The sequence below is a fragment of the Rutidosis leptorrhynchoides genome, chromosome 5 (genome assembly GCF_046630445.1).
Source record: "Rutidosis leptorrhynchoides isolate AG116_Rl617_1_P2 chromosome 5, CSIRO_AGI_Rlap_v1, whole genome shotgun sequence".
Lineage (NCBI taxonomy): Eukaryota > Viridiplantae > Streptophyta > Magnoliopsida > Asterales > Asteraceae > Rutidosis > Rutidosis leptorrhynchoides.
In genome coordinates, this window is record NC_092337.1 from 461018156 (window position 1) to 461090244 (window position 72089).

The 72089-nt window shown below is 33.4% G+C and overlaps 2 protein-coding genes across 2 annotated transcripts; one reads left to right on the forward strand and one right to left on the reverse strand.

The window, feature by feature from the left end:
* The first annotated feature begins 15751 nt into the window (after window positions 1-15751).
* Window positions 15752-34658, forward strand: LOC139850221 (uncharacterized). Its single transcript, XM_071839807.1, has 4 exons — window positions 15752-16153; window positions 16271-16310; window positions 34076-34165; window positions 34567-34658. Exons 1-4 carry the CDS (start codon window positions 15752-15754, stop codon window positions 34656-34658), a joined length of 624 nt encoding a protein of 207 aa, XP_071695908.1.
* Window positions 34659-66841: 32183 nt separating this feature from the next.
* On the reverse strand, window positions 66842-68710 carry LOC139850223 (secreted RxLR effector protein 161-like). Its single transcript, XM_071839808.1, has 2 exons — window positions 68218-68710; window positions 66842-67011 (listed from the first exon to the last, which is right to left on the reverse strand). The coding sequence occupies exons 1-2, from the start codon at window positions 68708-68710 to the stop codon at window positions 66842-66844; spliced, it is 663 nt and encodes a 220-aa protein (XP_071695909.1).
* Window positions 68711-72089: the final 3379 nt, after the last annotated feature.

Consider the following 72089-nt stretch of genomic DNA (forward strand, 5'->3'; position numbering starts at 1 on the left):
TGGTTAAACCGAATGGCATTACGAGAAACTCATAGTGGCCATAACTGGTTCTGAACGCAGTTTTCATCACATCACTCTCATTCACCCTCAACTGGTGATAACCTGATCGCAAATCGATCTTAGAGTAAACACTTGATCCTTGCAGCTGATCGAAAAGATCGTCAATTCGGGGAAGGGGATACCGATTCCTGATTGTCAATTTGTTGAGTTCGCGGTAGTCAATACACATGCGAAAAGATCCGTCCTTCTTCTTCACAAACAAAACAGGTGCGCCCCAAGGCGATGAACTTGGTTGGATAAATCTACGGTCTAGCAGTTCTTGTAGTTGACTCTGTAACTCTTGCATTTCGGAAGGTGCGAGTCGATAAGGTGCGCGAGCTACAGGTGTAGCTCTTGGCACTAAATCGATCTGAAACTCTACTGCTCTTGATGGCGGTAATCCATGCAATTCTTCCGGAAAGACATCGGGAAATTCGTTCACAATTATTACATCATCCACACTCTTCACCTCGGTTTCTAATGTTTTCACATGCGCTAAAACAGAAAGACGTCCTTTCTTCATGATCTTTTGTGCTTTCATGCAACTAATGAGGTTTAGCTTCGAGTTACATCTCTCTCCGTAGATAATCAGTGGCTCACCATCTCCGCGTGGTATACGAATAGCTTTATCTCCACAGATAATGTCGGCCCTTACCTTGGTCAACCAATCTATACCGACAATCACATCAAAACTTCCCAATTTGATGGGTATCAAGTCAATCTCGAAATCCACACCAGCTACGTTGATAATACCTCCTCGGGTAATTTGGTCAACCTTTTCAAGTTTTCCATTGGCTACCTCAACAAGCATACTCTCCTTTAAAGGAACTAACGACCAATTTATCTTAGAGCAAAAGTGTCTACATACATAACTCCTATCGACACCAGTATCAAATAGGACCGAAGCTAATAGATTGTTGATAGTGAATATACCTGTAACCAAGTCGGGGTTCTCACGGGCATCCCTTGCATTTACGTTGAAAGCTCTTCCACGCGCTGGCCCACCGTCCTTTCTCTTATTGGGACATTCATTCCTGAAGTGGCCCTGTTGTCTACACTCATAGCATTTTCTTGGTCCAGTAGGGTTTATCTTCCCAGTTAGGGTGGTGATCTTGCAGTCTTTACCAATGTGCCCAGTCCGCTTGCACTTTTCACAAACTACGTTGCAGTACCTGGTGTAATGCTTGTAGCATCTCTTGCACTGTGACAGACTACCCTTGTAGTTAGGGTTTGAGCTAGGGTTCTGGTTGGAGTTGTTTCCCTTAAAACCTTCATGTCTCTTCGCCGGGTTTTGATCATAGACCCTTCCCTTGTTGTTGTCCCACTTACGTTTCTCACCACTAGTCCCTGATTCTAATTTTGCCTTCCCGGGTTCCTTGCTGGTAATTTGGTTCATCAGGGTGTGCGCCATGCGCATAGCTTCCTGGACATCAGCTGGTTTTGAAGAGGTGACATTTCCTTGGATGGACTTGGTAAGTCCCCACAAATACCGTTCCATGCGCTTAGATTCCGGGGTAACCATCGTGGGACACATCAAAGCTAGTTCCAAGTACCTTCGGTTATAACCATCGAGATCGGTTCCCACAACCTTCAACTCCCAAAACTCAGCTTCCATTTTCTGAATCTCCGTTCTGGGGCAGTACTCCTCAATCATGGCCCCCTTAAATTCCTCCCATGGTGTAGCATAAGCCTCGTCAATACCCTTAGCCTGAGCAAGTGTGTTCCACCAGGTTAAAGCGCCGTCCGACAGTGTACAGGAAGCATACTTAGTCTTGTTCATTTCTGAGCAGTTGCTCACACGGAACACAGCTTCCAATTTCTCAAACCACCTTGTCAGTCCAACCGGCCCCTCAGTACCACTGAAATTGTGGGGCTTGCAGCTTTGAAATTCCTTATAGGTACACCCGTTATGATTGTGATGGTTAACAGATGGAGCTTGGGGGTTGACATTCGCAATTGCAGCGGCTATTTGTTCAGTTATCATTTCCTCAATCTGTGCTGCTGTGGGCGTTGATCTTCCGTTTGCCATTGATCTTCGAAACAGAAATTTTGACTTAAGTCAAAATCCAGCATTCAATAAATAATGATACAATATACGGTAACCAACATGGAATCAACACATTGCATGTCAATTAAGTAATGCAACTAGATACAGATACCACAAAAACATCAAATAGTAACGTAAATAGAACGCCGCACAGAAATTAAACAACACAAAGTTCCATTCATTAAGAAAGTTGCATACATCCGCATACGGTTCGTACAATACAAAAGCAAAACATGAAACTACAAATGAGATTACATAATGAAATCTAATACAGTAGCCCTATGGTGACGGTGGGTAAAGGATGTCCATTATGTGGGACACCTGGTCCTCGAACTCAGTTACCCGAGCACGGAGGATATGCAATTCCCTCGTCAGTTCCTCGACGACGGGGGATGCTGGTGGGGCAGGCGGTGCAGACGGTACAGGTGGAGCTGGTGGTGCAGATGATGCTGGTGGAGCTGGTGGTGCAGACGGTCCAGCACCAGAAGTAGATGCTGCGTATCGGGAAGCCTTATGCACGAATGGATCGGCAGGGTAAGGCACAACCCGCTTACGGGCGATAAGTCTAACCTTCAGTCCATGTGCGTTAACGAACAACCTACCTCCGTTAACCCCTGGAATAACAGTACCATCGAAACGATACCGCTTCTTCGGCGGGGTAGAGGGCGGCTGCACGGGCGTCTCCTCAGGGTCCTCGTCGAAATCCTCGTCGGAATCCTCCTCGCTGAAGTCATCGGATGATGAGTCGTCTGAACTATCTGAAGGTGGATCTGCTCGACCGATGGTCATCAGTCGATATCTGCAAGGCGGGTTCAGCACGACACGTCCATCAGGAAGGCGTCTGACCCAATGGTTATGCTCATTACGGAAAGGACCCTCCCCATTTTCCCCAGGAATCACAGCACCACCGGAATGGTACTGTGGCTCCGAGGGTCCTGGGATGAGTGGAGCTGGAATCTCCTGTGGATCCTCGCCTCCGTCTAAGATAATCACTGGGTCGGGTGCATGGCTACTGTCCCTAAAGGACGAAGCGCCAGAGTCACTGGAGGGTAACGGTGATGGGATCTGTGCGTCGGCAGCAGTAGCAGGCGAGGTGGCAGATGAGTCTGAGTCGCTCTCCAAAATGATAACGGGCGGGATATCCGACATCTGAACAAGGAAAAATAACTTTTTCCATGTCAGTAAGTCATATAGCAAGCACGTATTAGGCAAAGTAACTACGACAGTCTAGATCATCTATAGCAGTGAATAACATGGCAATAATAACAAGTATCATGCAATCGAAAGCAGATAGTAGCATGCAGTAGTGAAAGCAAGTAGCAGTATATGACATATAGCAGTAAAAGTAAGAAGTAGCATGCAGCAAGTTCCGCAGAAACAAATAAACTAGCAAGTTGTAGATTAGTCCTATTAGTTAATCCTACTCGGTCTGGTCTAGACTCACTAATGCAACATAATTCCATACAACCAATGCTCTGATACCAAATGTGATGCCCCGTATAAAATCAACGTGTATGGATCATCAACAACAGGATCATTACAAGGTCAAACACTATATGCTGTTTCAAAAGAAGTTTACATTCATAAAAAGGGTGATGTCTTAACCAACATCAAATTTTTAACATACGATAGTGTGCTTCTACGAATAGAAGGCAATAATAATAGTACGTGACCCATAGGTCGTTACAAATTCATTGTTTCAAAAGTAACATAGTTTGAATGCAAAGTAAATGTTTCATGCGGAGACATCTCTAAAAGCAACGGAAGTCTACAGCAAGACTAGTACAGCGGAAGCAACCAAACTCTAAGCACCTGAGAAAACATGCTTAAAAACATCAACACGAATGTTGGTGAGCTATAGTTTAAGTATAGCAGTAATGTAAGGTAGGCCACGAGATTTCAGTGTTTCAAAACAGTATGAAAAATATATGTTCAACCGTGGGCACTTGGTAACTAACTTAACGTAATATCACCCCCTAAAAGTACACTTGGCGAGTGCTTATGTTTACAAAGTATTAAAACCCGTTAAATACTAGCGCTACTAGCCCGAGTGGGGATGTCAAACCCTATGGATCCATATCTAAGATTCGCGTTCACCGGTTCAAAAACCAATGACTAAACGAAGACAATCTGCATTTAAACCCTTCAAAATTCTTGAAGACATATCAATCAATGAACAATCGAGAGAATGAACCAACCTCCCGTTATCAACAGAAAGAATGATTTACGCGTATAGCAATACACCTAGGAACTCTCAAAACCAAAGTCATAGACTATCACATATATGTGTCAGCTCCTTTGGAAATTATTACCAAAAATAACTTTGCAATCCCTTTTCAAAGTAGCCAGTTTTTTCACAGCTCCAGCAAGTCAACCTCGACTTTTTAGTTGAAACAGTCTTATTATAACCTCGATATATATGTTGCTCTTTCGCCATCGTTACCGAGGAACCGTTTATGTTCCACCACATTAGCAATAAACTTACCAACAACTTCACTAATCTTTGACTTTCCGAAAAATCACTATATTTATCGAAACCCCATCATTTACTCATCCGCATCTTGTAACAAGAATTATCATGCCAATTATTGGAAATCAGCAATTAGTATTTTGAAATCTCGCAGCATGTCTACGCTAACAGTTATATGTGTGCATACACCGTCTATCTCCAAGACTTACATACTTCGAATGTGAAGTTTCTGAAAAACACCCCAATCTACGATTTAGTTCTCTGAATTATTGGAAAAGCTGAATGAAGCAGCAGAAACTGTAGACAACCGTAACAATCAAAAGTTTGATAATAAGGAATAGTGTGTTGGCAAAGCTCAGAAAAAGAGAAGGTTTGGAACTGGAAAACGAATTGAGCAAATCATGAAGGAGGCTGTGGACAAATCACAAAGACTAAATCTGCCTTCAAAGAGTCCAAATGATTCAGTGTCTGCTGAAATTATTATCGAAAACCTTGCTCCTGACTCTAAAACTTTACGGACAAATCTTCATCATCATCCATCGATGTGAGAAATTCTAAGATATCATCGTATCTTTCATTATAAATATCCTCGATATTTCCGAAGATATCTTCATAATTCTTATCTGAAATCAATTATCTCTTCGCGCTATCTGTAATACATCAGAAAGGAAACTGTTTTAGTTTCTAAATTCTGAAAAATTCAAATTTATAACATGAATGTTTTTGAAGTAATGTTGGGAACTGAAGCATGAGTTAGTATAATATAATGACATTTGATCAACGTGATTATATTACAGTAAGTCATGATGATTTTCTAATGGAACATGATGATTCATAGACCATAACGTCATCATGTGCCATGTTACACGACTCTTACATTTTACCTAATCTCCAAACATATCAAGAAAACATTTTCTTGATGATTCAGTCTTTTTCGGATATTCTGGTAATTTGACAAATCAAATCGTGCTACTATCTTTCCTTTCTACTTTGTATATTATGATAATTCGAAACTCCATACCTACGAATTCTGGATCATTACTTGCGAAAAGAAAACAAAAGCATGAAGCTCCGAAATAGAAAGGGGGTATAAATCGCAGCAAAAGGAAAAGAGCATTTACCCATCGACTGCTCTCGACGATTCACGAACAATTATGTGTAAATAGATATGTATGAATATATACATATGTGTGATTATTAAATTGAGAAATATTAACAAAACATTAAACAGTTTGATTGACATGTAAATATATTAGGAAATCTATTTTTTAACTTGTAACCGTTAGCAAAATATTAAACGTATAACGTTATACTAATTCGTTATAGATAAACATCTACGTAATAAAACGTGTTATGTGAAACGTATATATATATATATATATATATATATATATATATATATATATATATATATATACATATATATATATATAGACAAAGTATATTGAGCTTATATATAGGCAGTTTCAAAGATATAAAACGTACTACGATATATTTCGAAAAGATTTGTACATTTTACAATATGTCAAGAAGTAAAATATTAAAGTTATTATCATTATTTTTTTACTGTTTTAAATTTTAGAAATTATATACAATGATTTGAGTGTCACGTTTTCTTTAAAAAGGAATATAATTTTATAAATGTCTGGAACCACTTTTGACAAATTATTACTGAGTCATTTTAATAAGAATAAAGGTTTTAATGTTATCCTAAACTTTAAAATCTTTCTAGAAACCTTTTGAGAAGTTATAAATGATAGGTTTCGTGATTTAATTTGCAACGTGTATTTAAAACGTGTTTATGTTTATTAAATTTATATGATTTCAAATTAGTTATATAAACGATTTTAAATTATATAAACTCTGAAATATAATTAGTTTTGAAAAACTAAATATTATATTGAATTAGATATTTTTAAATCTATATATATATATATATATATATATATATATATATATATATATATATATATATATATATATATATATATATATATATATATATGTTACAAATGATAATATATAGTATTAACCCTGACATATAAACGTTTTGATTTAAATTATATATATTAATAAACAACGAAACGATAATTTATAGAAGCAAATGACCATGACACTCAAACGTACAAGTTATCTTTTAAAGGATACAGTTTATCGATGTTTTAAGTCTAGTTATTTATAAAGGTACTTGTCGCTACAGTAAACACTATTTGCTACAGTAACACTATTTGCTACAGTAAAACACTATTTGATGTCGACGAACTAGCAAACAAAAACGGATAAGGCGGTCATGCGATCGCATGGCAAAAACACTAAAAACTCATGCGATCGCATGAGGTACTGTAGCAGGCCACATACTATAAAAGCTCGATTCATTCCACCGAATTATTATTTTTATATTATTATTATTATTATTATTATTATTATTATTATTAATATTATTATTATTAATCTTATTATAATATTATTATTAGTAGTATATATACCTAAAATACTACGACGAGGTTATGAGCGTGTCACCTTCAAAATGGGTTTTTGAGCGGGATAGAGCTAAGGAAATTATGGGTTATTGTCAAGGAGGTTATGGGTAATGTTCGAGGGTATATTTGTGAATCAAATCTCGTGTTTATCATCTCTGTTGCGTCTACGTACTTTCCTACAATATTGAATCTCAATATTGATACGTAAGCACTCATATTTTATCTTTTATACATTAATTGTGTATCCATGTCTAGTGATCGAGTATATATATTTATGCATGCTTGTATGCTAAATTTTGTCGTTAAACAGTTATGATGAATCACGAAGTAAATACATATATTAATGATAAAAGCTATATGATATGCATGTTTTTTGAAAGCTGGCGAAAAATCAATAACTTTTCATTTAAAAATCGCGTAATTTCGGTGAACGAATTAAAAGATATGATCAACTGAATTATGATTGACATTGATTGAAATTGCTTTTGAAACTTGTTTGTAAGAATGATAAATTGGATTTTTGAATATTACCAGCCAAGTAAATGAATCCATATAAAAGGCACGTCTCGTTTTGTTGAACTATTGTCAAAATTGACTTTTTGAAACGACTTTGGATAACTATTATATGTCGATCTCGAGCATTAGGATTGTGATACACTATGACTTGACCTAGCTTGATAGACATTTATTGACCAACATATGTTCTCTTGGTTGAGATCTACGATTAATTGGTAATCCGAGTTTCGATCACATTTTGGTGAACGACTTTATATGCTGCTAAGGTGAGTTTCATATGATCCCTTTTACTCAATATATTTTTGGGCTGAGAATACATGCGACTGTTTATAAATACTGAAAATACTAGATTTATATGCGTGAGTTTCATTTGCTCCCTTTTTAATTGCTTTTGCAATCTAAATTTTTGGGCTGAGAATACATGCACTTTATTTTAAACGCAATGGATACAAGTACATACTAAATTCTACACTGAGTTTGAACCGAAAATCCCTTAGCTTTGGTAACTAGTAACTGCCAGTTATAAGAACTGGTGGGCGAGAGTAGTTGTATATGGATCCATAGGGCTTGACATCCCCGTCTGTTCCAGGTATAGAGACCCTATCCTGAACTATAAAACAGACGTATGCTATTTGAGTTTAGTACACGTCGGATTGCGTGTATTGTACATGTTGGTTGCATGTATGTTAAAACAGGGGTACTTATTATAACGTTAAAGTTTAGTTACCAGGGTGCTCAATTTCGTAGAATATTTTGATAAACGTTTCTGGATTGAACAACTGAAATCTTGTGATCCACCTTTATATACAGATTATGCGCAACATTAAAACTATGAACTCACCAACCTTTGTGTTGACACTTGTTAGCATGTTTATTCTCAGGTTCCCTAGAAGTCTTCCTCTGTTTGCTTATATGTTAGACAAGCTATGTGCATGGAGTCGTACATGGCATATTTTTCAAGGAAACGTGGCATTCACAAAATCATCACCATGTATCTTATTTTGACTACATTGTCAACGGAAGTACTATTGTAAACTATTATTTACGGTGATTGTCTATATGTAGAAATCATCAGATGTCGAAAACCTTTGATTTAAATATTCATTTATGGTGTGCCTTTTCAAAATAATGCAATGTTTACAAAACGTATCATATAGAGGTCAAATACCTCGCAATGAAATCAATGAATGACGTGTTTGTCCATATGGATTTGGAGCGATCGTCACAGTTGGTATCAGAGCGTTGGTCCTAGTGAACCAGGTCTTGCATAAGTGTGTCTAACTGATAGTTGTTAGGATGCATTAGTAAGTCTGGACTTCGACCGTGTCTGCATGTTAAAAGTTTTGCTTATCATTTCTTGTCGGAAATTACCTACTTATCATTCATAGTCTAGACACGTTTTACTGCATTGATTGCATGAATAGTGTATAGACAAAATTCATATCTTAGCGTATCTGTTACTGTAAACTTTTCCTGACATCTTCCGAAATTTTTTCCGTGATTTATGAAATTTGGTATTATATATACATATGTAAACTATGTATTGAAGAATACCAAACTAAATTCTATAATCTAATTCATATCAAAAATCATCTCCCTAATTATACAAGATGGATCCCGTATCTAGTTCAAATTCCTTAAACTCTGACAGCTATTCCGATATGGAGATTCACCTGAATTCCGAAGACAGTGTAACTGGAATGGATCAACCAATTAGCCATCATCTATTCTGGATGAATTGGGGATGGGTTCGTAGCTTACTTAATTATTGGAGACAAGAAGAAGGCGATCCCTTCCATCCACCACATTGCCCTCTTGGCGAAGAACCTGAAGCACTTACCGGCGAACCGGTTCGAGACACCATTTTCTCTCTCATTTCCAGAGTATCTCGTCATGACCATATACTATCACAAATTCTGGATCTTATTCATCCGCTCGTCCGAACCGCCAATCATCCCGGTGTAGTAGAAGAAGTCAACGAGCTTCGCGCTCGGGTAGTGGTTTTGGAGAATATGGTGCAAAGGTTACAAGCACCAGCAACATCACCGGCATCAACAGTACCACCGACAACAACACCAACAGTACCATTACCACCACCAACAACATCCGCATCGCAAACCTCAACTTCACAATCTGTTCCACGAGCATCAACGTCATACGCACCGTAGTTACCAAGAAATACCAGCAACAATAAACGATTAAGTATTAACTCATTTCCCCTGAAGAAATTTTATGTATATTTAATATATATGAATTTTGAAATCAAAATAAATCTTTTCGTACTAAGCTATTACGTGTGAATCTTAACTGGTAGATACTACTCGGTTAGTTCATATTACTAATATGCTATGATGTACACCTTCGTTAACGACTTAACCATCGTTAACTACAATCTCTGTTTCAACTCAATGAATTTCATTTCATAATAAACCAGAAGTATTATTCAATTACATAATTGATTTTACATTTTCATTTTCGATGTATTCGAAACTTTCCAGAAAACATCACCTGTGCCTTGTAAGGTTCACAAAAATTCCACAAACACCAACATCCTTCACCAAAGAATATCAATAAGAATAAATAATGAAGTATTGATTTCATTAATACTCCGCAAGATTATGTAATCTTTAATATTTTAGAGATTATTCATTTCTAAGTCAAGCCAAAAATCAAATGAGCTTAATATGATATTAACTCATTAAATCCGAATTACATCCGAAGAAAATATACATACAGATATTTTCATAAAAACTGTAATGAAAATTCTTTTGTACAAAATATTAATTGTGAAATCTTTAACGGGTAGGTAATACTCGGAAAATATATGAGTTCACAATTAATATGTTACATTGTACATTCTTTAATTTTGATTCAAAAATCATTAACTATACTCACTATCTTCACAACGATATACAATCGTTTTCATACAAGTTCAATTACATATTCTGATATTGACGAATCAGAATCCAAGTCATAACTCTGAACCAGTAACATCATTCTTAGATCTCTACATCTTTCAAAGCTATACTTTGACTTCAAAACTGTGCAAGATCCTTTAGCGTTGTTAATATCAAAAATAATCTTGCCATCCTTTTCAAAGTATCCAGTATTATCAACCATTCAACCAGTCAACGACGACTTTTCACACTTGTAATTTTGGCATATACGTTTTCGTTACTGGGGAATCTTTCATGTTCCACTACATTAGCAGTAAATTTACCAACAACTTCATTGATCTTTGACCTTCCGAAAAATCCTTATACTCATTGAAACCGTATCATGTACTCATCCACATCTTGTAACGGCAATTGACATACCAACTATCGGGAATTAGCAATCAGTATTTTGAAATCTTGTAGCACGTCTATGCCAACAGTTATATGTGTACATATAACGTCTACCTCCTGGACTTACATACTTCGAATGTGAAGTTTCCGAAAAACACCCCAAACTACGAAACTAGTTCTCCGAATTTTGGAAAAATGTTGAAGAAGCAGCAAAAACTATAAACGACCTTAACAATCAAAAGTTTGATGATAAAGAATAGTATGGTGGTAAAGCTGAGAAAAAGAGAAGGTTTGGAATTGAAAAACGGATTGAGCAGACCATGAAGGAGGCTGTGGACAAATCACAAAGACTAAATCTACCTTCAAAGAATCCAAATGATTCAGAGTCTGCTGAAATCATTAGCGAATACCTTGCTCCTTACTCTAAAACCTTTGCGAACAATATTCTTCATCATCATCTTATCTTAAATATTCTAAGATATCATCGTATCTCCCATTATAAATATCCTCCATATTTCTGAAGATATTTTTCGAAACCATTCTTATCTGAAATCATTACCTCTTCGCGCTATCTGTGTTACATCATAAAAGAAACTATTTTAGTTTCTAAAATCTGAAAAATTCGAAAAAATGGATGTTTTGAAGTAATGTTGGGAACTGAAGCATGTGTTAGTATAATATAATGACACTTGATCAACGTGATTATATTACAGTAAGTCATGTTGAGTTTCTAATGGAACGTGACAAAGGTTCACAGATCACACCCTCATCATAAACCATGTTACATAACTCTTTCATTTTATATAATCTCTAAATATATCAAGAAAATATATTTCTTGATGATTCGGTCTTTTTCGGATATTCTGGTAATTTGACAAGTCAGATTGTGCCATTACCGTTTCTTTCTTAGAACATTAATTATGTTCATTTCAAAATCCATACCTACGAATTTTGGACCATTATTCGCTTGACTTAAAGTCGGGAAGAGAAAACGAAAGCATGAAGCTCCGAAATATAATGGAAAATATAAAGCCCGAAAACAACCCCGAAATTACAAACCGTGTATATCAATGCGTATAGCAATATAAAGACACGGGAGAATGAAAAACAATATAACCCCAAGGTAATAGTAGAAGAAAATAACTTCCTCTGGTGGCAGATGAAAAAGAAGAATGATTGATATGATAGCCAAAAAAATATCAAGAATCAGAACTGGATTAAGCATTTTCACAAATCTTTTGTAAGTATGAAATAAGAAAGAAGATTATAGGAGTGGTGAGAATAAATGAAACGAAAGAGGTTAATTTATAGCAAAATATCAGACATAGCAATCGAGGCAGATTATGCATTTAATCAAAGGAAATCCTAATTTCCTTAAATTCCGAAGAATCAAATCTTATTTAAATTATGAAGATTTTCTATTCCTTAAATTTCGGAAATCAATCGTTACTACATCAAGAGATAAGACGAATCTCTATTCTCCATTTCACTCTATTACGATAACTTCTCACATACGCTTTGAGTAATCGGATTGTTTTATCCGTATTATTCAATGGTGATAAAATTCTATTTACCAACTCATATTCGTCATGAAAACATTTTTATTGTCAGCCATGACGACCTCACTCAAATTTCGGGACGAAATTTCTTTAACGGGTAGGTACTGTGACAGCCCGAAAATTTTTGACCAAATTTAAACTTTATCTTTAAATGATTTAACGTTTCTGACATGATAAGCAAAGTCTATGAAGTTGAATCTCAAAATTTTAGAACTGTTTCATTACATTTGACTGCTCTCGACGATTCATGAACAATTATATGTATGTATATATATATATATATATATGTACAAGTAAAAACGACTTTCCTACAGTAAAACACTATTTGCTACAGTAAAATGACTTTGCTACAGTAAAACACTATTTGCTGCAGTAAAACACTATTTACTACAGTGAAACTGTATTTTGCTACAGTGTTACAGTGAAAACGTATCATTTGCTACAGTAACACACTATTTGCTACAGTAACACACTATTTGCTACAATAAACACTATTTGCTACAGTACACTATTGCTACAGTAAACACTATTTGCTACAGTACACTATTTGCTATAGTAAACGCTGTTTGATGTCGACGAACTAGCAAACAAAAACGGATAAGGCGGCCATGCGATCGCATGGCAAAAACACTGAAAACTCGTGCGATCGCATGAGGTACTGTAGCAGGCCACATACTATAAAAGCTCGATTCATTCCTCCGAATTATTATTTTTATATTATTATTATTATTATTATTATTAATATTATTATTATTAATCTTATTATAATATTATTATTAGTAGTATATATACCTAAAATACTACGACGAGGTTATGAGCGTGTCACCTTCAAAATGGGTTTTTGAGCGGGATAGAGCTAAGGAAATTATGGGTTATTGCCAAGGAGGTTATGGGTAATGTTCGAGGGTATATTTGTGAATCAAATCTAGTATTTATCATCTCTGTTGCGTCTACGTACTTTCCTACAATATTGAATCTCAATATTGATACGTAAGCACTCATATTTTATCTTTTATACATTAATTGTGTATCCATGTCTAGTGCTCGAGTATATATATTTATGCATGCTTGTATGCTAAATTTTGTCGTTAAACAGTTATGATGAATCACGAAGTAAATACATATATTACTGATAAAAGGTATATGATATGCATGTTTTTGAAAAGCTGGCGAAAAATCAATAACTTTTCATTTAGAAATCGTGTAATTTCGGTGAACGAATTAAAAGATATGATCAACTGAATTATGATTGACATTGATTGAAATTGCTTTTGAAACTTGTTTGTAAGAATGATAAATTGGATTTTTGAATATTACCAGCCAAGTAAATGAATCCATATAAAAGGCACGTCTCGTTTTATTGAACTATTGTCAAAATTGACTTTTTGAAACGACTTTGGATAACTATTATATGTCGATCTCGAGCATTAGGATTGTGATACACTATGACTTGACCTAGCTTGATAGACATTTATTGACCAACATATGTTCTCTAGGTTGAGATCTACGATTAATTGGTAATCCGAGTTTCGATCACATTTTGGTGAACGACTTTATATGCTGCTAAGGTGAGTTTCATATGATCCCTTTTACTCAATATATTTTTGGGCTGAGAATACATGCGACTGTTTATAAATACTGAAAATACTAGATTTATATGCGTGAGTTTCATTTGCTCCCTTTTTAATTGCTTTTGCAATCTATATTTTTTGGGCTGAGAATACATGCACTTTATTTTAAACGCAATGGATACAAGTACATACTAAATTCTACACTGAGTTTGAACCGAAAATCCCTTAGCTTTGGTAACTAGTAACTGCCAGTTATAAGAACTGGTGGGCGCGAGTAGTTGTATATGGATCCATAGGGCTTGACATCCCCGTCTGTTCCAGGTATAGAGACCCTATCCTGAACTATAAAACAGACATATGCTATTTGAGTTTAGTACACGTTGGATTGCGTGTATTGTACATGTTGGTTGCATGTATGTTAAAACAGGGGTACTTATTATAACGTTAAAGTTTAGTTACCAGGGTGCTCAATTTCGTAGAATATTTTGATAAATGTTTCTGGATTGAACAACTGAAATCTTGTGATCCACCTTTATATACAGATTATGCGCAACATTAAAACTATGAACTCACCAACCTTTGTGTTGACACTTGTTAGCATGTTTATTCTCATGTTCCCTAGAAGTCTTCCGCTGTTTGCTTATATGTTAGACAAGCTATGTGCATGGAGTCGTACATGGCATATTTTTCAAGGAAACGTTGCATTCACAAAATCATCACCATGTATCTTATTTTGACTGCATTGTCAACGGAAGTACTATTGTAAACTATTATTTACGGTGATTGTCTATATGTAGAAATCATCAGATGTCGAAAACCTTTGATTTAAATATTCATTTATGGTGTGCCTTTTCAAAAGAATGCAATGTTTACAAAACGTATCATATAGAGGTCAAATACCTCGTAATGAAATCGATGAATGACGTGTTTGTCCATATGGATTTGGAGCGATCGTCACAGAAGAATAAGTATCCTCTTCCTAGAATAGATGACTTATTTGATCAGCTTCAAGGAGCTTCGTTCTTTTCGAAAATAGATCTACGTTCGGGATATCACCAGGTTCGTGTTGCTGAATTTGACATTCCTAAGACTGCATTTCGTACTCGTTATGGTCATTATGAGTTCTTAGTGATGCTGTTTGGGTTAACCAACACTCCAGCAATTTTCATGGATCTCATGAATAGGGTGTGTAAACCGTTTTTGGATAAGTTTATTATCGTGTTCATTGATGACATCTTAGTGTACTCCAAAACCGAATCCGAGCACGCTGAGCATTTAAGACAAGTGTTGGAACTTTTGAAATGTGAACAATTGTATGCAAAGTTTTCAAAGTGTGAGTTCTGGTTACGTGGAGTTCAATTTTTGGGTCATATTATCTGTGTAGAAGGTATAAAAGTGGATCCATCTAAAATTGAAGCTGTAATGAATTGGAATTCACCAAAGAATCTAATAGAAATCAAGAGTTTTCTAGGATTGTCCGGTTACTACCGACGATTCATTAAAGATTTTTCAAAGATTACATGTTCTTTAACAAAGTTAACTAGAAAGGATATGTCTTTTTAGTGAGGTAATGAACAAGAAACTGCATTTCAGACCTTGAAAAGTTTATTGTGTAAAGCACCAGTGTTAGCCTTACTTGAGGGATCCGAAGACTTCGTTGTGTATTGCGATGCGTCTTTATCTGGTTTGGGCTGTGTATTAATGCAAAGAGATCGTGTAATTGCGTATGCGTCTTGACAGTTAAAACCAAGTGAAAAGAATTACCCAGCACACGACTTAGAAATGGCTACAGTAGTGTTTGGTTTAAAGTTGTGGAGACATTATCTTTATGGTACGCACTGTGTTATCTGCACCAATCATAAAAGTTTACAGTATATCTTTTCGCAGAAAGAAATGAACATGCGTCAGAGACAGTGGCAAGAACTAATTAAGGATTACGACTGTGAGATCAGATATCATCCTGGCAAGGCAAACGTTGTGGTTGATGCGTTAAGTCATAAGAAATCCGCTGACAGTGTAAAGTTTATGCGAATTGAGATTGTGTCTGATTTAGTGGATCGACTAAAAATAACTCAACTCGAAGCATTGCAAGATGAACATTTGAAATCTGAGTTAATGGTGAAAAGAAAAGAAGAATTGATGAATGATTCTCGAGGATTAAAGACTTATCGTGAACGAGTTTGGGTGCCATTACTTAGAGGATTGAGGGATTTAATCTTAAATGAAGTACATAAATCGAGATTATCCATGCATCCCGGTAGTACAAAAATGTACCATGATCTGAAAGTGTTATATTGGTAGCCAACTATGAAAGCAGACATCGCGCAATACGTGGAAAAATGTCATATTTGCGCCCAAGTGAAAGCAGAACACCAGAAACCGTATGGGTCTTTGCGTAAATTAGAGATTCCAGAGTGAAAATGGGAACATATCACCATGGATTTTATGACAAAACTACCCAGAACCCAGAAAGGAAATGACATGATTTGGGTAATAGTGGACCGTTTAACCAAAAGTGCGCATTTTCTAGCTATTAGTGAAACAACTTCGTTGACCAAATTAGCCCAGTTGCACCTAAATGAAATAGTATCACGACATGGGATACCGTTGTCTATTGTGTCAGATAGAGATTCCCGATTTGTGTCTAGTTTCTGGAATTGTTTACAAGAAAATTTGGGTACTCGTGTCAACCTTAGTACAGCTTACCATCCTCAGACTGACGGTCAAAGTGAACGAACTATTCAGAATTTAGAGGATATGTTAAGAGCTTGTGTATTAGAGTATGGTGTATCGTGGGATTATCATCTGCCATTGATCGAATTTGCTTACAACTGTGACAACCCGAAAATTTCCGACCAAATTTAAACTTTAATCTTTATATGTTTCCGACACGATAAGCAAAGTCTGTAATGTTGAATCTCAAAAATTTTAAACTGTGTTCATACATTCATTTAACCTTGACCAAATTTCAATGATTCACGAACCATTATATAAATGGATGTGATTATATATATATATATATATATATATATATATATATATATATATATATATATATATATATATATATATATATATATATATATATATATATTATAACTTGAGAATATTAACAAAGTATTAAATGTATAATACCTTACATGAACGTATTTGTTTCAATATGTTTATCGATGGATTTAGAAGATAATATCAAATGATTGATTTATCAGATACATTGTATGATTACGAGTCTCTGTTGAGAGGTCCACTTTGATTTAGGAAACCTTTCCTTTTTAACAATATTCGGAATAAATGGTAAAGTGATTCACAAGAAAGAACAAAGTGTCAATTAACGAGTGTTAGACAAAAGTTAGTGTAAATTCCTATTTGATCTCCAAATACATACTTTACAATAATTTCCTCGTGTCTTTTGATAAGTTAATTATTTAGCTTTCATAATGATTGATCTTATAGAATAAATAACTAGGATAAGGTTCGTCGATTAGATAAACCCATTTGACATTTTACATTAAGATGATTTCATACGTTTATATTAACCATTGGACTTTACCTCACACTTCACCAACAAACTGTAATTTAAAAACTTGAAACCTATTATGAATATATAAAATTCTACTTTTCTAAAACGTTTTATGATATAACGATTTCCATTATTTTAACCTTTTAATAAAATGATTCTTAAATATATTTAGTTTTGGAAAACAAAATTATCATATTTATTTGATTTAATTTCAAACGTACAAAAACGTTTTCAGTTTAAAAAGAACTTTATTATTAAAACGTATATAACTTTTATAAATATCTAGAACCACTTTTAACAACTCATTACTTAACCAGTATGATAAAGATAACGATATTTATATTTTATTTTATTAAATATATATAATGATTTAAATTAATATTATATATATATTTAAACGCGTATTATACGTACACAGTTTTATACTTTTACTATACTTTAAATTTACCTTTACTTTACTTTAACTTCAATAATTCATACTTTAATAATTCACTTTAATAATTCATACTTTAATAATTAAAAAATCTATTATAAATAGAATTCAATATGTTTCATTATTTCATAGAAACTTGAAATATATTTCTCTAAACTCTCTCAATCGATTTACATATATATATTTACTCAGTATTATTTCAAGATATTATTGGTATACATAAAATACTACGACGAGGTCATGAGCGTATTATTTCAAAATGGACTTTTCGAATGGGATAGAGCTAAGGAAAACATGGGTTATAGCTATGGAGGTTATGGGTATTCTTCGGGGGGTATGCTCGTGAGGTCAAACTAGTGTTTATCATCTTCGTTGCGTCTACGTACCTTCCTGCAATATTGAATCTCAATATTGATACGTGAGCACTCATATCTTATCTTTTATATATTAATAGTGTATCCCTGACTAGTGCTCGAGTACTTATGATTTTGCGTTCTTGTAAATTTTATTTCGTCAATATATAGTTTATGATAAATTACGAATTTGATACATATGCGACTGAGATAAGGTATATGATATGCATGTCGTTGGAAAGCTGGCGAAAAATTAATAACTTTTCATTTAGAAAGCTTATGGTTTCGATGAACAGATTAAAAGATATAGTCAACTGAATTATTATTAATTTTAGTATTATTATTATTAAAATGATTATTATTATTACTATCGTCGTTATTATCGTCATTATTATTATTATTTAATTATTATTATTATTATTATTATTATTATTATTATTATTATTAATATCATTATCGTTATTAATATAAGTATTATGATTGTTATTGTTATTACTATCGTTATTACCATTAAGGTTATTATTAATATTATCATCATTATTATTATTATTATTATTATTATTATAATTATTAGTATTATCATTGATATTATTATAATAATTATTAGTATCATTATCATTAAAACTAATATTAATATCATCTAATTATTATGATTACTATAATTATCATTATTATGAATACGATATAAAAGAGGACTAAAAGCTATTAAACAAGTCGATTAGGAAATAATGAGTATAAGTATCATGATTCAGTTAAATTATTGTTAAGATTATGATTTAGATAAAAATATTGTTTTCATTATTTTTATCATTATTAGTAATATTATTATGACATTAGTATTACTACAAAAGATTATTACTTGTTATCAAAATTATTATTATCATTAGTAAATATCAATATTGTTATTATTATTATTATTATTATTATTATTATTATTATTATTATTATTATTATTATTATTATTATTATTATTATTATTACTATTATTATTAAAATAATTAATATTATTATTATTATAAAATAATACAACTTTTGGTTCATTATTATTATTATTATCAATATTATATTATTTAATCAAATAAATACTTAATACAAATATATATTTATGATACATACATTTTTATCATTAAAAAGATATTATGTGAACATTATACAAATTATAATACTTACGATATAAAAATATATGTTTACTATATATTTTTACTATATATTAACATATATTTTTATCATTAATACATTATAATAAATGATGAAATTAAAATATTGTAAGATACTGATTTATATAAAAATTTCATTTTCATTATTTTTATCATTATTATTATTATTAAAAGTATTATTAATATTAAAACTATCATTTTTACTAAAATTATCATTTTAATAGAAATATCAATGTTATTATAAAATATCATTATTATTATCATTTTAGTATTATTATTATTAAAAATTATCATTTTGAATAGAACTATTATTTTTATAAAATATTATTATTATTACTGTTAATATTAAAAGTATCGTTATTGTTAAAATTATCATGATTAGAATTATCATTTTATCATAATTAATATCATCCTTAATGAATATATAAATATTGTTATTATTATTAGTAGAATAATAATTATTATTATTATTGTTACAAAATAATACAACTTTTACTTATTATTATTATTATTATTATCAATATCATTTTATCAAATGGATATGTGATACAAGGGTATTTTACAACATGTAATATAATTACATTAATAATACATACCACTATATTTTTATGATATTAAGTGAACTTTATAAATTTTATTACTTAAGAAATATAAAAATATGTTTTTATATATAAATTTTAATATAAATTTTTATTTATTAATAAACGATTTATATTATTTACTCTAATAAAATCTGTTAAATATATTTAAAACGACTATATTTAAGTTATATAATAATCATGTATAGATTTTGGAAGTCATTTTGGGTCAAGTTGACTTTTGTTGACTTTTGCATATCAGTCTCGAGCATTAGGATTGTGATACACTACGACTTGACCTAAATTGTTAGACAGATATTGACCAATATATAAATATATATAATTAATATAGGTTTGTGAATCTGATGCCAACCTTGCACTTGTTCAATGCCATCATATGCATTATTACTACGAAATACAGTATTGTGAGTTTCATTTGCTCCCTTTTTAAATGCTTTAGCAATATATATTTTTGGAACTGAGAATACATGCGTTTTTATAAATGTTTGACGAAATAGACACAAGTAATCGAAACTACATTCTATGGTTGAATTGTTATACCGGATATCGCCCTTGTTGAACTTGGTAGCCTAAGAATTGGTGTTTATTATAATTGCCACCAATTGACGCGAATCTTAAAGATAGATCTATGGGCTTTGACACGCCCCAGTCAGAGAATTTGAACTGCTTTAGTACTTCGATGTTTATATGTTTGGGGATATTCTAGATGCATTTTGTTAATGTCGGTTACCAGGTGTTCAATCCATATGAATGAATTTTAAACACTTGCGAGTGTATGATTATTGAATAAAAGAAATCTTGTGGTCTATTAAAATCATGGAAATTATTGATTACGATAAACTAATGAACTCACCAACCTTTTGGTTGACACTTGAAAACATGTTTATTCTCAGGATTGAAAGAAATCTTCCGCTGTGCATTTGCTCATTTTAAAGATATTACTTGGAGTCATTCATGGCCTATTTCAAAAGACGTTGTATTCAAGTCGTTGAGTTCATTAAAGATTATAATTAAGCAAATGACAGATTAGGTCATTTATAGTTGTATATTATGAAATGATATGCATGCCTATCAACTTTCGATGTAATGAAAGTTTGTCTTTTAAAATGAATGCAATGTTTGTAAAATGTATCATATAGAGGTCAAATACCTCGCAATGTAATCATATGTTATTGTATTCGTCCTTATGAATTAGGACGGGTCGTCTCATGTGGTATCAGAGCGGTGATCTTAGCGAACCAGGTCTTGCATTAGTGTGTCTAACTGATAGATATTAAGATGCATTAATGAGTCTGGACTTCGACCGTGTCTGCATGCCAAAAGTTTTGCTTATCATTTTTGTTGGAAATTACCTGCTTATCATCTTAAGTCTAAACGCGTCTTACTGCATTCATTGCATAGATAGTGTATAGACAAAATTCATATATTATCGTATCTGCTAATTCGTATCATAACGTATCTGTTACTGTAAACTTTGCCTGGCATATTCCGTAAATTACTCCGTAATCTACGAAATCTTTTGTTCTATATATATAGATATTCTAGGTAATTAGAATATGACAAAATTGCTGAAATAGTCTCTGTGGTTTGTACCAAAATGCTGGTTTAGTCCCTGTGCTTTTTTTTGATGGATTTGGTCCCGGTGGTTTATAAAAGTTGCTGATTTAGTCCCTCTGACCGACGGCCGTTGAAAAAGGCCGTTAACTCCAGTCATGTGCCAGACATGTGAGGGTATTTTCGTCAGTTTCTTTCATTTATTTACAATATTGCTGAAATGGTCCCTGTGGTTTGTAATAAAGTTGCTGAATTGGTCCCTGTGGTTTGTAACAAAATTGCTGAAATCTTTATCCCCAAAATTTTTATCTTCCTCACCTTCATCTTTATCCGCAAAAAATATGAACAAACCCTAAGTTTTTTTTTTCTTCAAACACTTTAATTAATATGTAAAATCAAACACACCAAAATTAAAATTAAATCCACTATATGCTTAACAAGTAAACACATCTATTTGATTTGATTAAAACTATATATCGATTAAATAGATATAAATCTGAATTGAAAACCTAACAACAGAAGGAAACCCAGATATACCCTGTTCTTGAGTTCAAAATTCCAAAATCTCGAATTCGAAAATAAATTCAAAATGTATTAATGTGGTAGTGTTAGGAATTGTCCATTTAAACTATCTGCAAGTTTTCAAAACCTAATTCTTTCTATCGCGTTCCAATTTAAGAGTCAAAGTTATATTTTCAAAAGTCAACTAATTTGTTCTTGAGGAAATTCGAACACGTCTTGATGTTTTAAGTTAAATTGATGATGGAGAAAGTTTCCAGTAACGATTTTATACTTATTTCATGTTGAAGTCGTGGTCTAAAACAATCTCAATTTCAAAACCAAAAATTATGTTCTCCGTGTTCATAAAGTGTCTGCTGCAGTTTTATTTTATTTTCTTTCTTTCTGTTATTTAACCAAATCCAAACACATCATGATCGTTTATGTTTCAATTCCAAAACATAAACCAAACTGAATTAGCTGTAATGATTTTGGTTGGTTCTCTGGTCAATTGATTTCTGAGTTGGAGAAGAAAGGGGAAGCATGAAGGAACGTGATAAATAAATATAGGTGGGATGTTAATCAGGAAAAATAGAAATGGTTACATGGTTTAGGGTGTTGACGGGTATTCGAGAGGTCACGGGTTTGAGCCTTGTTCATGGCATTTTTTTAGGAAAGCCTTTAAGGTAGTTTCCATTATTATTTCTTGGTACAAACCACAGGGACCAATTCAGCAACATTGTTATAAACCACAGGGACCATTTCAGCAATATTGTAAATAAATAAAGGAAACTGACGAAAATACCCTCACATGTCTGGCACATGACTGGAGTTAACGGCCTTTTTTGACGGCCGTCGGTCAGAGGGACTAAATCAGCAACTTTTATAAACCACCGGGACCAAATCCATCAAAAAAAAGCACAGGGACTAAACCAGCATTTTGGTACAAACCACAGGGACTATTTCAGCAATTTTGTCTTAGAATATCATCCGATAACCGTAAATTATTTCATATAAAAAAATCCTTTATTAATCGTACGAAATGGAACTCTCCACTAGTTCGAGTCCCTCGAATTCCGATATGGAGTTTCACTCGAGCTCCGAAAGTAGTGTAACCGGAATGGATCAACCAATTAGCCATCATCTATTCTGGATGAATTGGGGATGGGTTCGTAGTCTACTAAATCATTGGAGACAAGAAGAAGGTGATCCCTTCCATCCACCACATTACCCTCTGGACGAAGAACCTGAAGCACTTACCGGCGAACCTGTCCGAGACACCATTTTCTCTCTCATTTCCAGAGTATCTCATCACGACTACATATTATCTCAAATTCTAGATCTTATTCATTCGCTCGTCCGAACCGACAATCACCCCGATGTAATAGAAGAAGTTAACGAACTTCGCGCTCGAGTAGTGGTCTTGGAGAATATGGTTCAAAGGTTACAAGCACCAGCATCAACACCGGCATCAACAACACCACCATCATCAACACCAATGGTATCATTACCACCACCAACGACAACATCCGCATCCCACACCTAGACATCACAATCTGTACCTCGAACATCAACGGCATACGCACCGTAGATAACAAAGAGTACCAACAACAATGACCGATGAAGTATTGATTCATAACTTCATTGGAGAAACATTCCGCAGCAATTATGTAATCTCCAAAGTCTTAGAGATTATCTATTCTAGCCCTAACCATAAATTAGATGAATGAACCAAAATGATAGAAGGAAGAATAGAAACCCTGACAAGAATGATGGGTGATTTACAAGCTAGATTTGTTTTACCAGCAGCATCAACAGTACCGTTAGCATCACCAGCACAGTCAGTGCCGTCAGCATCGTCAGAATCAGCGGCACCTATAACATCACAAACTCCGCCAGTTCAAGAATCATTGTGGACATTATTACGAATCAACAACAATTATAGTGTATCAACAAATTATGAAGTATTAACTCAATTCCTCTGAAGAATTTATATGTATATCTTATATATATAAATTTTGAAACCATCATAAATCTTTTCGTACTAAGCTATTATGTATGAATTGAAAAAGGGTAGATACTACCCAGCTAAATTCATATTACTAATATGCTATAATCTTTCTATTAACGACTTAATCATCGTTAACTATAATCTCTGTTTCAATTCAATGAATTCCATTTCATAATAAATCAAGTGTATTATTCAAATATATGTTTGATTTTACACTTTCATCATCGATGTACTCGAAACTTTTCAGATAACATCATTCGTACCTTGCAAAGTTCACAAGAATTCCACGAACACCAACATCATGCATCAATAAATAACGAAGTATTGATTCATAATTTCAATTTCATTGAAGAAATACTCCGTAAAAGTTATGTAATTTCTAAAGTTTTTAGGGATTATTCAATTCTAGTTTCAACCGTAAATCAAATGAGTTTAATTTAATATTAACTCATTAAATCTATGTTACATCTGAGGAAAATACACACATATATATTTTCGTAAAGACTGTAATAAAATTCTTTTGTACAAAATATTAATTGTGAAATTTTTTTAACGGGTAGGTAATACCCGAAAGATATATAAATTCACAATTAATATATTACATTCTTCGGATTTGGTTTAGCAATCACCAACTATACTCACTACTTTCACAAGAATATACATTCTTTTATAAAAATCAAAACAACCATTCTCATCCAAATTTGATTACGTATTCTGATTTTGACAAATCAAAATCCAAGTTAAGATTTAACAGAAGATATCACCCTTAGATTCTTACATCTTTCAAAGCTATACTTTGACTTCAAAACTGTGCTAAAACATCATTTCTATTCATAGAACTCAGAAAAATAATTGTATCAGCCAAAATCCCAGAACATCATATGTATACTAACGATTACAATATGTGTTCAAACCCATCGAAATTTCCGAAGACACTTCAAATAATGAACAATCGAGATGATGATCCAACCACATGTTACCCACAGTCTTGTACCTGAAAAACCCTCGAAACCAAAGTCATAGTTTAACACGTATCCGTGTTAGACCCTTTGGAATTTATTAGCTAAAATAACTTTTCAATTCTTTTTCAAAGTAGTCAGTTTTGTCACAGCTCCAACAAGTCAACCTCGACTTTTCAGTTGAAACAGTCTTATTATAACCTCGATATATACGTTGCTCTTTCACCATCGTTACAGGGGAGCCGTTTATGTTCCACCACATTAGCAATAAACTTACCAATAACTTCACTGATCTTTGACTTTCCGAAAAATCATTATATTTATCGAAACCCCATAATTTACTCATCCGCATCTTGTAACAAGAATTGTCATACCAATTACTGGGATTCAGCAATCAGTATTTTGAAATCTCGCAGCATGTCGACGCCAACAATTATATGTGTACATATAACGTCTATCTCCTAGACTTATATACTGCGAATGTGAAGTTTCTGAAAAACGCCCTAAACTGGAAACTAGTTCTCCGAAGATTGAAAAGGCTAAATGAAGCAGAAGAAACTATAGACAACCGTAACTGTCAAAAGTTTAATGATAAAGAATAATGTGTTGGAAAAGCTCAGAAAAAGAGAAGGTTTGGAACTGGAAAACGGATTGAGCAAACCATGAAGGAGGCTGTGGACAAATCACAAGGACGAAATCTACCTTCAAAGAATCCAAATGATTCAGTGTCCGCTGAAATCATTAGCAAACACCTTACTCCTTATTCGAAACCTTCACAGACAAATTTTCCGCATCATCCTTTGATTCCAGATATTTTAAAATTCTAAAACATCATCGAATCTTTCATTATAAATATCTTCGATAATTCTGAAGATATATTCATAACTATTCTTATCTGAGATTATTTATCTCTTTGCCATATCTGTGCTACATCAAAAAAGAAACTATTTTAGTTTCTAAATTCTGAAACGTTCGAGTTTAAAATATGAATGTTTTTGAAGTAGTGTTGGGAACTGAAGCATGAATTAGAATAATATAATGACACTTGATCAACGTGATTATATTACAGTAAGTCATGATGAGTTTAAAAATGAAACATGATGATTCACAGACCATAACGTTATCATGTGCCATGTTACATAACTCTTTCATTCTATTTAACCTCTAAAAATATCAAGAAAATATTTTCTTGATGATTCTGTCTTTTCCGTGACTTTCTGGTAATTTAATCAATCAAGATCGTGCTATTACCATTTCTTTCTTAGAACATTAACTATGTTCATTTCGAAATTCATATCTACGAATTATGGACCATTATTCGCTTGACTTAAAGTCGGGAAGAGAAAACAAAAGAATGAAGCTCCGAAATAAAAAAATGAGAGTATATATCGTAGCAAATAGGAGAGAGCATTAACTGTGGATGACAATGATTATAGAAGACAGAAGCAGGGGCTTTGAAATATTAAGGAAGATATAAAGCCCAACAACAATCCAGAAATTACAAACCATATATATTAATGCATATAACAATATAAAGACACGGGAGAACTAAAAACACTATAAAACCAAGTGTATAGTAGAAATAAATAGATTCTTCTGACGGTAGATGAAAAAGAAGAATGACAGATATGAAAGTTAAGAGTATATCAAGAATCAGAACCAGATGGAGCATGCTTTAAAGTATGAATTAAGATAGAAAGAATAGAAGGTGTGAGTTGTAAGGAAACGAAAGGGGTGGATTTATAGTAATATATTCGATAAAGAGATGATCGCATTTAAGGCGGATCCTAATTTCCTTGATTACCGAAGAACCAAATCTTATTATGCAGATTTTCTCTATATCCCTTAACTTCCGGAAATCAATCCTATCTACGTCAAAAGATATGACGAATCTACATTTACTAATTTCACTCCTTTGTGATATCTTCACTCATACTCTTCACATAAACGGATTGTTTTATCCATATTACTCAATGATGATAAAATTCTATTTATCAACTCATTTTTGTCATGAAAACATTCTAATTGTTATCCATGACGACCTCGATCAAATTTCAGGGACGAAATTTCTTTAACGGGTAGGTACTGTGACAACCCAGAAATTTCTGACCAAATTTAAACTTTAATCTTTATATATTTCCGACACGATAAGCAAATTCTGTAATATTGAATCTCAAAAATTTTAAACTGTGTTTATACATTCATTTTACATGAACGTATTTGTTTCAAAATGTTTATCGATGGAATTAGAAGATAATATCAAATGATTGATTTATCAGATACATTGTATGATTACGAGTCTTTGTTGAGAGGTCCACTTTGATTTAGGAAACATTTCTTTTTTAACAATATTCGGAATAAATGGTAAAGTGATTCACAAGAAAGAACAAAGTGTCAATTAATGAGTGTTAGACAAAAGTTAGTGTAAATTCCTATTTGATCTCCAATACATACTTTACAATAATTTCCTCATGTCTTTTGATAAGTTAATTATTTAGCTTTCATAATGATTGATCTTATAGAATAAATAACTAGGATAAGGTTCGTCGATTAGATAAACCCATTTGACATTTTACATTAAGATGATTTCATACGTTTATATTAACCATTGGACTTTACCTCACACTTCACCAACAAACTGTAATTTAAAAACTTGAAATCTATTATGAATATATAAAATTCTACTTTCCTAAAACGTTTTATGATATATCGATTTCCATTATTTTAACCTTTTAACAAAATGATTCTTAAATATATTTAGTTTTGGAAAACAAAATTATCATATTTATTTGATTTAGTTTCAAACGTACAAAAACGTTTTCAGTTTAAAAAGAACTTTATTATTAAAACGTATATAACTTTTATAAATATCTAGAACCACTTTTGACAACTCATTACTTAACTAGTATGATAAAGTTAACGATATTTATATTTTATTTTATTTAATATATATAACGATTTAAATTAATATTATATATATATTTATACGCGTATTATACGTACACAGTTTTATACTTTTACTATACTTTAAATTTACCTTTACTTTACTTTTACTTTACTTTAACTTTAATAATTCACTTTAATAATTCATACTTTAATAATTCACTTTAATAATTCATACTTTAATAATTCACTTTAATAATTCAAAAATCTATTATAAATAGAATTCAATAGGTTTCATTATTTCATAGAAACTTGAAATATATTTCTCTAAACTCTCTCAATCAATTTACATATATATATTTACTCAGTATTATTTCAAGATATTATTGGTATACATAAAATACTACGACGAGGTTATGAGCGTATTATTTCAAAATGGATTTTTCGAACGGGATAGAGCTAAGGAAAACATGGGTTATAGTTATGGAGGTTATGGGTATTCTTCGGGGGGTATGCTCATGAGGTCAAACTAGTGTTTATCATCTCCGTTGTGTCTACGTACCTTCCTGCAATATTGAATCTCAATATTGATACGTGAGCACTCATATCTTATCTTTTATATATTAATAGTGTATCCCTGACTAGTTCTTGAGTACTTATGATTTTGCATGCTTGTATATTTTATTTCGTCAATATATAGTTTATGATAAATCACGAATTTGATACATATGCGACTGAGATAAGGTATATGATATGCATGTCGTTGAAAAACTGGCGAAAAGTTAATAACTTTTCATTTAGAAAGCTTATGGTTTCGATGAACGGATTAAAAGATATGGTCAACTGAATTATTATTAATTTTAGTATTATTATTATTATTAAAATGATTATTATTATTACTATCGTCGTTATTATCGTCGTTATTATTATTATTATTATTATTATTATTATTATTATTATTATTATCGTTATTAATATAAGTATTATGATTGTTATTGTTATTACTATCGTTATTACCATTAAGGTTATTATTATTATTATTATTATTATTATTATTATTATTATTATTATTATTATTATTATTATTATTATTATTATTATTATTATTAGTATTATCATTGATATTTTTATAATACATATTAGTATCATTATCATTAAAACTAATATTAATATCATCTAATTATTATGATTACTATTATTATCATTATTATGAATACGATATAAAAGAGGACTAAAAGCTATTAAACAAGTCGATTAGAAAATAATGAGTATAAGTATCATGATTCAGTTAAATTATTGTTAAGATTATGATTTAGATAAAAAATATTGTTTTCATTACTTTTATCATTATTAGTAATATTATTATGACATTTGTATTACTATAAAAGATTATTACTTGTTATCAAAATTATTATTATCATTAGTAAATATAAATATTGTTATTATTATTATTATTATTATTATTATTATTATTATTATTATTATTATTATTATTATTATTATTATTATTATTATTATTATTACTACTACTATTATTATTAAAATAATTAATATTATTATTATTATAAAATAATACAACTTTTGGTTCATTATTATTATTATCAATATTATATTATTTAATCAAATAAATACTTGATACAAATATATATTTATGATACATACATTTTTATCATTAAAAAGATATTATGTGAACATTATACAAATTATAATGCTTACTATATAAAAATATATTTTTACTATATATTTTTACTATATATTAACAAAATTTTTATCATTAATACATTATAATAAATGATGAAATTAAAATATTGTAAGATACTGATTTAAATAAAAATATCATTTTCATTATTTTTATCATTATTATTATTATTATTATTAAAAGTATTATTAATATTAAAACTATCATTTTTACTAAAATTATCATTTTAATAGAAATATCAATGTTATTATAAAATATCATTATTATTATCATTTTAGTATTATTATTATTAAAAATTATCATTTTGAATAGAACTATTATTTTTATAAAATATTATTATTATTACTGTTAATATTAAATGTATTGTTATTGTTAAAATTATCATGATTAGAATTATCATTTTATCATAATTAATATCATCATTAATAAATATAAATATTGTTATTATTAGTAGAATAATAATAATTATTATTATTATTACAAAATAATACAACTTTTACTTATTATTATTATTATTATCAATATCATTTTATCAAATGGATATGTGATACAAGGGTATTTTACAACATGTAATATAATTACATTAATAATACATACCACTATATTTTTATGATATTAAGTGAACTTTATAAATTTTATTACTTAAGATATATAAAAGTATGTTTTTATATATAAATTTTAATATAAATTTTTATTTATTAATAAATGATTTATATTATTTACTCTAATAAAATCTGTTAAATATATTTAAAACGACTATATTTAAGTTATATAATAATCATGTATAGATTTTGGAAGTCATTTTGGGTCAAGTTGACTTTTGTTGACTTTTGCATATCAGTCTTGAGCATTAGGATTGTGATACACTACGACTTAACCTAAATTGTTAGACAGATATTGACCAACATATAAATATATATAATTAATATAGGTTCGTGAATCCGAGGCCAACCTTGCACTTGTTCAATGCCATCATATGCATTATTACTACGAAATACAGTATTGTGAGTTTCATTTACTCCCTTTTTAAATGCTTTTGTAATATATATTTTTGGAACTTAGAATACATGTGTTTTTATAAATGTTTGACGAAATAGACACAAGTAATCGAAACTACATTCTATGGTTGAATTGTTATACCGGATATTGCCCATGTTGAACTTGGTAGCCTAAGAATTGGTGTTTATTATAATTGCCACCAATTGACGCGAATCCTAAAGATAGATCTATGGGCTTTGACACGCGCCCGTCAGAGAATTTAAACTGCTTTAGTACTTCGATGTTTATATGTTTGGGGATATTCTAGATGCATTTTGTTAATATCGGTTACCAGGTATTCAATCCATATGAATGAATTTTAAACACTTGCGAGTGTATGATTATTGAATAAATGAAATCTTGTGGTTTATTAAAATTATGGAAATGATTGATTACGATAAACTAATGAACTCACCAAACTTTTGATTGACACTTGAAAGCATGTTTATTCTCAGGATTGAAAAAAATCTTCCGCTGTGCATTTGCTCATTTTAAAGATATTACTTGGAGTCATTCATGGCCTATTTCAAAAGACGTTGCATTCATTAAAGATTATAATTAAGCAAATGACAGATTAGGTCATTTATAGTTGGATATTATGAAATGGTATGCATGCCTATCAACTTTCGATGTAATGAAATTTTGTCTTTTAAAATGAATGCAATGTTTGTAAAATGTATCATATAAAGGTCAAATACCTCGCAATGTAATCATATGTTATTGTATTCATCCTTATGGATTAGGACGGGTCGTCTCATGAACAACTCCTATCATTCAAGTATTGGCATGCCGCCGTATGAAATGTTGTATGGTAGAAAGTGTCAAACTCCATCGTGTTGGTTGGAGGCAGGTGAGAAACAGTTTGCGGGTCCAGAAATTGTGCAGCAGACTGCAGAAAAAGAGGCTATCGCACGTGAAAAGCTGAAAGCTGCTAGAGATTGACAAAAGATGTATGCAGATCCTCGTCGACGACCAATGACGTTTACTGTGGGTGAACATGTGTATTTAAAAGTGTCACCGTGGAAGGGTGTAATTCGATTCGGTAAACGAGGAAAACCTAGCTCTGAGATACATTAGTCCTTTTAGAATTCGTCAAGTGCTGAACGATCAAAATGTAGTGTTAGATCTCCCTCCGGAGTTAGCAGCTATTCATGACACGTTTAACATCTGCTATATTCATAAGTGTAAAGTGGACGATGAAAATTAAATTCTTCCGCTCCAAGATCTGAAGGTAGATTCAAGTAAGAAATTGGTGGAAGAACCAGTGAGGATCGTCGACAGAAAAGTGACTAAGTTGCACAAGAAAGAGATTTCAATGGTGCTTGTGGAATGGAAGCATACTTTAGGCACCAATCTGACATGGGAGACCGAGGAGTTGATGACCTCTAGATACCCTCAGTTGTTTAACTTTGACCAGATTCTGAGGACGGAATCTCCTTTAAGGGGGGTAGATTTGTAACAACCTCACTTTAGGCGTAGTAGGTAATGACCTATTTACCCTTCTGTGTTATTAAAGTGATTTTAATAATTATGTGTTTTATAATTATTGGGTATGGGATAATGTGCGTTTTGTGACAAGGGTCACAGAACATATTTCTTTTTGTGAATTGGACTTAGAATGAATAAGTTATTAAAGATTTTGGGTTTGTAAATACCCGTGTGTTAGACGGGAGAGCTTACCTAAGTGTGAAGACACCTAAAATAACACATATATATGTACTGTACGTTCATAACTTGCTTTTTTTAGCAAAATACAAACCCTAAACACTCTTTTGCTCTCTAAATCTTGAAATCAAAAAGTGCAAACCAACGATAGTGATTTTGTGCATCTAATTCTCAGTGATTTCATAATCAAAACAAGGTAAACATCTTAAATTTTGATGAATTGAAATGGGTTTTAAGTGGGTTTGAAAAGTAAGCTTTTTATGTTTGATTATTGCTTTGAATGTGTTTGTTATGCTTGATTGAGGTTAGAAATAGATTATATATGTGTTATATAGTGTTCTTGGGTCATTGGATTGATCAAAACAAGCAGAAATCGAGTTTTGGGTGTTAAAAACTCAAAAACAGCGAGCTGGAAGTGTTCATCAGCATCCACACTTTTGACCGCTCAACCACGCGGTTGAGCAGTGGTCAGCGTTTGGTAAAATTAAAAAGGCTGTAACTTTCAAATCGTAATTCCGTTTTTGACAAATAAACTATCGTTGGAATCGTCTTGAGATATAATATCTAATGATAAGGTTTTAAAACACTAAATCAAACTTTAGGTTGGATGTAAAAAGCTGGAATTGCAACTGTGCTGCTGTACTTGCTCAACCGTGCGTCTGAGGCACTCACTCGTGCGAGTGAAGTGTCCATTCGCATGAGTGAGACACTAAACCATATGAGTAGGATTGTTAATCACTAGTATAAGTGATAAGTCAGTCGTGCGAGTGAGGATACTCACCCGTGCGAGTGAGCATAGTCAGTCGCACGAGTGAGACCTCATCCGTGCGAGTGACAGTGTTTATATGTTTGGGTCAGGTGCAATTCTGACCCATTTACTGTATTGCTATGATATTTATGCTAATGAGTAATTTGATTGAAAAATGTACTAACTAGAGAACTGATATTCTCAGGTGATAAACGGAAAGGTGAAGGCTCAGTGATATAAGACAACTGAGTACTTGTGCTTCCAGGTGAGTGGGATTATCTTTATAGATGTGATTATACAGTGACAAGTATAGTGGTCCATACCATGCTTATAATTAGACTGTGAAATGAGTCTGTGACCAGTGCAGTGACTATGTGTGATTATGTGCGCACCCAGTGAACGTCGAGGTGTTTTGTGCGACGTAAGAGGTCAATGCTATTTACCTTGTGTATTTAGGGTAATAGTATTGGGTCCAAGTGTTACTGATTAGTGGTATAGTGTGGATGATGAGTGCGTCACGTCTGGAAGACTATACCAGTGACTCAGTAGTGTGGACTATCAGTATATTCCAGCTTGATCAGCTATGGGTTGCCGGTCCTATTGTGTATGGCTTTAAGTGATTAGTGACCAGTGCCTTAAAGCTGTGCTTGATGCTTGTAGTGATGTCCACCTAGATATTGTCATTCACTTAGCGTTATGCTAATTCCCCTACAGTGTTTTGCCTTGCAGGTATAGATTAGCAGCTTTTGGTGGGTTTTGCAAGGCAAGTGAAGATGTTTGACACAGTGAATAACTCTGATGTTTTGTAATAAACAATATGGTCAAATGGTTTGTATTAATAACGTAACACCTGTGATTTTGTGTAATCATATAAGTATGTACTAATATATGATATGTAAATTAATAAATCTTCCGCTGTGAGTGTCTTTAAAAAAAATGTGTATGTAAAAAGTACGGTGTTACAATTGACTATATATATTTCATTGTAGATGATGGTCACCTTTTGTGGTTTCCAGTAACTGTTGAAAGTAACAGTAGTATCGGTTCTTCTCATGAACATGTTGCAATAAACATGGATGGTATGTGTTTAATATGTTGTTACATATTTTATGTTAATGATATGTTGGGACCAAACATTCAAGCAAATTTAAATTTAAAGTAGTTGATTTGGTATACTTGCATCCTTACAAAATGAATTATGTATCAAAACCTTAAATAAGTTGTTACATGGAGATTTTTATCTAGTTTTGAATGTTTTTAAAGAATTTTGTAATCAAGAGGTTAGACTTTCTTTAAAAAGTCATTCTCAAGATAGTTCACTATATTAACTGAACCGAGTCTTACAAGTTTGTAATTACTCCAACATCAACCTGTCATAAAAGAGGATGCAATCGCTCTTACATTAAGGTAACTTACGTGTTTCTTATGAATCATCTTTTGGTTAATACAATATCATTAATCGTTTTGGTTTCATGTGCAGGTGGTAGTATATCTTTAGTGGAGTTGGTGGATGTAGCTGTAAATGTTCACTCATATAGTAATATACTTCACGAGGAAACAAAGATGACCTAAAAAATGATTTGGGAGTACAGAGTCAACACATCCAAATGCTAAAGTGAGTTAGATTATTATTCACAGTTCAATAAGAATCAGAAGGTGTTGGATCACTCATGTAACACAATAGTTTTGGATTTTTTTGATAAAATTAAGAAAGCATTTAATGTGCATATTGTGTTTTTGAAATGACTACAAGGTAATTATTAGCTCAAATGTTTTTGTGCCTTTGTTTGCCAAGAAAATGTAAGCATGGGATCTTTGAATTTGTAATGCAATGCTTCGGGTATGAATATTTTGATTTGTAAAGTGTTTCATATTTGGAAATCGTTTGGTGACAATATTTTATGTTGCAAATATAGATGTTCTATAATGTACCATTCAACTCGTGTTTTCAAGGAGTGTGTTCCATTGTAGCAACAAACACTTTTTTTTTGTCTAACCTTTTGGAAAAAATAACTATCGGTATGTAAACTATTAAATTTTAACAATTCTTTTTTCTAAAAAAACCCGTGTTTTCACAAGTCTTGAAACTAGTTTAAATTCCAAATGACATAAAAATATTAATAAATATACAACTAATCATATTTTTTAAACAAGTATCCCTTTAAAACATGCACTTTTTCAGAAAATGGAACCCACTTTTAGTTTATAACATTCGTCAAATCCATGGTGAAGGTGAGTAACTAATCCGTGCCTATGGTTCATTACGGGTAAAAACGGATAACTAGCGGGTAATTGACTATAGGGAGTGGTGTTATGACGTACACTAGCTTATGAACATGTATATATATCAAACAAGATAAGAGTAATATATATATATATATATATATATATATATATATATATATATATATATATATTGAAAAGCTGAAAGATGTTTTATCAATCACCGAATTAGCAGAGAAACAACATCAACTTCCCAAGGAGCATAATGAAACGAAATTCCCTCCTCATTATATATAACTACAATTCTAAAATTCAGTTTCTTAACCACTGCGTATGTTTTGTAAACTGGTAGGTAATCCGTATAACATAAGGGACGGTTCACAATATATAAGAAATTTCCTTTTTTACCCCTATGTATTTTGGTTCTCTTGGTTCTCACTTATTTATTGGTTCTCATTTAAACTTTTTCCGTTATATATATATATATATATATATATATATATATATATATATATATATATATATATATAGACCCGGTTCACATAAGGGACGGTTCACAATATATAAGAAATTTCCTTTTTTACCCCTATGTATTTTGGTTCTCTTGGTTCTCACTTATTTATTGGTTCTCATTTAAACTTTTTCCGTTATATATATATATATATATATATATATATATATATATATATATATATATATATATATATATATATATATATATATATATATATATATATATAGACCCGCGATTTTGCGGGGTTTTTGAAGGGTGAAATCATTTATTAATACCATATTATATTGTAGGGAAAATTATTTGAAAATGTATTGAACTTTCATCAAATTTCTATTGTATTTTAAATCTCCTATTGTATGCATTCAACTATTTATTTGTTCTATTCTATGTATTTAACCTGTTATAACATGTTACCTTTCAGGTCACCTCAATTTCACTTTTAGATATTTACATTATTAGACCCTCATATTTATAAACCCTAATTTCACTAGTCCCTCTATTATACAAAACATATTCATCTTCATCCATTCAACACCATCCATTGATGCACTATATTAGGTCAAATCTTGAATTTAAACTTTATGAGGGAGGGGTTTTAATCATAAATCAGTTGCCTTTCAATTATTTATTTGAAACTTGAACTGGGTGTGTTTGTTATTTAACTGTCTTATATATACACAGATACATGTTTACTTTTTTCGTTGAATTTTTTCTCTTAATTCTTTCATAGATAGCGGATACAAATATGATAAACTGAAACAGATGGGGTTACAATAAACTGAAACAGACCGGGTTAAGCATTTTTTACAATTCATTAGAAATGTGATTACTTTATAGATTTTGGGTTCTTGTGTTTTCGTTATCTTACATCTGGTTTTTTAGGGTTCGTATGAATTTCCCCCCTTAAAACTGTATATTTATACACCCAATTGAGCAAGTTCGTAACTTTTTATGTGTAACTGCAAATTTAGGGTTTTGACCTTTCTTCATCTAATTTTAAATGGTAGTTAATATTTGAGTTTTATGTCAGATCTTCAATTTTAACTTCATGGAGGTGTGTCATGTGAAACTGGCTTGAATGTGATGACTAATTTATACGAAGATTGTCATCTTAAACTTAAATTAACTGATTTTTTCCAATTTCACCTATTTTTGTGCCTGATACAGAATATCAGGTTGATTGATGTTAGGGGTTTCATTTTAGAATAATTATCTTGTTGGACAATCATACTTTCTCTTTGTATTGTTCTGTACATTATATTAGAACTCATTGCATTCTTCATTTTTATTTTTATTTTTTGTAATAAAAGCTAGGTAATTAATCTTGAAAGTTTTATCTTACGAAAATGATAGCTGAAATTGTTGGTCAATTAATTGTTGGGAGCAGGATCTATTTAGTTATTTCTAAACATATGTTTATTTTCCTTTAATTAAATGCGTTTGGATTGAATAATATTTACTTCGAAGGGTTTTTTTTATATGGTGAGTCATCTAATTTTACATTGCTGGAGATGAATCAATGATGAAGATGAAGATGATGAATGGATGAAGATGATAAATGTTTTGTTTAACAGAAGGACCAGTGAAATTAGGGTGTATAAACATGAGGGACTAATATTGTAAATATCTAAAAGTGAAATTGAGGTGACCTGAAAGGTTACCTGCTATAATAGGTTAAATACATACATTACAACAAATTAAATAGTTGAATGCATACAATAGGAGATTTAAAAGTTGGATGCATACAATAGGAATTTGATGAAAGTTCAATATATTTTAAAACAATTTTCCCTATATTGTATTTGTTATTTTGCTTTGAATTTGGTTATCCAAACAATCTAACAATATGAGTTGATCAAAATGAAGTTGATGTTCAGGGACAAAATGTTTGGAAAGTTGTTATAGATTAATCATTCAACAAAATACAGTTGATATACTTTGAAGTAGAAGTAATAAAAACAAATGTATAAAGTGATAATTGTATTAAGTTTAGAGATATACCAATTGTTCTTTTTCTTTATGAACGACGTGAACAATTAAACATAATAGAGATATTGTCAAATTAATTGGGATTGGGTCAATTGGGTTATGTTTTTTTTTTATCTAATATGGGTTGATTGGAGAAGTTTTAATCTTAAATTAGTTTAATGGGTCAATTGAAACATACGAGTAAAAAAAATAAATCAAATAGGTCAAAAGATAACCCAAATTGTACTTTAACTTTTAGCTTCATCAACATATCTCGCTCCCTAAACACTAAACCCTAAACCTAAACCCTAAATCTAAACCTTAAACGCTAATCAATAAACCCTAAAACCTAAACCCTAAATCATAAATTCTAAAATCTAAACCTTAAAACCTAACCTCTAAACAATAAACCATAAACACTAAATCATAAACCCTGTATAATAAACTCTAAACCCTAAACCATATATCTAAACCCTAAACTCTAAAACCAAAACCAACCCTAAACCACCAACGCTATACCCTACACACTAAACTCAAAACCCTATACCCTATACCCTATACCCTATACCCTAATCCTTAAATTCTAAAAACTAAACCCTAAATCCTAAACCCTAAACCATATATACCCTATACACTAAACCATAAAACCTAAACCCTAAACCTAAACCTAAACCTAAACCCTAAATCCTATACACTAAACCCTAAACCCTAAATCTTATACATACACTAAACCCTAAACCTTATATCTATACTCTAAACCATAAATTATAAAAACAAAACCCTAAACCCGAAACACTATATCCTAAACCTTAAATCATAAATTGTAAAATCTAAACCTTAAACCTTAAATTCTAAACCATAAACCCTATACACTATACTATAAACCCTAAACCCAATATCTACACCCTAAACCCTAAATCAACCCTAAACCATCAACCCTGAAACTTACACATTAAACCCTAAATCCTAAACCTTAAACCTCAATCCCTTTTAGAAAAAGGTGGCTTAACTAACGAAAGAAAAATTGAACCAGATACATTCTTACCTAAACTTTAAACCTTGAACCCTAAACCCTAAACCGTATACCCTAAACCCTATACACTAAACCATAAACCCAAAACCTAAACCCTAAATCCTATACACTAAACCCTAAGCACTATATTTATACTCTAAACCATAAATTTTATAACAAAACCCTAAGCCCTAAACCCTATATCCTAAACCTTAAATCATAAATTCTAAAATCTAAACCTTAAACCTTAAAGTCTAAACCATAAACCCTAAACATTAAACCATAAACCCTATACACTAAACTCTAAACCCTAAACCCTATATCTAAACCCTAAACCCTTAACCATTAACCCTTAACCTTACACACTAAACCTTAAACCCAAAACCTTAAACACTATACCCTAAACCATAAATTCTAAAATCTAAACCCTAAACCCTAAACTCTAAACTTATACCCTATAAACTAAACCCTATACACTAAACCCTGAACTCTAAACCCTATATGTAAACCCTAAACACTAACCCTAAACCCTAGAATTTATACCAAAAATTCTAAAAACTAAAACCTAAACTCTAAACCCTAAACCCTTAACTCTAAACCCTAAACACTAAACCGTAAACCCTATACACTAAATCCTAAACCCTAAACCCTAAAGCATAAATTCTAAAAATTTTAACCATAAACCCTAAATCCTAAATTGTAAACCATAAACTGTAAACCCTAAATAGCAATTCCTTAACCCTAAACCATTAACTCTCAACGTGAATCCTTTTTATCCATTAAGCTTATATTAGTTGTCAAAATGAATTTAGTTTGTACTATAAGTATATATAATTAGAGTTGTATCAAAAATATTCAAAGGATATTTAACCATAGAACATTTACATCTCAGTCAAATACGTCTCAAGGCTTTCTTATAAACAACATTCTTAGTGGTATTTAATGATTTCCATTGTTGTCCAATATGATTGGTTTTGATCTGTTTATTGTAGTCAAATACGCATGTCTGCAATGATTGTTTTTTTATTTTATTGAAAGAAGCAAATACATATTAATAATTTTTGTAATATGATGTATATACTACATGACAAATGTAATTTATCATTTTTTTTCCTGTCCTCACAATGGATGATGGAATGTATGTTGTAGGAAAATGTTCTAGCTTGAACAATTCAGATTGAGAAAAATGTATTCGGTTATATGAAACACAACACTAGGTTGAATGTGTTAATGTGGGTAAAAAGTTAGATTAAAAGGTGTTGAATTGGAAAAACTCATTGATTACGTCATTAGACCAGGATGTAAACTAATGAAAAGTATGGTCGACTATTTCAGGTGTTTGTTTTTGTACTGTTGGGCTTTAGTTTGTATTTGATCGTTATTGTGTAATTTTCAGAAAAAATTGCATATTGTTTCGAAAAAATGTTCCTCTTTCCTTCCTTCTTCCCAAATGCTTATCCATGGATATCTTATAAACAAGCTTCTATTTTTTATGGTTCTAAAATTATCTGTCTCATCATCACGTAAGGCCTCTTTTACTTTTCATATATTATAATTTTTACTCATCTTCTTACATTTATCTCTATTATCTTTTTAATTGAGGGTTTCTAATTTTTATTCAATTTCATTGATGTATTTTAGTGTTTGAGCTTGAATGTTATGTGTAGTTATGAGATAGTTATGTGAGTCTTACTGATTAGTTTTATGATTATCATATTCTGCAACATGAATTCATTTTAAGTAACATAACAATCTTCTTATTAAGATCTTGTCATATAGGTCTACGTCACAAAAAACTCCATAGATGTTTTTGTCTACTTCTGGGCACTTGATGAACTAATCTTATAGTAGTGTATGCCCAATAAGTATAATGGTATCAGATATTTTAATAATACAACCAACTTTTTATAAATAAGCTTGTAATTATAACAACCATAAACATAAAGATGGGCTTCCTCATTAAACAAATGTTTAATATGGGAGTATGCTATTAACAGTGACCCACAAAGTGAAGAAGACTATTAAGACACTCAAATAGAAAAAACGAGGTCCGGTCCGCCCCGCGTGTTGCAGCTGGATAGTTGATTTTGCACCATTTGAACATAAGCGGGTACGATATTTAAACGTAGTGTTCGATATTTACATACACAAAATAGCTACGATTGTTGTGTTGTTTACATAGACATAGCTAGTGGGTTTTCTAGATATTTTTTCATATTCAATAAACCACATCAAATGTAGCTAGAACGTCAAAATAGTTTGATTTCATTGTCTTCGTCTTTGTGTTGAGGGAGCTTCCATTCAGAAACAAAAATCTGTATGAATTAGACTGCCCGGATCATCCGCCATAACCCTGCAACTTAAGGAAATCATATCTTTCTAATTAAGGTATAAGGAGTTTTAATTTTTACATATAGGGGATGACCAGGGGATCAAATATTTTGTCACATACTAACTAATCACTGTATGTATATGAAGCACAAATAAAACCAAAAGAGAAAATAAGAATTAGGTGTCTTTACTTCTCTTGACCACACCAAATTTTATGTTCAAACAACACCCAATGTCTTTGTTTTTTTAAGACTCATTCATTTACTTTCCCTCCAAGAATTATGAATCCAAGATTCAAGAACAGAATTGAACCAAATAACAAAACTTTTTCGTTATATAAAGATCAAACACCGCTATTTGTTGTGTATTCTACTAAATGAGAATCACCAAAGCTTTATGTGCTTTACTTTCATCTACATCAATTGCATAATTTTATAAAACAACAAATTATCCACAACAAACAACTTTCATATATCAAAATATTTTCATCGATAAATAGCAACTGAAAACTTCATAATTTCTTCTGCATATAACCATAAGTTATTTATTGCTTTAAATAACTCTAGATCTACCATAAGAAACTACCGAAGGGCTAGTTATAAAGATAAGAAAATTGATAATAAAATAGCAAAGCAATTGACTTTTTCAAAGAGAAGAATAGGGCTTCTGAAGAAAGTTGAAGAACTAACCATATTTTGTGATGACAATGTTGCTCTCGTCATTTTCTCGGCCAAATGAAAAACTATTAATCGAAGTAAACAAAATGATAAAAGAGAAAATCTGTGGAAACCTAGCCATTTACTTGTATAATCAAATCTACACACATTAAATAATTAACCAATAAAAATACTTTGTAGAGTAAATGCAGGAGGCAAATCCCATAAATTGAATAAAGGTGAAACAGTATCGGCATATTAGATTCGCATAACTACAATCATCAATAGACGAAGCAATAAATTCAAAAACCACAAAACGAACACAATGTAATAATGTAAAATTACCTATACCATAAGATACATCCAACGGCAAAGCATTATCCTTGCAAAGTACAGACGCACCATTTTTGGTCGTTTTGACCTCCAATGGCTTTTCAAACGACACCCAAAAAAAAAAAAAATTACACTTTGTCCCCTTACACTTTAATACAACTTATAAACTTACCCCACTACTTAGGGGTGTAAAATACAAATTCAATTTTCTAACTTTAATTTAACCTAATAACCCACCTACCTTTTTAACGGGCCTTATCTTTCTATCCACCAGGAGTTATTTTTCCCCGACGTCATCGTTAAAATTGAAATAATTTTACAAACACAACGCAACTCACGGCGATTGACTCTGACGGATGACCTCCTAACATGATTCTTTTATAAAACTTGTCAAGTTGAGCAACGAACAATATCTCCACCATCAGACATACATGGTAAAGCAGCCTCTATAAAATTTCTCGACTTTCTCTTAGGCGGCATAACAGTACAAAGTAATTACAGCTTACAGCAACATAACCAACTTCATGTAATTTAGAACCAACGTAAAAACAAACATCAGATTAAAAATCGTAACGACAAGTATCTGACGAAATCAAAGACCTAAAACCAACTAAAGAAATATAATCAGACATATAACACCTAAATCATTTGCAACACACTATCCAACATGTATAAAAGGGTTATTAACAAAGTTTGATTATGTAAAAGAGTAAGGTACTTGACTGTATGGTACTGGTTATTTTGGGCCAAGGTAGACATAAACCATTGTAATGCCTGCAATCAGTAACCACAGAAACATAACATAGGAAAGTACCAGAATCAAAATAACATTATCACAAAGATTTCATCACAAATGCAACATTGTTATTACACGCAATATCCCCGAATACAATTAAAGCCCTAACTGGTATTATCCTTCGTGTTACCATTTCCAATATAAAAAATAAGATTATAAAACTAACCTGATTACAATTTTAATCACAGATTAGAGAAAAGAGCGATGCAGAAAGAGTAATCTGCATGAATCACATGAAAGCTCAAAATTGATTATTCATAGAGTCCGTGTGGTCTCTGATGTGTCAAGACGTAACCTTTAAAATGTAGACAATATGCTTAATAATTAACACATAATACATGTAACTAAAACCCGATCATGCAGCAACTAGCAAGTAAATTGACCAGTTCGATCCACAGGGAGAAGTTTGTTTTAAGGATTTTACAACGATTAATTATTCTAAAGGGGGGTTTGTGTTTGAAGTTGTATTTTCGTTTAACGAAACAGTAAATAAATATAATGAATAACAAGAATGAGAATGCGGTGTTTACTTCTATGCTTGATAAATGACAGGAATTGTTCTTTTATAATTAAAACCGTTATGTGATAGTTAAAATAGAGCATTTTATATCAATTTCACAATTTCTATAAACCTAAGAACTATGTTTAATCAACAGGATTCTTTCTTGGTTAAATTCACATAAAACCTAGTTTACTAAGATCACTCTAAGTAAACTACACGATTGTAAAACCTAGATATCATTCAATTATCATCCTACACTCACATGTAGATGTCTAAATCACTAGGTGTTGAAGTACAAGTTATAACCAATGATAAACTCACATAAATCAAGTCACAACTCGTATAATTGAACTAGGATATAAAGATGGTTACAACAATGGATTTCTCGAAAGAACATGGTGATTTAGATTGATTTAACTAACTAGACCCAACCCGGTTAAACTCACGTAAAACCTAAACTACAACAATTACTTGAGGTAATTTCATGACTATGTTGTTTTGGAACTCCTTCAATTACCGGATTAAACACATAACGAAATTACTTAAGCTTATGTATCTTACCGTCTAGATTACTAGTTGTATTGAAGCATAAATTGTTCACCGAGTTAACTCACATTAATAGGTTTGCAATTTATGTAATTGAAGTAATGAACTAAACAATCATAACTATAGTTCTTGTAGTTGGACTAGATGATTTAATCAATCAAACATATATATAACTAGCATAACATCAAAGTATAGAACAATCCCAAGCCATAAATCTTACATTGAAGCAAACACACAAGGCTTTTAGCCTAACATAATCATAATAGAACTAATGGAACAGTAAATATAATTTGAATTCATGTTTAAAAGATATAGAACAATAATACCGATTGCGATGAATAACCCTAGCTTAATCTTGATGTTGAAAGAGTGGAGATTGCCTTGTAGCCTTCCCTGAGCCTTGAAAATCATACTAGAACTAAGGAAGAACGTAATAGTGAAGGTGTCTCAAGTATGTAACCAAAGGCTCCATTAAATAGGCTCAAAAGTTAGGTATTTTGGCCAGAAAGTGACCAGATGCGCCGCATCTCTTTGGAATGCGCCGCATCTCTTTACGTTCAGTAGATTCCAGCTATATTCTGCACTCAGAACTGTCGGCAGGGGATCAGATGCGCCTCATCTGGGACAGATGCGCCGCATCTGGCTTAGATGCGCCGCATCCCTCTCAGATGCGCCGCATCCCTCTCAGATGCGCCGCATCCCTCTCAGATGCGCAGCATTCCTCTCAGATGCGCCGCATCTGGTGCTATTTTGGTCCAGAAATCCTAATGCTCCGCATCTGAAACTGTTGGGAGTTATTTGGTGCAGAGATGCACCGCATCTGAGGTAGATGCGCCGCATTTGGACCTGTTTTAGTAGTTGTGGGCCGTTTTACGCGTTCAATCTTCGTTTTAACTCTGTTTTCGCTGTTGGTCTTCATTTATTCAATCACAAAGAACTTTTACAAATATACATGAATTACAATACATACGTACAACAATTACATACAAATTGATATTAAATCGGATCAGAATAACGACAATAAACATGTATGATTTTGGCATTATCAAAATCCCCACACTTAAACCTTGCTTGTCCTCAAGCAAGACTTACAAGAAATCGAAATTTACTATAGTGAACACACGCATTTAATTGAGAACACAAAAAAAATGGGAATCACACTCACTCGATATAGTATACAAGACACACAAGTTATTTTGGAACACGATAACTCACGCTATATGGAACACACACTCGGATCACAATATATATACACACTCACACTTTTTATTTCACACACGAATCAAACTCACACGTTTTGAGTATACACACACCTTTGGAGTACACACGCTTTTATTTATTTCACAATGTAATACACACACTTTAAGTACATACATGAAATGAAATCACACCAAAGTCGAAAGGTGGGTTTTAAAGTCCACATTTCTTAAAAATTTAGATCCTTAGGGAAATTAGGACCTTTGTGAAAAACCTTTTATATTTTGAAAATTAGACATGTTAGTTTTTACACTAACAAGTTTTCCGGTTTTAACCTCAAAGTCCGGTTGAGGGTAACTGAAAACCGAAGCCTCAGTCGACGCTTAGCAAGCTACTCGCCCCCATGATTGAAGTATCATGGAACTTGAAACCGGATGTCCTAAAAATGGTTTTACACAATATAGTTCATAAAATAGCATAAGTTTTTAGAAGAAACTATATCATGTCCAAATATCATCGATGAACCATGAGTTTGCACACCTCAATTTGTTATGGCATATGTATGTTATCCGCAGTCAACATAGATGCGGTTGATCAGATCATCCATATGGGGATTAGATTCATTAGTCTTAAAATCTAATTTGCAATGTGCCCCCCCCCCCATTGTACTAGACAGATCCATCTCATGGTTAGGATAAGTCTGACCACCAAAAACCCTGTTTGATGCTGAGGTGAGGTGGATTTCCAGCCGATGATAGAGATGACTTTTCAAGATTTTTCGTCATCCTACAGCTGTTCTGGACTACATCTTCTAACATAAGTTAGCAAGTGTGTCATATTGGAAGACTTGACTTCCTTCACAATCATTACATAGATGAGCATTGGATTAGATTATTAGAACAACAAATTACTTGATGATTCTTTTCATTCAGAATGTGGTATAGCATGATGATTATATCTTTTATATGACTACTAGTTTTATGATTTTTAACAAAATAAACTCAATCATTTGGTTGTTTCTTAATTTGTTTTGTGATAATAATTTCGGTGTATACACCTTGTTTTAAAATTTACAATTTTTAAACAAAATTTGAATTTATGAAGATAAAAGTTAAAAAAATTTCACCATTTTAATCCTTTTTAACCAAAATCAAAAACCCGAAAGAATTTATAACTTCCTCCCCACACTTGAGTTCATGTATCACCCTCGTTACATGAAATCAGAAAATTTAAATTTTAGAGGGTTAAAGAGTGTAAGAGAGTTTATTACTTTCAAGGTCTAAAACCGAAGTTCACGGGATGATGGCGCTGAACTGAATGCTAGCATAAGAACATCATCCACTTCTTGCAACCATAAAACAATCACCAATTAAGTATGTGCTGAACTTACTGCCAGTATTTGTAAAAAAATGCAGCATATAGCACAATGTTCACCTGTATCAATTCAAACAAAGCAAACATTTCATAGAAACAATGGGGTTGTACTCCGTGTACCGAAAACCCCACACCTAATTAACAAAGTTATTCAAAATACAAACGTCCAACATACTAGTAAGTTATTACACACCAAACATGAAATTAAATTGTTTTTCAAACAAACCAACATCATTCAAACCTTTCACACACTTCACGAATAATCACGTCAACTTCAGAAGAATCCCCAAAACGAGGTACTTGGGCCAGCTCCACCTTCGTTTTGGTTTGTCGTGTCGTCGTCCTAAAATATTGAAAGGTTGTACCCCTGATAGGTTGCTTGAGCAGGGATGACAGCAGTTTCTTCATTAGGCGGGTTAGGGGGGTATGTAGGAGGATAAGGAACAGGATATGGATCACCCATTCGAACCCATGGTTCATATGCAGGCCAAGGAGAGGGGGTATAATTAGCGGGATCTGCAGCGTATGACACGGTCTGTTCATGTATCCAGTTAAGCTGATTTTGCTTTCCCGCTTGAGTGTACCACGTTCTATCATTCCCTACATCAATGTACTGTTGCATCTCCCTGTTACCTGTATCGTAGTGATCAATTACCTTTTGAGTGTTTTGATCTTTATGGAGTCAGAAATCTGAAAATTGTCGCGCCATGTAAGCCTCCCAATCATTTCCCGGACCCGAACTACTTCCAACATTTGGCTGTGGATCTGGCTGCAATTGTGGTTGTTGCGGTTTCCTGTACTCGGGATCCACATACCTAGTTAGAAGGCCGTTCGACCCCCTCATCAAAATGTTTTCCCTTGTATAACTTACTCTATCAAAGGCAATCATATGTTTCTCCTCTAACCCACTTGTGCTGATACGAAAATGTTGGGCAATCCTGGTTACAAAATGGCCGCCCATAATTGGTGTAATCTTTTTCCTTTCTTCGAGAAGGAAAGTGAGAATCATTCGTGGAATATGAACATGGGTGTGATCCATTATCGCGTGAATGTACCAGATATCCAAGTTGGTAACTTTTTCGCTACTGTCTTTTCGACAGTTTATGGTACTTGAAATGAATCTTGGATGCAACGATTCTCGTAAGTACGTTGCTTGCTACAAGTCTGCTTGCTTGCACTATATGCGCTATTGCTCATGTTCACCCATGCTTCTGAATGATTAAAAGAAGAAACATAGACTATAGCCTGATTAAAGTAATTTTGCATCAATTGTTGTGGCAACCCTTCATAGATATCCAACGCCTTTACAAATTGTAGCAGTGTTAATGTCCGGTCTTCCCCTCCAAGCCGAAATCTCATAAAGGTGTTTGATGTTGGCGAAGAATAATCAACTCTCAGTGAACCAATGAATTCCTTGGTTAAGAGTGGGTACACTTTTTCTTCCATTCTGAACAAGTTTTCCCATGCATGTATTCAATGGCCTTGATATGTTACCCGAAAAAGGTTACGAAAGGTTTGCAATTCACCGGCTTCTTCCAACGGTGACCAATCAATATATTTACCCGGGTATACATCTTTGTGCAAAAGTGTCTTCATCCGTTCATGATATTCTGGATGCCTCAAAACCGCGTTGATCCATGGATCCGGAGTGGTTAATCCACGGACATTTAGTTGTTGGTTATCTATGTCCATTTCTTCTTCTTCAACAGCATTTTCTTCCTTACTTGTTTTCGGATCTATAACTGCCGGGCCCTTTTGTTTTTTTGATCTTGGGTTTGATGATGATGCTCTAGTCTACATAAAAACACAACAAAACCAAACAAACAAACAACAAACTAAGTTGATTAGCGTTAAAGAAATTCAAAACATCTTTCATATTGCTCAAGCGAAAACCATGTAGTCATGTTACATTTTAAGTTCAAATCACATCTCAAAGTTTATGTTAACTAAAATCATAACATGGTATGAACAAGTTCTATTCTCAACAAACATTTCTAGTATGACTCACAATCTATATCACTTCATAAGTTCAATCATACCTAGCATGTTTAGTCTCATCAAAACAAACATATGGAACCATTAGTATTCATCAATAAGCATGTCAAACAATATGCAATCAATGGTTTTCATATATTTAGACACTAAAGTCGACTCAAGCATACAATTTCATCAAAAAGCCTAAGCATACAATCCTTAACTTTCGCAAATAAAACTTTTCAATTCGAACAAACACTAAGTTAAGGCATATATGAGTTTAGCATAATCAATAAATTGTTTTGATTCCACTTAGAACACTCACTAGTCAACAAAAGTCAAAATCCCCAATTCAAGAACCCTAATTCTCAATTTATCCAAAATCATGTGTTTCAACAAGGGTTCAAGGCAAATTGCTAGTGTAAGCTAGTAATTAAACTTCAAAAGATCTCAATTTAATCAATTAATGGTCAAAAATTTCGAAACCCCCAAATTCATGAAGAACCCTAATTTGTAAAGTAAATTTTTAACCAATTAATCATGAAATTCGAGCATGAATAAGGATTAGTAACAACAATACAAGCATATAATGACCAAAACATGAAGATTCAAACATCCCCACACTTAGAACAAGCTAAATCCGAATTTGAGAATTAAGAAAACAAGAATCATGAAGAAATGAAGATTAATCTTACCTTTCTCATGTTGATAGACGGATTAGATGCTCAAAGATGGGTTTAATCGATTGATTTAGTGTTTGGAGATGGAATCCTTGAGAGAAAATGAGATGAAAGTCAGAGTTGTAGGTGAAAAAATGAATAAAATTGATAAACTCCCGTATTTGTGCAAAAAAAATAGGCAGGCTGCAATATTCAGACACAGATGCGGTGCATCTGGAGTAGATGCGGCGCATCTAGCTCAGATGCGGTGCATCTGAAGCAGATGCGGCGCATCGGTTGGCCAAAAAGCGGCGCATGACCCAATCTCGGCGCATTTAAAACTGTCGGGATTTTTCTTGTCTTCAGATGCGGCGCATCTGGCCCTGTTTCACCAGTTTTTGATGTTATTTCGCGTATTAAACATTGCGGAAGGTCCCTAAACAACTTGGTTCGTACTAAAACTCAAAAAATCACTTAAAACAATCAATCCTAAGAAACGAGATGCACGAATGAGACTATGTACACGTTGTGAAGTTTATTAGTGAGTCGTTCACGCGACTCCTTCCCAAGTTAATTACCTTTGGGGGAGAAAGTGATGTCATCTTGAACCGTGGTATTAACTCCATCAGAATAGAGTTTTAATCGATGACCATTCACTTTAAAAGTGTTCCCATTTCCAAACAATTCAACATATCCCGATGGAAATGCTTGTTTCACCAAATAAGGCCCCGTCCATCGGGACTTCAACTTTGCGGGAGAAAATTTAAACCGTGAGTTAAAAACCAAAACCTTATCACCGGTTTTAAACTCTTTCACTTCCTTCAATCGGGCATCATGCCACCTTTTCGTTTTCTCCTTATACGAGCTTGAATTCTAGTACGCTTCTAACCTTAACTCCTCCAATTCATGTATTTGCATGAATCGGTTTTCACCAGCCTTCTCCATGTCCAAATTACAAAGATTCAACGCCCAGTATGCTCTATGTTCCACTTCAACTGGAAGAAGGCACGCTTTATCATATACAAGTCTAAATGGTGTGGTACCGATTGGTGTTTTAAAAGCAGTCCTAAAGGCCCACAACGCATCATCTAACTTGCGTTGCCAAATCTTAGGGTTGTTATCAACCGTCTTCTCAAGTATACATTTTAAGGCACGATTCGTGTTCTCCACTTGACCACTCGTTTACAGGTGGTACGGAGTAGAGAAACGATGAGTTACGCCATACTTCTTCAACACCTTTTCAAGAAGGTTGTTGGCAAAATGTGTTCCTCGATTGGATATGAGCGCCTTTGTGATTCCAAAGCGCGAGAAGAGATTTTTCAAGAAGTTCACCACCACCCTAGCATCATTTGTAGGTAAAGCTTTCGCTTCAGTCCACTTAGATACATAGTCAACGGCTACTAGGATGTACTTGCACTTATGGGAACTTGGAAATGGTCTCATGAAATCGATTCCCCAAATATCAAAGATTTCACAAACTTGGATGCCGGTTTGAGGCATCTCATCCTTTTTCGTGATGTTACCCGTTCGTTGGCATGCATTACAAGTTCGAACGAAATTTTGGGCTTCTTTAAAGATCGTGGGCCAATAAAAGCCCGAGTCAAGGATTTTTCTTGCGGTGTGGTTTGGTCCAAAATGACCGCCGATGGGCCCTTGATGGAAATGCTCAAGAATTTTTTGAGCCTCTTTTCCGTACACATAACGGCGAATCACTTGATCCGCACCAACACGAAATAGGTTGGGGTGTTCCCAGAAATAGGACTTCAAATCCGCAAAGAATTTCTTCTTTTGTTGATAAGAAAGTCTTTTTTGAAGAATGCCTGAAGCAAGATAGTTTGCAAAATGGGCAAACCATGGGATTTCAGATTCCTTGTCAACCCTCATTAGAGATTCGTCAGGAAATGTGTCCTTGATGATTGTGTTATTGAGTTTTTGTAATTCGGGGTTTTGAAGTCGGGATAAATGGTTGGCGGCTAGATTCTCGGCTCCTTTCTTGTCACGTATCTCAATGTCAAACTCTTGAAGTAAAAGAACCCAACGTATGAGATGATGCTTTACATCTAGTTTCGAGAATAAGTACCTAAGGGCCGAATGGTCCGTGTAAACAATGATCTTGGACAACACCAAATATGACCAAAATTTATCAAACGCATAAACAACCGCCAGGAGCTCTTTTTCCATGGTGGTATAATTAATTTAAGCTCCCGTTAGCATTTTGCTCGCATAATAAATTGGACGAAAATGATTATCGGTTCGTTGTCATAAGACAGCACCTAAGGCATGGTCGCTCGCGTCACACATTAACTCAAATGGCATACTCCAATCCGGAGATACGATAATGGGAGCTTGTGTGAGTTTTGACTTTAAAATGGAGAATTCATTCTCACAATTGGAATCAAAGTCAAATGGAGCATCCTTTTCAAGAAGTTTGGTCATTGGGCGGGCGATTTTAGAGAAATCTTTGATAAATCACCTATAGAATCCCGCGTGACCAAGAAAGCTTCTAATGGCCTTGACATTCGTCGGTATAGGTAGCTTAGAGATAACTTCAATTTTAGCTTTATCTACCTCTATTCCCGCACGAGATATCTTGTGACCAAGTACAATGCCCTCCTTCACCATGAAGTGGCATTTTTCCCAATTCAGGACCAAATTTGCTTTCTCACATCGGATAAGCATACGTTCAAGGTTAAAAATACACGATTCAAAGGAGTCTCCAAACACGGAAAAGTCATCCATGAAGACTTCCATAAAATCGTCTACCATATCATCAAAAATTTCCATCATGCACCTTTGAAAGGTTCCGGGTGCATTGCATAAACCAAATGGCATGCGGCGATAGGCAAAGATCCCAAAAGGACAAGTGAATGTGGTCTTTTCTTGGTCGTTGGGATCAATTGGAATTTGGAAGTAACCGGAGAAACCATCTAGAAAGCAATAGTATTCTTTCCCCGCTAATCGTTCAATCATTTGATCAATAAAAGGACACGGGAAATGATCCTTTCTAGTGGCATCATTGAGACGTCTGTAATCAATACAGACTCTCCAGCCGGTAACCATTCTAGTTGGAACAAGTTCATCCTTTTCATTTACAATAACGGTTGTACCCCCCTTTTTGGGTACTACTTGTACTGGACTAACCTAAGGACTATCAGAGATGGGGTAGATTAACCCGGTGTCAAGAAGCTTGACTACCTCTTTTTTAACAACCTCTTTCATGTTGGGATTTAGCCTTCGTTGTCTTTGTACTACTGGTTTGAAGTCATTCTCAAGGAGAATTTTATGTGTACAATAAGACGGGTTTATCCCTGGAATGTCGGTCGTTTTTCAGGCTATAGCCTTTTTATGGGTTTTTAAAACAGAGATTAACCTTTCCTCCTCGTTACCGGAAAGATGTGAAGCAATAATTACCGGTAATTGAGATGTACCTTCGAGATAAGCATACTCCAAATGTTTGGGTAGCTCCTTAAGCTCTAGTACAGGTGGTTCTTCCAAGGAATTCTTTATACGGAATCTATCTTTATTTTTGATATCTTCAAATGATTCCTCTTCCTTGGGAATTCCTTCTTCTATGGTCTCATCATCCGTGATCACCTTCATCAATTCATCGAAATCTTCATCAATATTGAAGTATTCACTTTCACTTATCAGGGCAAACCCCGAGGTATCAATTTCAAGTAGCTCCTGCAATTCATCCTCAACACAAAGATTTATAACATCAATTTGAAAACAAGAGTCATCGGTAGAAGTGGGTCTTTTCATGGCTTTGTCAATATGACAAATTATTCTATCGTTTCCCACACCTAGACTTAATTGTTCTTTTTGGACATTAATGATAGCATCTGCGGTGTTAAGGAAAGGACGTCCTAAAATAATAGAAACTTTTGTGTCCTCTTGCATTTCTAGAATAACAAAGTCGACGGGAAAGATAAGTGAGCCAACTTTTACAAGAATATCCTCGGCTATACCTATGGGAGTATCAAATGATTGATTTTCTAATCGAATACCCATCCGGGTTGGTTTCAAGTCTCCTAAGTCAAGTTTCAAATATAACGAGTAAGGCATTAAGTTAACACTTGCACCTAGGTCGGCTAGTGCATCGTACACTACCGAATCACCCATCATACATGGTATGATAAAACTACCCAGATCTCCCAATTTTGGAGGTACATTTTGCTTTTTCAAGATGGCTGAACACTCCTCATGGAGGAATGTGTCAGAAACTTCGTGGTATTTACCCTTCGAGGATATGAGATCTTTTAAAAACTTACCGTAATGGGACATATCCTTAAGAACCTCTGCGAGTGGCATGTTAATGCTGATTTGCTTGATCATATCCGCAAATTTCTGATATTGGCTCGCGAGTCTGTCTTTCTTCAATGCTTTTGGGTATGGAATAGGTGCCTTGTACACCTTCACTGGTGGTTCCTCACTTTTCTTCGATATGACCTCTGATGGATCATCTTTCTCTTGTTCTTTTTCAACATGCTCATCTACATCAACAGGTACCTGTAAAACAGAATGAGACAAAGGAACTTTCGGGGACTTAAGGGTCTTCGGGTTAGTGGTTAAACCACTTCTAGTAGTTATAGCATTTACATGCTCATTCCTTGTTTGATTGTTACTGGATTCACTTGAGTATTTGAGGGGAGAGCACCAGGTGGTCTCTCTGCTAGTAACTGTGAGATCCTTCCAACATCCCTTTCTAAATTCTAAATCGTAGCTTATTGATTTCGAATTTGCTGAGTTTGAAGTTCCGCAGTTTGCTCGTGCTTAACCATAAAATCTCTCAAAAGATCTTCTAAACCGAATTTCTTCTCGGGTTGTGGTTGTACATGTGTTTGTGGTTGTGATTGTGGTTGATTGTGTTGGAAATTATTTTGGTAATTTCGTGGAGGTTGATTATGATTGTTTAGGTGATTGTAACCCGGTGGTGCATTTCTTTGATTTTGATTTGGGAAATTCCGGTTATTTTGGTAACCTGAATTTCCTCCTTGGTAATTGTTGTTTTTTGAACCTGAAGGTCCTCCTATTTGATAACTGTTGATAGGAGGATATTTCTAGTTCATTACTTCAACCGCCGGAAAGTCATCAAAATTCATTTCACCTTTACGCAAGTAACCTAAGAAATTTGCTTGCTCTTCCATCGTTGTTTGATCACAATCTCTAGTGATATGGGGACCTTGGCACAATTCACACCCTACCCTGATAGCGTGCATTTCTTTGGTTACCTTCTCAATTTGCCTTGCTTGATTTGCCAATTGAACTTTTAATGCAGCGATTTCATCGTTGCTTTCGACATTAGCAACCGTTGATGATCTAGAGAACTCCATCTCTTGATGCCAATTATGAGAATGGGCTGCTATATCGGCAATTATTGTGTGAGCGTCTTCTGGCATTTTCTTCATGATTGAACCTCCTGCTGCAACATCTATATCTTTTCGAGTAGCCACATTGACTCCTTTATAGAATATTTGGACCTTTTGGAATGTATTCAACCCGTGTTGAGGACATACCTTAAGCATTTTATTGAATCGGGTCCAAGCTTCATAAAGAGTCTCATTAGGCTTTTGCTTAAAGTGATTTATGTCACTTTGTAACTTTGCTGCTTTTGAAGCAGGGAAGAACTCTGACAAAAACTTGTCCATCGTATCATTCCAATCTTCGATATAACCTTCTGGTAAAGAATCTAACCAATCTCTTGCATCGTCCTTTAATGACCATGGAAAGATTTTTAAACATGCGACATCATCGGTGACATCTTTGATTTTGAAAAGCTTGCAAATGCTTACAAACTTACGAAGATGCTCGTTAGCATCCTCATTTGGGGCTCCACCGAATTGGCATGTATTAGTCACCATGTGGAGAAATTGACCCTTTATTTCAAAACCATCAATCATCGTGGGTTGAATAATTGCGTGGCCTTGACCTGTTCTTGTTGCCTTCATTAATGCATCCATCGTTTGATTTGTAGCAGCCATCTCTTCCTCTTCTTTAATAACTGGCTCTAGGATTGGTTGAACAATTGGTTCAGAGTTAGAATCTAATGAAAGTGATTCTAAACCCTGAGCAAGAGACTCTACTTCTTGAGCTCTTAAGTGTTCGTGAGTTCTCTTTCAGGTTCAGGATATGCAGGAATTAAATTAGAGTTGGAAGAACGTAGATTCATGCATTAATACCTATCCTGTAATTACAACACCACAAACAAACCAAATGCAAAAACATAAGCTTATAATAAAAAGTAACTTTTCTAGGAATTGAATTCCTACAAAAGGATCGAATAATTCAAAGTTTATTAAAATCTTTTAACAAAACCGCTTCCCCGGCAGCGGCGCCAAAAAGTTGATGTGTTAAGACGTAACCTTTAAAATGTAGACAATATGCTTAATAATTAACACATAATACAGGTAACTAAAACCCGATCATGCAGTAACTAGCAAGTAAATTGACCAGTTCGATCCACATGGAGAAGTTTGTTTTAAGGATTTTACAACGATTAGTTATTCTAAAGGGGGTTTGTGTTTGAAGTTGTATTTTCGTTTAACGAAACAGTAAATAAATATAATGAATAACAAGAATGAGAATGCGGTGTTTACTTCTATGCTTGATAAATGACAGGAATTGTTCTTTTATAATTAAAACCGTTATGTGATAGTTACAAGAGAGCAGTTTATATCAATTTCACAATTTCTATAAACCTAAGAACTATGTTTAATCAACATGATTCTTTCTTGGTTAAATTCACATAAAACCTAGTTTACTAAGATCACTCTAAGTAAACTACACGATTGTAAAACCTAAATATCATTCAATTACCATCCTACACTCACATGTAGATGTCTAAATCACTAGGTGTTGAAGTACAAGTTATAACCAATGATAAACCCACATAAATCAAGTCACAACTCGTATAATTGAACTAGGATATAAAGATGGTTACAACAATGGATTTCTCGAAAGAACATGGTGATTTAGATTGATTTAACTAACTAGACCCAACCCGGTTAAACTCACGTAAAACCTAAACTACAACAATTACTTGAGGTAATTTCATGACTATGTTGTTTTGGAACTCCTTCAATTACCGGATTAAACACATAACGAAATTACTTAAGCTTATGTATCTTACCGTCTAGATTACTAGTTGTATTGAATCATAAATTGTTCACCGAGTTAACTCACATTAATAGGTTTGCAATTTATGTAATTGAAGTGATGAACTAAACAATCATAACTATGGTTTTTGTAGTTGGACTAGATGATTTAATCAATCAAACATATATATAACTAGCATAACATCAAAGTATAGAACAATCCCAAGCCATAAATCTTACATTGAAGTAAACACACAAGGCTTTTAGCCTAACATAATCATAATAGAACTAATGAAACAGTAAATATAATTTGAATTCATGTTTAAAAGATATAGAACAATAATACCAATTGCGATGAATAACCCTAGCTTAATCTTGATGTTGAAAGAGTGGAGATTGCCTTGTAGCCTTCCTTGAGCCTTGAAAATCGTACTAGAACTGAGGGAGAACGTAATAGTGAAGGTGTCTCAAGTATGTAACCAAAGGCTCCATTAAATAGGCTCAAAAGTTAGGTATTTTGGCCAGAAAGTGACCAGATGCGCCGCATCTCTTTGGGATGCGCCGCATCTCTTTACGTTCAGTAGATTCCAGCTAGATTCTGCACTCAGAACTGTCAGCAGGGGATCAGATGCGCCACATCTGGGACGGATGCGCCGCATCTGGCTTGGATGCACCGCATCCCTCTTAGATGCGCCACATCTGGTGCTGTTTTGGTCCAAAAATCCTAATGCTCCGCATCTGAAACTGTCGGGAGTTATTTGGTGCAGAGATGCGCCGCATCTGAGGTAGATGCACCACATTTGGACCTGTTTTAGTAGTTTCGGGCTGTTTTACGCGTTTAATCTTCGTTTTAACTCTGTTTTCGCTGTTGGTCTTCATTTATTCAATCACAAAGAACTTTTACAAATATACATGAATTACAATACATACGTACAACAATTACATACAAATTGATATTAAATCGGATCGGAATAACGAAAATAAACATGTATTATTTTGGTGTTATCAGTCTCGTTCGTTCTTTGAGCACAATGGAGGTGATAATTCTGGAAGAAGAGTGAGCGGTAGATTATAGTATTAGGGTTTTTAATTTGTATTTTAATTAAATTAAATTAATTAATGGGTCAGAGTGTCGTAAAAGCATAATATACTTCGCAAAACTCAGATTCAGTCAAACTCCAGTTTGTTGACTCGTTGTTCATGATAAATACTCTCAATACCAAAAACATAACACTGAGAATGAACGAATACGCTGTAAGCCTGGATTGATTTTAATATACAAATATAACTTCACAAACAATTACCAAGAAAATTAAATGACATTAATGAAAGTACTTTCACTCATTGGTATGTACTACGTATTAAACGTTATACCTGAGTAGCTAGGAAGATTGTGGCGCACATGCAGTTCCCTAAACATAGCACACCAAGGTTCCAATTGTCAAGCCTAAGACCCATAGAAATAAACGATAAGCCTCCAGTTGGATATGTTTAACCCTTTGCACTAATTTCATTATTTAATGAAAGATCATTTTCTATATACCCCAGACCTATAAAAATAGACAATTACCATGCAGTTGGCTCTGTCTGACCCCTTGTACTGATTTCGTTATGTATTGAAAGATCATATTTTATATATCTAAAATACAACTGGTCCGCGAAACATGACCATGAAGATAGCACCACACACACAAATGAATGTACCTCCAAATTTTATCTGACCTTTGGTACTGAGTAAATTAACTATTTCGGTAACTGCACATAAAATCACTTCATATGAACTATAAGTGATGTAAAGATGAAAACTTTATACAGTATATAATCAGCATATATAGTGTTTCATGTGTACACCTGGAACAATATTCATATATAAAATAGAAAGAAGAAATCACCATTATTGTAACAAACATAAACGTAAATCAGGAATTGACGGCTATACAGCTACAACATTAGTCGGAGTTTGTAGCCAAGACTAAAAAGAAACAAAAGCTAGTTCCCAAATATTTTAATCGATGAATTATTGACTTCTTTCATCATCTTTAACTTAATAAAGTAGTATGTCCATCGAATCCTTTAGTAAGACTTTCAGTCTTAAAGTCTTATATCTTATATACAATATTATATATAAGGGACTAAATTAAAGCTTCAGCAGAGATCAAAAGCAAGAAATAAAAGAGAATATAACAACAGTAATGCCAATTTTGTTTCTAAAGAGCTTAAGCATAAGTATATGTCAATTTAATTTCATTCTACTCATTTTCAGCTATAGAAATTTCTTTTTTTGTTTGCTGACACCAAGGCAATCATAAAACCTACAAAAACCCACCACAAATATATGCAAAATCAAGCAAAAAGGAATATCACAACAAAAATCTAAAGCATTTGAAAAAACCCAAACTCAATTAACTACATAAGAAATAATACAATTGCAATAGACAGCGTAAAAGATAGAAAAATAAGTCCAAAGAGGAAAATACCTGTCGCAGTAGGCGAAGCTGACAATCGGATGCTATCAACGAACAACTGAAGTTATTTATCTGTCAACGAACAACCTAAATAGAAATTACAAACCTAATATGAGATGTTCAACTGGATCTAAATTTAAAACATAAACAAAAATCGTTCTCTTGACTGATGCTAACCCGTGTGATTGATTTGTGAGATTGATCAAATATTGAAAGTGTTTACTGATTAAATCATGATGATTTAGGGTTTACGATAGATCAATGTTGTTTCTAAGAATCTAATATGGTTCGTAAATTCACTCGAGCGTACACGGATTTAATTGATTGGAATGTAGGGAATGATTTAATTTTAGGTCCGCATATATACAGTGATATATATATATATATATATATATATATATATATATATATATATATATATATATATATATATATATATATATATATATATATATATATATATATATATATATATATATATATATATATATATATATATATAATGATTACGTGATTAATCCATGCTCTTTCTAGCCAATTGCTTAACCGGATCACTCTTCCAAAGCTCATAACCACCTTCGATTATATTACTCCTAGTTGAGATTCATGGTTGAGATAACACCAATAGATTAATCGCAACGTCTTCATTCTGAATTATTTGCCTTCCTTCGACATCGTGAATCAACTTATTCCTTCATTTTCAAATTAACCACAAAAAGAACATACCTTATTGAAAGTGCCACCCTAATGGTATTGTCAAAGTCTACCAATTATGCATACTTAATTCATTGAACTTTTGTCCAATCTAATATGTTATTTATTTCACATTAGGGAAGAATAATTAATGGTAACACTCAATTTGGTACGGTTTGATAGCGGTATCGAATATGATAGTGATTAAAAGTGTAAAATATATACTGACCTTACATATAATAGCGATCAAAAAATTGAAACCAATCAACTGAAACCAATCTAATATGATGGCGATTAAAATATAACGGTAACAACCAAATCTAAAACTCTAGATATGTCATTAGGGGAGATATAACACAAGTTAACCATATACAAAATACTGTCCGATCATTATAAAAAATTAAAACTACAAAAATTGAAACCTGATTATGATATTAACATTCTTCGGATCATGTAAACAGGATTAAACGATCTTAGATTCAATAACGAATGCGAAAAATCTCGTTATTGGGTTTTATACCAAAATATTCTAATAACCTTTGATCTTAAAGAAGAAAACGACTTTAGTATGTTAAAGATCAACTTAGATGAATGCTAGAACACTATGGTATCGGTTTAGACGTGTAGGATAGGTTAGGATTCGTAACCCTAGCAATGAACCCGTAATACCCATTATATACACACAGCACGTGCAACCGTGCGGTTGCACCTTGCAATCGTGCGGTTGCATTGTCTATCCGTATGGTTGCATACCTGCAACCGTGCGGTTGCATTCCAATAGTGAAAGTTAAACGTTAAAGCATTTCAACATGATCGTAATGAACTCGGGGACTATAATTAACCAACAAACTAACCCTAGGACTCAGTTCATTATCTCAAATAACAAAATATACTTTCACCTGCAAAAGACAAATATCCACACATTCAATAACAGAAAATTAAAATGTTCACACCATGTTATTACAACCAAATCGAAATAAAATGAAAAATAATTGTTTAAGTCCACAGTTCACAAGTTCATGCATTCAAATTCAAAAGATAGACATTTAAGCATGAATATCATATGCATAGCATGTACGAACATCACGATTGAACTGAATTGACTGCTCCGTACTCGGCAACTCATGAAAGATTGGGTGTCTTCGCAACACCTTGATGTCTTCTTTGAACAGATTTTGGATCTACCTCGGATCAATAATCCTAATCTGGTCCAAACTTCCCTTAGGATTATACAGCAAAATAACAGCTTCTTCAGTTCGCCCATCATAATACCACCATCGAAAACGATCACCAAAATTCTGTGGCATCCTACGAACTGGTGCATACTTCATTGTCCTAGCACGCTTATACTTAACCACTCGAACCCTGTTTCCCGTAGATTGATCAGTACGATAAGAAACTGTGATGACCCGAAAAATTTTGACTTATTTAAACCAATTCTCTATACGATTTATTATTTTAACACGTTAAACAAAGTCTGTTAGATTGAGTCTCAAAATTTTAGAACTGTTTCATATATACAATTACCTTTGACTACTCTCGACGATTCAGGAATAATTATATGTATGTATATATACATATATATATATATATATATATATATATATATATATGTACAAGTAAAAATGACTTTCCTACAGTAAAACCCTATTTGCTACAGTAAAAATGACTTTGCTACAGTAAAACACTATTTGCTACAGTGAAACCGTACTTTGCTACAGTAACACACTATTTGCTACAGTAAACACTATTTGCTACAGTACACTATTTACTATAGTAAAACACTGTTTGATGTCGACGAACTAGCAAATAAAAACGGATAAGGCGGCCATGCGATCGCATGACAAAAACACTGAAAACTCATGCGATCGCATGAGCTACAGTAAATGGAAAAGTATTATAAATACACCAGTTTGCTCGACGAGTTAATTCACCTTATTTCTCTCAATATTTATATTTATATTATAATTATAATTTTAAATTTAAGTTTAATAATAATAAGGTATATACGAGGGTATTTTTAATTCGGGTTTCAAACCGTTTTAAGCTAAGGATATATTGGGTATTGTTCGGGGTATTGTTCTTGAATCCAAGTTCAACCATACAGTCGTCTACCATCATTACGTCTACGCAATTTGCCTACAATATTGAGTCTCAATATTGAACCGTGAGTTTATAGTCTCCCTTTTTAAATACTTTAAAAAATTTTGGGCTGAGAATACATGCAATTTATTTTAAACGCAATAAGACACAAGTACATACAAAATTCTACACGGAGTTAAACCGAAAATCCCTTAGCTTTGGTAACTAGTAGCTGCCAGTACATAGGATATGGACTGGTGGGCACGAATAATTGTATATGGATCCATAGGCTTGACATCCCCGTCCGAGCTAGAGCGCTAGCCTTTTAACGGGCGTATGTTATTTGAGTTTAAGACACGTTGGTTTGCGTGTATTAAAACGAATGGGATAATTATCACTATAGCGTTAAGTTTAGTTACCAGGGTGCTCTGTTACGTAGAATCTATTGATAAAATTTTGATGAAATCTTGTGGTCTATCTTTATATATATTTATGACTCGAGCAATTAAACCTATAACTCACCAACATTCGTGTTGACCTTTTTAGCATGTTTTATTCTCAGGTCCTTAGACTGCTTCCGCTGTGATGTGCTTGTTGCCTGCATGGAGTCTCTCATGCTTTGTATAAAGTTTATTGCATTCTAAATAAAACTGCGTTGTGTAATAAATAATTTTACAGTGATGTCAACCTGTAAATTAAAGACTTATGTATTTTGGGGTTTTGCTTATACCTAAGCACTCGCCTACATGTTTATAACTTTCTATGTTTAGAAAGTCACTTATTTTAATGAATGCAATATTTTATCAAAACGTATCATATAGAGGTCAAAACCTCACTGTGGAATCAATGATTAACGTGCCGCGTCAATAGCGATTTTGACGGGTCGTTACAGAAACCTTTGGAAACTGCGACTTTAACACAGACCAGCCATACTTAAATTCTTTCTTAATCTTGAACTGCATCCACTGACCCCATCCATCAGACTCATGATAGAGCAATGGTAATCTTGTAAGTTCCATCATCTCAAAATATGGAAGTGTTTTCAGATCAACAACATGCTTAAAATAATCAACTCCATTCTCCCTTCGTACAGCAAAACAATTCAAATCTTTCAAATACGGCCAACTCAGAATCTTTCCACCTGTAACCTTACCTGTTCGATCGTAAAACAGCTTATACTTTGGTTCCAAAGGTGCTTTCTTAAACCACGCCTTGGTACAAGACTTCTGATACTCCCTCTATTCTTGGTTTTTCGGTTTGTTTACAGTATCAATATTCTCACCATCCTTGTTAACACATGAAGACTCACCTTTTTCAGCAGTTCACTTCTCTTCCACTTTACGATTCAAAAAGTCATCACTTTGTTGTTTGAATAGATCAGCAAACTCTGGTAAGTCATCCTTATCAACACCAACACCAACATTCTCATCATCAAAAGCATCTTCAACGATGACTTCTTCAGCACTATCATCACCGGTATGTCTATTTCCACGTGTACTAGCAGTATTCGGAGCTTTCTCCGCAGCAATTAACTGGTCAACCTCTATACCGAACATTTTTGCTATCTCTTCATCGGTCATTGTATGTACAATTTCCCCCTCCTCCACATCATAGTTCAGCGAGCTAATCACTGTACCTTGATTGTCCAAGAAATAAGTTAACTTATGAATATCAACAGACAGAGGTTTAGGAAAATGTACCTCCTGTATCTGACTTACGTTCGCAGTCTAATCAGATGAAGAGTCTGAAGAAAATTCGCTTTCGGTAGATATAAGATCATCATCAATATGCTCCATTTTCAAACGAATAGTTCCATCTTGAGGATCAGCTTCTAATTTTCCTTTAAACTTCCGATCATGTCAATCCAATCTTCTGATCCTCCTAGCTTGTTTCTTTTCCAACTTTCTAAGTTCATCCGCCTCCTTCTTTGATTTTTCTAGCTCAGAGTTCAAGGAGTCAACTGTGGCTTGTAACTCATTCACCTCTTTCTTCTTGTCCTTATTCTTCTTCATAATTTCATCTACTTTATTCACTAAAGTAAGAACAGTAGCCTGAAGAGTCGCAAAAGCAGAATCAGTAGCTGCCAGAGTCAACGAACTGCCTGCCTGAGTAGAAGCAGCTGGTCATGGTGGAACTTGTTGGGTTGTCTGAGTAGGTTACACTGGAGGAGCCTGAGCTTGTTTAGTTGCTGTAGGATTAGCAGAAGCACCACCCGAAGGATCAACAACTCGTCTCACATGACCTCTCTTCCTCTTCGGCTTTCTCAAAGGTTCATCTTCAGCAACCTCCTTTCGCTTTAAGGATATCAATAACTCACCACCTTCTATAACCTCATCCTCCAAACTATAATTATCTAAGTCATTGGCAGTACGACCAGAATGAGAACCAACTTCCACAACCTCCTCTTCATCATCTGTCTCAATAAGATCAGAAACAATGTCTTCCTTGTCAGATTCACTATCCTCATTCCTCCACATCCTTGGATTACGAGCTACGTAGTCAACCTTTTTCAAGTGACCTAATAGTGGACGATTTGGTGGAGCCACTTTACCCTTGTAATAAATCATACGCCTCACCAATTTATTTGTCATCACATTCAGCTTGATAAGGTCTTTATCCTCTATGACAAGCTCAGTATGCTGAGAATTGATAACGAGCTGGAGAAATCGTGGATAAAGCAGATAAGGATCAGATTTGAACTTGTTGTTCTCGATCATGTAATCGAATATAACCCCAAAGAAGTTAAACGGAAGATTCAGAATCAAAGCTACCATCATCGACTACATCATGAAATTCAATTCATCGTGGCCCTCTCTCCTTGAGCTCAAACAGTGAACAATAACATGAGCCAAGTATTTAAAAGTAGGACAAAAACCCGACTTTAGCACTTTTGACTTTGTCAAATCTCCAGAATACTTGCATCTCTGAAAACAGCCTTTGACTAGTCCTAAATTCAGTCTTGTTTTCATGTCCGCTGCATCATGAAAACTTAACAACCTCCTGATATGCCCTTCAGTAACGACAATGGGCTTACCCTAAACAACACTGTTTAGAACATCAACTCGACGTTCACCATACATCGTCTTAGATAAAGTAGCGTTCTTCCAAAATTCACGTTGATGAGAAATATATGCTGGTACATCAATAGAGATAGCTGTGTATATACGAGATCTCTTAAGAAACTCCATGATCCCATGATAGTCAGCTAAATAATCAACCTTGTTCAAATTAGTAATCATGTTGTTGTTGGGTCCCACCTGCAATTCATTATTACGCTCAGCAGCCTTCTTATATCGAGACTTAGTAACCCTTCGAGGTTTAGACCTCTTCTCAGCACGTGGCTGACCGGAACCTGAGCCGATAGCCTTAGCAATAGCAACATTCGAAACTGGAGTCCTGGACATAGCTAGATCCGAAATAAACAAGCACAATATCGCAAACACAAAAATTATTAGTTACAAAATCAAAATTAGGGTTTCTGATGTGTACCCGTACGGTTGCAAGGAAGTTAACCCCGTTACAAGTCTAATCGTACGGGTGTAGGCCTATTACACACAGATGTACCATTTCAGATATAGATTTTGAATCTACTGTACAACCGTGTGATTGCACTGAACAGTACCCGGTTGTGTACACAACTGTGCGGTTACAGTGTGCAATCGTCTGGTTGCATTCATTCGGACTGTTAGGGTTTTCAAAACCCAAATCCAACAAAACAAGTGTTGATCATTGAATAAAACATTGTAATAGCACCTAATACCTTCGATTATCAAGTTCTAATCAACAATTTCAGTTAAAACACATCAATAATCCCTGTATTGATCTATAATTCATGAAAACTAAAAACAAATCAAAATAGAGATTTAATGGATGAATAGATACCTGTTATAGATGAAATTGATTAGAAACACTAGTAGAATATGAAAAACGAGATCAAAAATTCCTTCTAGCAATTTGAGATTTTTGATGAATTTAGCACTTGGACAATTTTGAAAGCACAAGGGTTACACGGTTCTGAATTTGGGTATTTATACCAATCCTGTAACCGTGCAATTGCAATTCTGTAACCGTACCAAAATTATGTAACTGTGCTGGTGCAAGGTGTACCCGTACGGTTGTACATTAAGTCCAAAAACCCCTTAATGTCACGTATCCGGGCGGTTATATTATGTAACCGTGCGGTTGCATAGTGTAACCGTCCGATTGAAAATTCACAAAATACGATTTAACTTTTCATCCCGTCTTTACTAACTTTCATTTCTCGCAAACTCATCCCATCTAAACAAGCACATTAACATTTAACTACCAGTTTTCCCAACCTAATCCATAAAATCTCAATTTTATCAACTTTCACCAGATCCCGTTGAATTTCAAACTAAGTCAAATAACTTAATACCCGACTTCTCAACCATTTCCATTTTTCGGATCTTAACACACTTGCTTACTCCCCCTGGTCCACTCATACGGAGTTTATGAAATAACCACCAAATGATATGCCATATTATACAGTGTGAAACATGCAATTACACTAAAAACAAACGAATTTTTTTTTTTTTTTTTTTTTTGTCTTTTCCATATTAAGATGCAAACAATGAAGAATAAATGCAGACATATACATTATGATGAATTAAAACAATAAACTAACCGCATAGTGAATATCACAAGCACGAAATAGAAAACTAATTTAACTAAAAAACTATCATAACATAAACACATATTTTTGTGAGAAGAAGAATTTATCAATATTTTCTTGGGATCGGAACTGAACTAATTTTGCAGTTTTAACATCGTTAATTTCTTTCATTCAGAACTTTTTGTTCCATTTTTTATTTTCAAGTACTTACACTTTTGGTCTTTAAATATCAATAAACTTATTAGACTTTCCTTCCAGACTTTTTGAAAATCACTTGCACACTTAGGTAAATAATCTTAAACTCAATCCTCACTTGAGATCGCACAAATTTATTAGGTAGTCAATTGAGCACAATATATTGAAGTTGTCCGCTATCACCTCGATGTACTTTCGATTTGATTGAACAGGAAGCATCTCACGATGTTTCCAGCAACCCTGTCAGCCATGAGCTTCTACCTTAAACTTATACCTTTTGAATTCAGAAGGCTTTGTTTATCTCAATTTATTGCATACTCCGTAAGAACTCAGTTAACAGTCGCTATAAACTCCATGCTTGAGCGGAAAGCTAATAATAATAGAATGATATGATGTATTTGGGGGTGATGGAATTCTAAGTCAGAATACCCTTCAGAAGATGTCCCCAGCTATCTAGATCAATCGGTACAACCCATATCACAGACGGTAGATATAACATCCCTCTAAATTATGATCTGAGTTTTCTAGATCTGAAACTCTGACACTTCTCCCCCTCGGATATAGATAACTTAAATTGTTCTGATCCGCACAGTATTCGATCCTCCTTCACATTGATTGATAAACATGAAGTCCACACTTTAAGAACCCTGATTCTTTGTTGTGAATGTGGTGCACCATCTTTATTAACATTCTTACCATGTCTCAAACATTATCTACATTTTTTTTTTGATGTTGCCTTTTAACTTTCTCAACATAAATGAAAATAAACCATACATGAAATCAAAATTACAATTACGATGATGATGCCCCACATTTTAAGATGAATCACACTTCTGCTATAGTCTTTGGAGTTAAAGTAGTCTCCTTTAATACATTCTCAAACCGATGATATGTCTCTGATACAGAATTTCACTTTTCGACCCGTTCATAGTGAGAACACCCCCCTTTGGATACATGACTAACCTAATGATACGTTTCGGTCCAAGCAATAAAGTTAAATAGAAACTGGTATAGGTTCTAACAGAGTAAACTCACCTTGTGGATTTTACTTGGCAATCCTTCACTAGAGTATAAATCGTAGTAGGGGAGACCTCAACCGTCTGTTGAGTTCCTGAACGATCATTTCTTAGTACATTCTCAGTGATAGTTAGGTGACTATCGTCAACCGCTGTAAAACTTTCCGCGATTGCCTTGCCAAGATTATTTACTTTATGCTTAAGTGATCCTCTCATTCCAAAATTCAATCCTCAAAATTTATCAACATTCATTAACTAATCATGTATTACTTACTTTATACGCAGAATGATTAACTGCAAGTTCAGTAATACAATCATTTCCCATTTTCACATAGCAACTTCTCATTTTCCGATTTTTGAATTTTTTATGGCTTTTTCATTTTTCAATGTTTTTTTATTTCTGATGAGGCAATTTTCTCAACTATTCTACGTAACAGAAAGCAAATAAACACAATCTTTTTGGTTTTTCAAGTTTAGAATGCATAACAGAAAATAAAATGATTATACAAAACAGAAAATAAACTAAGTAACATGCAAAAATGATGCAAAATGCAAATATATACATGATACAGTTTGGATGATTATTTCAATAACTCCCTATCAGACACAACCTCCGCCCCGTCTTTTACTCCTAACACATTTAATAGGTATAGGAAACGAGGTTGGTCAAATGCTTTTGTAAACAAATCAGCCCGTTGGGTGTTAGTACCTATTTGCAGGACATCTATTAATTTCTTCTCATAACAGTCCCTAATGAAATGGTACTTGATCCCTATGTGTTTGGTCTTAAAATGATTAACAGGATTTTTAGTAACAGCAATAGCAGCAGTATTATCAACATATATAGGAGTGTTAGAAATTTGCAAACCGTAATCACGAAGCTGTTGTTGAATCCAGACAACTTGAGACGTAGAACTTGCAGCAGCAATATATTCAGCCTCACATGTTGATTGTGGGACTGTCGTTTGTTTCTTACACTGCCAACTAACCAATCTGCTACCAAGAAACTGACAACCACCAGAGGTTGATTTAAAATCTCTTTTATAACCCCCGTAGTTAGAATCACTGTATGTCGTTAGATCAAACCCATCCTTACGCGGATACCATAATCCCAAACTAAGAGTTCCCTTTAGATAATGCATGATCTTCTTTGCTGCTAACATGTGATTCACGTTCAGTTGTGCTTGATAACGAGCGCACAAACAAGTTGCGAACATGATATCTGGGCGAGATGCCGTAAGATACATCAAGGAATCAATAATAGCCCTGTATAGAGTTGGATTGACTTTCTCCCCTGTATTCTCTGGTGTAATCCCGTGATTCACCGAAAGAGGATTCTTGGCAATTCGTTCATCTTCCATCTTGAATTGGCTCAAGATGTCAGCTAAATACTTCGACTGATGTAGAAAAATGCCTTTTTTCGTTTGATCAACCTGCAACCCTGGAAGAAGTTAATGGCCCCTAGTGAACTCATCTTGAATCGCAACTGCATTACATCTTGAAACTCATCAACCATTTTCTGATCAGTTGACCCAAAGATGATATCGTCCACATATACCTGTACCAACATTATATCGTCGCCCCTTTCTTTGATAAATAGAGTCTGATCGATGACTCCTCGTCTAAAGCCGTTCTTTATCATATAGTTTGACAGAGTAGCATACCAAGCTCTCGGGGCTTGGTGAAGATCATACATCGCCTTTTCTAAGAGATACACCTTTTCTGAATGATGTGAATCAACAAAACCCGGTGGCTACATCACATATACAGTTTCTTGAAGAGAGTCATACAAGAATGCACTCTTAACATCCATCTAAAAAACTTTGAACCCTTTCCACGAAGCAAAAGCCAAAAACATTCTAATAGCCTCTAGTCTAGCTACCGGAGCATAAACTTCATCATAATCTATTTCTGGAATTTGTTGATATCCTCGAACAACCAATCTTACTTTGTTCAGGATCACGATTCCTTGATCATCTATCATATTTTTCAATAACCACTTCAGGCCATATTATTTACAGTCGGAAGGTGGTATTACCAACCTCCAAACACCCAAGTGATTGAATTGTTGAAGTTCTTCCTGCATAGCTGAAACCCACTCATAATACTGTAGCGCATCTTTGACATCTTCAGGTTCGATTTGCAAAACAAAGGCACAGTGCGCATTTCTGAAGAGTCTTCCGATCTGATACAATTGAGTATAAAAAGCAGTAACAACATTTGCAGAGGGTGTAACACGCTCATCTGAAGTAGGAGATTCACCTGTATTAGCACCTGAAACACCTACAGGGTCAAAAACATAATCATCAAAACATTTAGGGAGAGATACCGTTCGACTAGACCGTCGTGGTCCGTCTGTTTCAGTAGAGTCATCTGTATTGGTTTGAATAGGATCAACATTCACTGTTTGAGTAGGTTCCTCAAGCACATATCGAGTGGGTTCCTCATGCACCACGTCCTCATAACCTCATCCATATACAAATCCTCCCCCTCAGATTGTAATGTTGATTCCTCTAATGCAGGAACTGAATCACCAGAATCTGATTCATGATCATTTGGCCCTATCGTTGGTGCTCTTTCTTCAGCGACGATTGGTACTTTAGAATGCACACGCACATCAGACATACGTTCAGCAGAGAGACGCATGTTATGTAGTGACCCGAACTTTTCCATGTTTATATATATTAATTGAGATTGATATTTACATGATTAAATGTTTCCAACATGTTAAGCAATCAAACTTGTTAAGACTTGATTAATTGAAATATGTTTCATATAGACAATTGACCACCCAAGTTGACCGTTGATTCACGAACGTTAAAACTTGTAAAAACTATACGATGACATATATATGGTTATATATATAGTTAACATGTTTTTATTATAAGTATGTATCTCATTAGGTATTTTAACAATGAGTTATATACATAAAAATGAGACTATTAATTTAAGAAACTCGAAAACGATATATATAACGATTATCGTTATAACAACGTCTTACTAGGTACATATGAATCATATTAAGATATTGATACACTTGGTTAATTATGTTAAATGATAAGTAAATATATTATTAAGTGTATTAACAATGAAATACATATGTAAAAATAAGACTACTAACTTAATGATTTCGAAACGAGACATATATGTAATGATTATCGTTGTAACGACATTTAACTGTATATACATCATACTAAGATATATTATATATCATAATATCATGATAATATAATAATTTAACATCTCATTTGTTATAATAAACAATGGGTTAACAACATTCAACAAGATCGTTAACCTAAAGGTTTCAAAACAACATTTACATGTAACGACTAACGATGACTTAACGACTCAGTTAAAATGTATATACATGTAGTGTTTTAATATGTATTCATACACTTTTGAAAGACTTCAAGACACTTATCAAAATACTTCTACTTAACAAAAATGCTTACAATTACATCCTCGTTCAGTTTCATCAATAATTCTACTCGTATGCACCCGTATTCGTAATCGTACAATACACAGCTTTTAGATATATGTACTATTGGTATATACACTCCAATGATCAGCTCTTAGCAGCCCATGTGAGTCACCTAACACATGTGGGAACCATCATTTGGCAACTAGCATGAAATATCTCATAAAATTACAAAAATATGAGTAATCATTCATGACTTATTTACATGAAAACAAAATTACATATCCTTTATATCTAATCCATACACCAACGACCAAAAACACCTACAAACACTTTCATTCTTCAATTTTCTTCATCTAATTGATCTCTCTCAAGTTCTATCTTCAAGTTCTAAGTGTTCTTCATATATTTTACAAGTTCTAGTTACATAAAATCAAGAATACTTTCAAGTTTGCTAGCTCACTTCCAATCTTGTAAGGTGATCATCCAACCTCAAGAAATCTTTGTTTCTTACAGTAGGTTATCATTCTAATACAAGGTAATAATCATATTCAAACTTTGGTTCAATTTCTATAACTATAACAATCTTATTTCAAGTGATGATCTTACTTGAACTTGTTTTCGTGTCATGATTCTGCTTCAAGAACTTCGAGCCATCCAAGGATCCGTTGAAGCTAGATCCATTTTTCTATTTTCCAGTAGGTTTATCCAAGGAACTTAAGGTAGTAATGATGTTCATAACATCATTCGATTTATACATATAAAGCTATCTTATTCGAAGGTTTAAACTTGTAATCACTAGAACATAGTTTAGTTAATTCTAAACTTGTTCGCAAACAAAAGTTAATCCTTCTAACTTGACTTTTAAAATCAACTAAACACATGTTCTATATCTATATGATATGCTAACTTAATGATTTAAAACCTGGAAACACGAAAAAAACACCGTAAAACCGGATTTACGCCGTCGTAGTAACACCGCGGGCTGTTTTGGGTTAGTTAATTAAAAACTATGATAAACTTTGATTTAAAAGTTGTTATTCTGAGAAAATGATTTTTATTATGAACATGAAACTATATCCAAAAATTATGGTTAAACTCAAAGTGGAAGTATGTTTTCTAAAATGGTCATCTAGACGTCGTTCTTTCGACTGAAATGACTACCTTTACAAAAACGACTTGTAACTTATTTTTCCGACTATAAACCTATACTTTTTCTATTTAGATTCATAAAATAGAGTTCAATATGAAACCATAGCAATTTGATTCACTCAAAACGGATTTAAAATGAAGAAGTTATGGGTAAAACAAGATTGGATAAT

Excerpts from the sequence above, each read along its gene's own strand:
- LOC139850221 (XM_071839807.1), top strand. The coding sequence starts at position 15,752 with ATGGCTACAGTAGTGTTTGGTTTAAAGTTGTGGAGACATTATCTTTAT. Across the intron at positions 16,154-16,270 it reads CTTATCGTGAACGAGTTTGG|CCAACTATGAAAGCAGACAT; the intron begins GTGCCATTACTT and ends TTATATTGGTAG. Across the intron at positions 16,311-34,075 it reads CGCGCAATACGTGGAAAAAT|ATGATGGTCACCTTTTGTGG; the intron begins GTCATATTTGCG and ends ATTTCATTGTAG.
- LOC139850223 (XM_071839808.1), bottom strand. The coding sequence starts at position 68,710 with ATGGAAGATGAACGAATTGCCAAGAATCCTCTTTCGGTGAATCACGGG. Across the intron at positions 67,012-68,217 it reads ACAACAGCTTCGTGATTACG|ATGGTGCACCACATTCACAA; the intron begins GTTTGCAAATTT and ends ATGTTAATAAAG.